General features: G+C 43.8%; 1 protein-coding gene across 2 annotated transcripts; it reads right to left on the bottom strand.

The window, feature by feature from the left end:
* Window positions 1-37,280: 37,280 nt before the first annotated feature.
* On the bottom strand, window positions 37,281-54,585 carry LOC121870598 (alpha-tocopherol transfer protein-like). Of its 2 annotated transcripts, none has more exons than XM_042372429.1 (7): window positions 54,163-54,585; window positions 44,633-44,787; window positions 42,398-42,557; window positions 41,437-41,695; window positions 39,564-39,674; window positions 39,275-39,380; window positions 37,281-38,931 (listed from the first exon to the last, which is right to left on the bottom strand). In XM_042372429.1, exons 1-7 carry the CDS (start codon window positions 54,207-54,209, stop codon window positions 38,777-38,779), a joined length of 993 nt encoding a protein of 330 aa, XP_042228363.1. In that variant the 5' UTR covers window positions 54,210-54,585; the 3' UTR covers window positions 37,281-38,776. The 2 variants fall into 2 exon arrangements, with proteins under 2 accessions (XP_042228363.1, XP_042228364.1); XM_042372430.1 differs by lacking the exon at window positions 54,163-54,585 and adding an exon at window positions 52,289-52,434.
* Between the last annotated feature and the right edge of the window lie 17,392 nt (window positions 54,586-71,977).

Here is a 71,977-nt window from a genome sequence, read left to right on the forward strand (position 1 = left end):
CTTATTTTCTTATGTTCTTATGTTTTATGTTCTACAGACTGATGATAACAACACACAGACCATCTACACTGATGGATCTTACCGCCTGTGGGAGGGCTGGAAGTGCTATCGCTGTGACTAAACCTAGCGGTAATGCAATTGAAAAAGAAGTTAGAATTAACAACTGAGAATCCACTCTACAAACTGAATTAGTTGCCATACACACAGCTATTAAATTTACTGAAACCACTGTCACTGACAGTTTCATCATCACTGATTCTCTATCCTCACTACTTGCCCTTGACACCCTCAACTCAAGTTGTCACACGCTTGTCTCTGAACCCAGACACAAATATACGTACGTACCACCTACCACACTACACACCTCACACACTACCACACTACACACCTCTCCCTCACACCACCACTACACCACACACACCTCACACCTACCACACTACACACCTACACACATGCCACACCTCACACCTACCACACTCACTCACACCTACCACTCTACCTCACACCTACAGCAGTGACACACCTCACACACCTACTCACACCACACCACACCTCACACACCTACCCACCTACACACCTCACACCACACACACACACCCACCACACACCTCCCACCTACCACATACACACCTCCCCACACCTACCACACTACACATCACACCTACCACACTACACACCTCACACCTACCACACTACACACCTCACACACCTACCACAATACACACCCAAACCCCACCACACCACACTAACCCCACACACCCCACCACACCACACACCCCACACACCCACCACACCACACACCCCACATACCCACCACACCCACACCCCACACACCCACACCACACACCCCACACACACCACACCACACCCCCACACACCCACACCACACACCCCACACACATACCACACTTAGTGACACACCACATACCAACAACACTTAGTGACACAACTCACACATCTACCACACTATACACCTCACACACGTACCACACTTAGTGACACACCTCACACACCTACCACACTTAGTGACACAACTCACACATCTACCACACCACACACCCCACACACCTACCACACTATACACCTCACACACGTACCACACTTAGTGACACACCCCACACACCCACCACACCACACCCCACACACCCACCACACTTAGTGACACACCTCCCACACCTACCACACCACACACCCCACACACCCACCACACTCACACCTCACACACCCACAACACTTAGTGACACACTCCCACACCTACCACACCACACACCCTCACACGCCCACAACACCACACACACCCCACACACCCACACCACACACCCCACACACCCACCACACCACACACCCACACACCCACCACACCACACACCCCACACACCCACCACACCACACACTCACAGACCCACACACCACACACCCACAACAACACCACATACCCCACACACCCACCACACCACACCCCACACACCCACCACACTACACACCTACACACCTATCACACCACACACCCCACACACCTACCACACCACACACCCCACACACCTACCACACTTAGTGACACACCCCACACACCTACCACACCACACACCCACCACCTACACACCCCACACACCTGCCACACCACACACCCCACACCACACCACACATCACACCACCACACCACACCACACACCACACACCACACACCCACCACACCACACACCCCACAGCCATCACACCACACACCCCACACACCCACCACACCACACCCCACACACCCACCACACCACACACCCCCACACACGCACCAACTTAGCACACACCACACACCACACCAAACAAACACCACACACCCACCACACTTAGTGACACCCACACCCACCACACCACAACCCTCACACACCACCACACCACACCCCACACACCAACCAAACCACACACCCCACACACCCAACACACTACCTGTCTCACACACCCACCACACCACACACCCCACACACTCACCAAACCACACATCTCACACACCCACCACACTTAGTGACACACCCCACACACCCACCACACCACACAACCCACACACCCACCACACACCACCCCAGACACCACCACCACACACCCACCACACCACACACACCCCACACCTACCACACCACACACCTCACACACTTACACACCACATCCCACACACTAAACACCCCACCCACTACACAACCCACCCACTACACACCCCACACCACAAACCCAACACACCACAAACCCAACACACTACACACCTCACACCTACACACCTCACACACACCACACACCTCAAACACTACAAACCCCACACAAACACACCCCACACACACAACACACCTCACACACAACACACCTCACACACACTCCACACCTCACACACCACACGTCTCACATTATACACCTCACACACTTACACCTCACACTATACACCACAAACTAAATACCTAACAGACTATCCACACAACACACTATAAAAAATATAAATGGGTGTCTCTGGTGTTCGAGGATGGCTGGCCAAAGGGCTACCTAGGCTTGAATTTGTTTAGTGTAAAGCTGTCGCCAACATAACAGCCACACCCTAAGTTAACAAGTTTCATGACCCAGTGCCAAGGAATACCTGAGATGACTGGACAACCTGCCAACTGCACTGGCTAACCATTACTCTCGAACACTCCCACAAACGGATTAACGTCCATGTCCCCAAATACTGCTGGGTGGACATAGGCAACAGCATAAAGAAACCTGCCCATAGTTTCACCCTGCCCAGGATCGAACACGGTCTACACACACTACACACACCTTTCACACTACACACCTCATACACTATACACCCCACACACTACTGTATACCCCTCACACACTACACACCTCACACACTACACATCCCACACACTACACACCCCACACACACACACCTCACAAACTATACACCCCACACACCACACAGCTCACCACTACACACCCCACACACTACACCCAAACACTACACACCTCACAACCATATACCCCACACACTACACACCCCACACACACACACACCCCACACACTACACACCCCACACACCACAACAACTCACACACCACACACCCCACACACCATATACATCCCACACACTACACACCTCACACACTACACACCTCACACACTATACACCGCACACACCACACACCTCACACACACCCACACACCACACACCACACACTACACACCTCACACACTATACACCCCACAAACTACACACCACACCACAACACACCTCACACACCACACACACCCACACACTACACACCACACACACACTCACACACACACACACCACACACTATACACCCCACGCACCACACACCCCACACACACGATACACCCCACACAGTACACACCTCACACACTATAACCCACGCACCACACACCCCACACACCATACACCCCAGGCACCACACACCACACACCACACACCACACCACACACCACACACCACACACCACACACTATACATCCCACACAGTACACACCTCCACACTATACGCCCCACGCACCACACACCACACACTACACACCCACACCACACATCCCACACAACAAACACCTCACACACTACACACCCCACACAACAAACACCCCACACACACCACACACCCCACACACCACACACCCAACACACAAACACCTCACACACCACACACCCCACACACCACACCCCACACACCACACACCCCACACACCACACACCCCACACACCACACACCCCACACACCACACACCCCACACACCACACACCCCACACACACACACCCCAACACACCACACCACACCACACACCCCACACACCACACACCCCACACACCACCACCCCACACAACACACCCCACACACCACACCCCACACACCACACACCTCACACACCACACACCCCACACACCTCCACACTTAGTGCACACCTCACACACCCACCACACTCACACACCCCACACACCACACACCCCACACTACACACCCTCCACACTACACACCCCACACACTATACACCCCACACACTACACACCTCACACACACACACCCCACACACTACACACCTCACACACGATACACCCCACACAGTACACAATCTCAAATACTATACTCCCCTGCACAACACACCTCACACACTATACACCCCATGCACCACACACCTCACACACTACACACCTCACACACCACACACCCCACACTATACATCCCACACAGCACACACCTCACACACACTATACACCCCACGCACCACACACCTCACACACTAGACACCCCACACACCACACATCCCACACAAACACCTACACACCACACACCCCACACACTACACACCCCACACAATAAACACCTCACACACTACACACCCACACACTACACACAGCTCACACAACAAACACCTCACACACCACACACCCCACACACCACACACCCCCACACACCACACACCCCACACACACACACCCCACACACCACACACCTCACACACCACACACCCCACACACCACACACCCCACACACCACACACCTCACACACCACACACCCCCACACACCACACATCCCACACCACACACCCACACACCACTCACCCCACACACAACACACCCCACACACTACACCCCCACACACACGACACACCCCACACCACACCACACACCACACACCCCACACACCACACACCCCACACACCACACCCCACACACCACACACCTCACACACCACACCCCACACACTGCACACCTCACAAACTATACACCCCACACACTGCACACCACTCACTACACACCCCACACACACCTCACAAACTATACACCCCACAAACTATACACCCCACACACCACACCCCACACACTACACACCACACACTACACACCCCACACACCACACACACACCTCACCCACTCACACACCCCACACACCATACACCCCACACGCTACACACCCCACACACTACACACCTCGCACACCACACACCCCACACACTATACACCCCACACACCACACACTCACACACACTATACATCCCACACACTACACACCACACACACCACACACCTCACACACTACACACCCACACACCACACACCTCAAACACCACACACCCCACACCACACACCCCACACACTTCACACCCCACACACTACACACCACACACCAAACACCCTCACACACTACACACCTCACACACCACACACACCCCACACACTTCACGCCCCACACACTACACACCTCACACACTAAACACCTCACACACTGCACACCTCACACACTACACACCTCACGCACTTCACACCCCACACACTACACACCTCACACACTAAACACCTCCCACACTACACACCTCACACATTACACACACCCCACAAACTATACACCCCACACACTACACACCCCACACACTACACACCCCACACCACACACCCCACACCCTACACACCCCACACACTCCACACACCCCACACCATACATCCCCACACCACACACCCCACACACCACACACCCCACACCACACGCCCACACCCCCACACACACCACAAGCTATACACCCCACACACCACACACCCTCACCACACACACACCTCACAAACTATACACCCCACACACCACACACCCCACACACCACACACCCCACACCACACACCCTCACACACTACACACCCCACACCACACCCCACACACTACACACCTCACACACACACACCCCACACACTATACACCCCACACACTACACACCCCACACACCACACACCCCACACACCACACGCCCACACCCCACACACCCTCACAAGCTATACACCACACACCACACCACCACACACCCCAAACTACACACCCCACACACCAGACACCACACACACCCCACACACCACACACCACACACCACACCTCACACACTATACACCCACACACACACCTCACACACCACACACCTCACACACCAACACATCACACACCATCACCCCACACACCACACACCTCACACACCACACATCACACACATACACCCCACACACTACACACCTCACACACCATACACCCCACACACAGAGAGAGACAGAACCTTTCATCTCAATGACCACATCCGCTGCAGGTCCCTTCGCAACCCAGTCATCCGCGAGAACGCACTGCAAAGAAGTCCCACTACCCAACCAAATTACAACACCTGACGCAGACCAAATCAGTCAATGGTATGGTAGCTTAAAGAACTCTGTAAACAAAAGACACATCCCCTCCTTCCTCAGCCATCTCACTAATGTTGACGCAGCTGAGCAAACAAATAACCATTTCTGCTACTATATGCCGGACGCTCCCCGGCTTGACACAACCACTCTCCCCTGCTTACCTACCAGCCCCTTCCCACTCACTTAAGTAGAAGAATTTGAAGTAGCAAAACACCTGGACAAACTAAAATTAAAACGCTCTACCACCCCATTGTCTTACCAATGAAACTCTTCAAGGAGTTCTCCCGGAGCTTGCTAAACCCCTATGCTCCATCATCAATGCTTCTCTCAGTCAAGCCAGATGCCCAGCTGACTGGAAGACCTCTTATGTATCACCAGTGCCCAAGTCAACCAGCCCACAACCTAAATCAGCTACGACCTATTGCACACACCCAGCCTAATCTGTGAAAGTTTTGTGTTCTACTGGGCTTATGCTGATATTGCAGGAGTCGTAGACCCCGCAATTTGGCAATATGAAAACTTCCTCCACCACTCACTGTCTTGTCAGCTTTCTCGATTACATATACCGCCATCTCGAGAAACGAAAAACGTCTGTAGCTGTCGCCTTCATTGATTTCACCAAAGCATTCGACCTAGTCGACCACAATATAATCATCAACAAAGCTATTGACCTCGGGCTTCGGAGAAGTCTTATCCCATGGCTTACAGACTTCCTCAGTGACCGACGCCAAGCTGTACGCGTCCCCCAAGGCACCAAGACGCGACCACTCTGGTTCCTTATGCTCATCAATGATGCCCTAAGAGAAACCCCTGCTCGCTGGAAATATGTCGACGACTCCACCATTGGGATTAGCGTCAACAATTCTGCTCCCGACTATACCGCCCTTCAGGATTTATTGAACAGTCTCCAAACTGGCCACCAACAACCATGTTACCATCAACCATACCAAGACCATGGTTATGCACATCAACCTCTCCTCCATTGTCCCACCTCCTTCCATTACTTAGTCCGAACACACCCAGGTTGTAGATTCCACGAAGCTCCTCGGCGTCACCATAGACAACAAACTAAATTGGAAACCACACGTCAGTGAAGCTGTCAAATCCTCCAGTTTCCGTCACCACCTCAGTGTTTACACAACATTCATTCTTCCCAAGCTCACCTATGCCTCCCCATTTGGTCTTCCCTCCCTAAATGCCACACAACGTAAACACCTAGAAAAGTGCAAAGAGGGCATGCAAGATTATTCTCCCCTTCCTACTCCACATATCAAGAAGCGCTCAACACACTGACCCTTTCGACTCTCACTGACCATCACCAAGACCTCATCTGCAATTTGTAGAAGCTTCTACACCATCCTCGACACCAGCTCCTACTACCACCTGAGATCCCTAGCCCGAGAATTGCTGTTCGACACCACAACCGCATCCAGCCCATACGTGCACGAACTGATCGCTATAAGAACAGCCCAGTCCCAACCATTGTAAAAATTATCAATAACTTGTAATAAACCAGTGTATTCACCCCAGTAAATACTACTTTGCACTGTCACTATGTTGAAATGCACTGTAGTTTGAGCTTTTCCCATCTAGTTATTATTATATATCTTATTTGTATCACTTATGTTACTTGTATATTATTTGTAATTCGTAACCCATTCCCCAAATATGTAACTGTATATTTTCAGCCTTCTGGCTGCCAAGCTCTTTCAATAAACCGTTAATTATGATTATTATATATTACACTACACACCCCACACACTACACACCTCACACACTACACACCCCACACACTGTTCACTCTACACACCACACACCCCACACACTACATACCCCAAACACTACACACCCTCACACACTACACACCTCACACACTACACACCACACACACACACTACACACCCCACGCACACTACACACCTCACACACACTCACACACCTCACACACTACACACCTCCACACACACACCTCACACACACACACTACACACCTCACACACTGCACACCCCACACACTACACACCCCACACACTACAAACCTCACAAACTATACATCCCACACACTATACACCCCACACACTATACACCCCACACACTACACACCTTACACAGGTCCCTTCCACACACCTCTTCCATCCGCTGCTTCCACCCACTTTTTTCGATCCACCTCTTCCTCTTACTCTTTCTACCCACTACCTCCTCCACATACTCCTCCCATCTGTCCCTTTCACCCACCTCTTCCATCCACTCCTTCTACCCACTTTTTCGATCCATCTCTTCCACATACTCTTTCTATTCGTCTCTTCCCCTCACCCTTCTCTTTCCACCCCTTCTACCCATGTCTTCTCACCAACCCCTTCCACCCTCCCCTTGTACCTAGTCCTTCCACAAATCCTTCTCTCCCTGCCCCTTCCAGCCACATCTTCCGCCTAACCACCCTTCTACCTACCCCTCTCTTCCCGCCTTTTCCACCCACCTCGTTCTTTCAGCCCATTTTACCCACCCCCATCCACCCACTCCTCTCCCCCTGCCCCTTCCACCCATATCTTTCACCTAACTTTTCCACCAATCCCTCTTTTCCCGTTCCTTTCCACCCACCTCTTCTACTCACCCATCTCTTTCACCCCTTCCACCCGCCCCTCCACCAACTCTATCTATCCTCACCCCCGTCCACTTACTCCATCACCTCAGAATTGATAACCAACTACCCTCCAGCATCCCCTTCCACAACCCCTTTCCCCACCCCATAACCCCCGTCCCCACCCTCCCCCACCTCCGTTTTCCCTAAAAGTCCTATTAGTTTCTATAATTGGGATCGATCCAACATACAGCCAATTATCCAGTCCCTTTAACATTGGTCCAGTTATCGGCGACCACAGCGATATAACGGACAACTATATTCTTTTCTGCATATACCGTTGGTGAAGTATATGTTTATAACGAATCGAAATAGCGAGACGACATGTGTGTGTGTGTGTGTGTGTGGACGTAATTTGCACTTTCATACACATACATCATCGCTAATTGCTTTTAATGACTCACACATCCAACAATAATAACAACAATAAACTGTTTATTTTAATGTCACGCAATATTTAAGTAAACACATGTCGCTAACTTGCTAATATAACAAAACACTATAAATTTACACCAATTATACCTATGTGAACATGAATCAGATACCATATCCATCTATCTATTCATGCATCCATCTATCCATCTATCCATCTATCCATCTGTCCATTTCCGTCCAGCACCAGGCAGGATTGTACAAAGATTTAACTGAAGGACAATATTTTCGCATTGATATGTTCAGGAAGGAAAACTTTTTCGCTATATCCAGCAGTAAGTGGAATAAAGATGATAGATGGATGATGACTCTCCATCCATCATCCATCTATCTATCTATCTATTTATCTATCTTTCTGTCTAATTCCACTTACTGCTGGATATAGCGAAAAAGTTTTCCTTCCTGAACATATCAATGCGAAAATATTGTCCTTCAGTTAAATCTTTGTACACAGTTCCTGCCTGGTGCTGGACATTGGGAGCCTGGAGGGCGAGGCAGCCGAAGTGTTCAGGAAAAGTTTAGTAATCGTCTTGAAATTACGTTCTGGGTAGTTTCTTTCACGTTGTGATGTGTCTCAAACTTACATAATGCGTCTACAAGTATACTGAACGTTTCATAAGACTTACAATATATATATATATATATCCACACTGGAAACGTGGATAAGATAAATCTTGATAAAATCAAACAGGAAAAGGGGAAACAATGGAGCACCTTACCTTTCGTCTTTATAAAAGACATCTTCAGAGGCAACTGAATTACAAGGACAGAGAGGCCTTACAAAACATGAGGTCAGGTCAAAACCATGACATCCACTAATCCACACACCACCACCCCCGCAAACATAACATTTAAGAATATTTTGATTCTACCTTTTCACAATGAATTTGTCCCGTTAGTCCAGTCCCTTAAATTATTAAATATTAATGTTGTTTTTAAGTATGACTCAACTATTATTAATATATTAATTAAGAATAGCCCAACCTTGAATGCAAATGGAAATTATGTAGGTCAGCCTGGGAAAGCATTGCAACTCAGAATTAAACAGCACAAGTACAATATTAGAACAGCATCTGAAAGCAGTGCACTTTTCGTTCATATAAGGAACAATAATCATCCCATAGATTGGGAAAACAGTTTAGAAGTGTACAAATCATCATGTGTCACAGAAAGACTTCTAGTTGAAGCAAGTTTGATTAGAGAAATGCATTCTATAAACCTTAGTGATGGTCAGTACAAAACTGATAATATGTTACACAAATTTATTTGTCAGTGGCCCAAGGTTAAAAATTGCTTTGAAAGCATTTGAGGTAGATGATTAATGGGTCTCATATATTTTTTACCTGACTTAACATGACTAGTTACGTCGCCCTTTCTTATAAGCACCTCTTATATTTGCGGTGGTGGTGCTGTGGGGATTAGTGGATGTCATGCTTTTGACCTGACCTCATGTTTTAACATAAGAACATAAGAACATAAGAATGGAGGAAACTGCAGCGGGCCTATTGACCCATACTGGGCAATCCCGTTTATACCCAACCCCTATTGCTCATATAAGCATCCAACCTATGTTTGAAGCTATCCAGCGTATTCGAGTTAATGATGATATTTGGTAACTTGTTCCATTCGTCCACTCCTCTGTTTCCAAACCAGTGTTTACCTATTTCGCGCCTAAATCTAAATTAGTCTTATTTAAAACCTTTGTAATGTCCCCTTTGTTTAACCCTGACATCCATTTATACACCTCTATCATGTCGCCCCTCACTCTACGTCTCTCGAGGGAGTGCAAATTAAGATGCTTTAACCTGTCTCTGTACTCAAGGTTCCTAATGCCCGGGATTAGTCTTGTCATTCTCCTCTGGATTCTTTCCAAGGATTCTATATCCATTCTGTAATAAGGTGACCAGAACTGAACTGCGTAATCCAGGTGAGGTCTCACAAGCGCTAGATATAATTTTAAGATGACCTCGCTAGTCTTGTAACTGACACTCCTTTGTATGAACCCAAGTACTTTATTAGCCTTGTTACGAGCAAAAACATATCAATTCACTAGAGTCGGTGCAGCGAAGAATGACGAAAATGATTCCGGGACTTAGAAACCTTCCATATCAGGATAGGTTAAAGAAACTAAACTTGCATTCCCTAGAAAGACGAAGAGTGCGGGGAGATATGATAGAAGGATTTAAGTGGGTGAAAGGAATCAATAAAGGTGATAGAGATAAAGTTCTTGTAATATCCGAGCAGGATAGGACTCGGAACAACGGATTCAAGTTGGATAAGTTTAGGTTTAGGAGGGAGATAGGAAGGAACTAGTTTATAAATAGGGTGGTGGACGAGTGGAGCAAGCTTAGCAACTTTGTAGTAAGTGCTGGAACGCTGGAAAGTTTCAAAGGGAGGCTGGATAGATTCATGGATGATAGAGAGTGGTAGTAACTCTCGACAGGAGCTGCCATGCACAAGCCAACCGGCCTATTGCAGACTCCTTATTTTCTTATGTTCTTATGTTTACTTGGCTTAAGATTCCTACTTATCATTACTCCTAAATCTCTCTCGCAGTCGGATTCCACAATGGCATCGTTGTTCATCTGGTAACTGGTTTCCCTGTTTACACCTCCCATACTGAGTACCTTACATTTGTCCACATTGAATTTCATCTGCCATTTTTCCTGTGTACATAAGCCTCTTTCAGTCCTTGTAATTCAGTTGCCTCTGAAGATCTCTTGAATAAAGACGAAAGCTAAGGTGCTCCACTGTTTCCCTTTTTTCTGTGTGATTTTATCAATATATATATATATATATATATATATATATATATATATATATATATATATATATATATATATATATATATATATATATATATATATATATATATATATATATATATATATAGGCTATTTATATACTAACAAGGTTTCAGCACAAATCATAGTCTTATTTTTCATCACTTCTATTAGCAGATTGCTTAAAATGTTTATATGCGAACTTGCTAATGTAGCCAAAAGCCTCGCGTCTAATTGAAGTTATACAGTTTCTCTCCCCGTAATAGCTTAGGACTCTTTCTGGCTAACACCTGACGATTTTATCGAACTGAGGGTTAATAAACGGCGGTGTATCACTGTCATGTGTGACTTGCTCTACGTGACTCTACGGGTGAGTGACAGCAAGAAGTGCTGTCAGACATGCGGACAGGTTACTGCAGCACCACCTGAGGTCCTTCTGTCAACACCTGTGGACGAGTTACTGCACCACGTGACCTACATGACCTCACACATTATGTCAAGAGACCAGCCCGGGCAATCAACTTTAAACTATAATTTGTATATTCAATTCCTGTTCCATCTCCTTTCAGTAATGAAAGCTTTTGTCATACAATCCACCCACCCCATGTCTTAGTATGTAATACATTATTTCTGCCCATTGTATATTTCCAGCCTTCAGGCTGCTGAACTTTTTTCAAGAACCCGTTAATTATTATTATTATTATAATCATTATTATTATTATTAAACATCCAAAAATACGAAAACACACACACACACACAAGCACACACACACACTAAGTTAATAAAGAGTGATGGGGAGTAATCCAGGAGCAAGATAACAACTAGTAATGATTACTAATGACACTGAAGGTTAATGGCTTTTGAGAGAATGAAGAAAATAATTAGTGTCATTTAGGTGAGGCAAAATGACTCACTAAATTAGCCAACTATTTTGTTACTGCCAAATAAAGCGGTAGCAGGAGGGAGATAATTGGTGGTCCCTTTAATAATAATAATAATAATTCATAATAATAATTAATAATAATAGATAATAATAATAATAATTAATAATTATTAATAATAATCATTACAATTAATAATAATATATAGTAATAATTAATAATAATAAATAGTAATAATTAATAATAATTTACAATAATAATAATAATAATAATAATAATAATAATAATAATAATAATAATAATAATAATAATAACAATAACAATAACAATAACAATAATAACTAATAACTAATAATAATAATAATAATAATAATAATAATAATAATAATTATTATTAATTGTTCATAATAATAATAGTAATAATAAAAATATCTAGTTGTTCGCCACACCCTACCCTTCGCCACACAGGTCAAGGAAAACAGCGATAATTATGACAAGGTAATTGCAGGTGTTTAAGTACACCTCTAATTACCCGGGCAACTAACAACAATTGCCTGTATTGATGAAATCTGCACCTTGATAAAGTATGATGATCTATATACGCCTACACAAACATACACGCACGCACACATGTATCCCGACACAGAAGCAAGTACTCACTCACGTGTACGTTTACAAATAGAATCACATACTCACACATATAACATACACCCATACACATATATTCACACACACACACACACACACACACACACACACTACCACTACTACTTTGCTGTCACTCGGAATCGAGTATGACGATCATCCAGCAATGATATGAGTTATGAGGGATGTCACCTAGGTTGGTGAGTCTTGAGGTGGCTTAAGAGACCGATACGGGACCCGCAGCGTCGTCCACATTCGTTGCACATGTAGAGGGCTCCATCTACTGTGGGAGTTGCGGTGGCAGCGTCTTTCCGACGTTGGCGCTTGTCTACCTCGGTTTGCAGTCGGGCTAACTCGAAAGCATTCACACCCTCTCGTGTGGTGCTCCCCCAACAGTTACGATGTGGAGTAATCGACTCCCAGGTGAAGGCGTCGATCTGGCACCATTTCAATTTTGTCTTAAGACTGTCTTATACCTTTTCAATTGCCCGCCGGCGTTACGTTTACTATTCGTTAGGTGACTGTAAAGTAGCTGCTTTGGCAATCTACTGTCGTCCATGTGGGTAACATGGCCAGTCCAGCGTAGTTGTTCATGGATAATGGTAGCCTCGATGCTCCTACAGTTAGTGTCAGCAAAAATACTGGCGTTCGTTCTCTTGTCTTCCCAGCGAATTCGGAGGATGGAACGTAGACTATGTTGGTGAAAGTTTTCAAGTGCAGTGACATGCCTCTTATATGTGACCAATGTCTCACTGACATATAGTAGGGTGGACAGGACCACTACTCGATAGACGTGCAGCATTGTGGATAGCTTCAGCTCCCAAAAGCTGTACACACGATTTCGGAGTCCGCCCAAGGCTTGACATGCACATCTGATCCGGTGCTGAATCTCTTCATCGATGTCTGCTGTAGTGAACAGGTGGGAGACTAGATACCGAAAGTGGGCAACATTAGAGAGGGTAGTACCGTTAAGCTGGATGGATGGTGGCGGTGTGTCTGAACTAGGGGCAGTATGAGAGAGAATCTGAGTCTTACTCACATTCACCTCAGGGCCGAAGTGTGCATAGGTGTTCAGGATCTCCTGTAGGTCATATTCAGTGTGAGGAACAATGGTGAGGTCGTCTGTATGCTGAAGTTCAGTAATGGAAGCTGCCCGCACCTTTGTTCTTGCCTAAAGTCGTCCTATGTTGAAAAGACCCCCTTCATCCGGTACTCGATGTTCACGCCGCTGGCTAAATTGGCACTGGCACGAGTAAGGAAAGCAGCCACGAAGATGGAAAAGAGAGTTGGTGCCAATACACATCCTTGTTTAACCCCTGTTTGGATGGGGAAAATTTTTGACTGGGTGCCGTTGTGTAAGACACAGCCGTTCATGCCATCGTGGAGTTGTCTCACAATGGTGATGAATTTTGGTGGGCAGCCAAAACGGTTGAGGGTCCACCACAAGGCTTCCCTGTTGACCGAGTCGAAGGCCTTGGTTAGGTCGAAGAAAACCATGTATAGGTCACGACGCTGTTCTCTGCACCTTTCCTATTTCTGGCGGGCAGCAAAGATCATGTCAGTGGTGCCACGTGATGGACTAAAACCACATTGAGATTCTTGGAGGAAGTTTTCCGCTCCAGGAAGAAGTCTGTTTAGGAGGACTCGGGCGATAATCTTGCCAGCTACGGAGAGCAGCGAGATCACGCAGTAGTTGCCACCGTCTGACCGGTCTCCCTTGTTCTTATAAATATTGACAATGGAGGTGTCTTTTAGAGCTTGGGTGTTTTCCTCCCTTTCCCATATATTCTCCAGGAGAGAGCGGAGACGGCTAGTAAGCAGAGGTCCTCCTGCTTTATACACCTCGGCTGGGATTCCATCAGGCCCTGAGGCTTTGTTATTTTTCATCTGTTTGATGGCAGTAGATACCTCATCCAGGGATGGAGGATAGCTGAGGTGGTGTCAGCTCTGGATGCCGAGGGACCTGCTGCGTAGTCAGGACATCCACATCGGTGTTGAGCAATGAATGGTAGTGCTCTTTCCAGCGCTGAAAGAGGCCTTCGTCGTCTTTAATTATGGAGTTACCGTCAGAGGAGCGAAGGGGGGCTGCGCCACGAGTGACTGCCCCATAAAATGTTTTAGTGGAAAGGAAAAATTCGCATATCTTGTGCTCATCTCCAAGTTTTTGTGCTGCACATGCTTTATTTTTAAGCAAGTCGTTCTTTAGATTGCGAAGTTCCCACTAGGCTGCCGCTTTCTTCTTGCGGAAGGTATCAGCTTTGGTCCAAGACTACGCCCGTATTATTAAACAACATCTTCCCTTGAAGAGGGCCGTCGTGTTTCTACCCGAGTTTTAAACTAAATGAGCCCTGAGGGACACCGCAGTACAGTAATTAACGGGGTGGTGTAGCTGTAAAATTAACTAATTTCAATAAAATCAATTTATAATATTGAAATTAGTTAATTTTACCGCCACACCACCCCGTTAAGTACGGTACTGCAGTGTCCCTCAGGACTAATTTAGTTTAAAACTGGGTTGAAACACGACAACCCTCTTCAAGGGAAGATGTTGTTTAATAATACGGGCGTGGGGTTTGCTCTGCCAGTTAGTAAAAGCAGCACGCTTATCGTCGATGAGTTATTTGATTGCCGGGTCATTTTCATCAAACCAATCCAGGTGTATTCTTTTATATTGGCCGAGGGTCTCTCTGCAGGTTTTTGTCATAACAGTATTAAGAGTATCCCATTCGGCACTAGGATTCACGTTGTTTGCTGTTGGGTTGTTTATAAGCTCATGTTCGAGCTGCTCTCTGAAAGTATGTGCTACCCCTGGATCCTCCAGACGCTTAGTATTAAAACCTCTTCTGGAGGCTAGCTGCCTTCGCCGTTTTGGGGCGGCATGAAGTGAGAGCTTGGACCTGACAAGTCGATGGTCGGTGTCACAGTGGTCTGAGCCACGCATGGCACGGGTGATGAGGACATCCCGGCCATCTCTTTCTCTGACAATGATGTAGTCAATGAGATGCCAGTGTTTAGATCGTGGGTGTTGCCACGATCCCTTGAATTTGTCTGCCTGCCTAAACAAGGTATTGGTGAGTGTGAGGTGGTGAGCAGCACACTTGCTGAGGAGGAGTAGGCCGTTGGGATTACACTTGCCTACTCCATTTCTACCAAAGGTGCCCTGCCAAATGTTAGCATATCTGCCAACTTTGCATTGAAGTCGCCAAGAAGCACAACCTTGTCTTCTCTGGGGATAGAGGTTAGCACTCTGTCGAGGTCGGCGTAAAAGACATCCTTGATGCCATCCTCTGCATCCAGTGATGAAGAAGGCATGACGCGAGTGATTCAGTGGGAATCGAAGCGTCATGAGGCGCTCGTTGATCCCAATAGGCATTTCAGTTAGCCTGTGTAGGATGCGTTGGCGGATGGCAAAACCAACTCCATAAATGCGGTTTCTCTCCGCAGCAGGCTTTTTCTTCCAGAAGAAGGCGTAGCCAGACCCCCTTTCTGCGAGTTGACACTGATCTGGGAGCCGGGACTCACTAATCGCTTCTATGTCGATGTTATACCCAGATAGATCTTTTGCCACAAGGGCAGTTGTTCTTTCAGGACGTGCATTTGTGCCAGTATCCAGAAGGGTCCTGACATTCCATGCAGCGACCATAAGAGGTTGTATGGTTTGTTTTTGTTTGGATCTGTGATTTTGATTGTGTATTCGACCGCATAAGGATGACCTTACACACACACACACACACACACACAAACATACATTTACTATTCATCCTAGGCGTAAATTTTTTTAAGGTGTAGAAGCTGTCGCCAACGCATCACTCACACCATGAGATAACGATCTGCATGACCCAGTGCTAAGGAATAGTTCGAGAAGACCAGACAACTCAACAAATGCACTGGCTAACCATTACCTCGCAATTTTTTTATCATCTAGGTACCCACATACTGCTGGGTAGAATGAGACAAATGGCGTAAAGAAACTTGCCCATAGTTTCACCCTACCCGGGATCGAACCCGGGTCCACTGGCTGATGAGGCGAACTTGTTGACCACAGAGGGCGACCTCACTTTACGTGGAGACCTGACAATGATAACCTCACAAAATATGACGGTTGAGGATGACCTGATCACGAGATCTGAGGTTGAAGAGTTCCACAACAATTTAAAGAATGAGTTACTTAATGCACAAAGGCAGAACATACCATACAGAAAACTCAGATCAAACAACAATGACCCCAAATGGAGGAATAATTATTTAAAGAATATTATTGGAAAAAGGAAGGCTATGGGTAGGAGAATAAGTCGTGATGAAGTCTATCTCCGAGATTATTATAAAATATTGGCCAGTAGGGTTAAGGCCGAGATAAGAAAAGCCAAGAGGAATAAAGAACTGAAGGTAGCAAGGGAGGCAAAGTCAAACTCCAAGGGATTCTTTCAAATGCATCAAACTAAAACACAAGAATAGATTGGACCAATACAGTCAGATACCGACGAGCTAACTGATAACGACGGAGAAATGAGCAATAATCTGAATAGATATTTTTCAACAGTTTTCACCACCGAAAATTTAAACATGATACCCGAGGCACGGACTAAGTGCAGAGATAGTGAAGAAAATAGATTAAGCGAGATAGTAGTGACTAGTAACGATGTTAGTAAGCAAATAGACAAGCTGAAGCCGAATAAATCACTAGGTCCCGATGAGATATTTGCCAGAGTGTTAAAGGAATGTAAGGAAGGGCTTAGTATGCCTTTAGCAAATTTGTATAACATGCCATTAAAGACGGGTGTAGTACCAGAATCCTGGAGGATAGCAAATGTAATACCGATTTTCAAAAAGGGAGGTAGATCATATCCTCTAACTACCGTCCAATCAGTTAAACATCAATTGTATGCAAATTGTTGGAAGCAATAATTTCAAACTCTATTCGAAATCACCTGGAGAAGCACAATTTGATCAATGATTCCCATCATGGCTTCACAAGCGGGCGTTAATGTCTGACTAATCTATTACATTCTGTTCAGCTGTTTTCGAATCAGTGGACGACAGGCACAATTATGATGTGATATATCCCGACTTTAGCAAAGCCTTCTAGAGAGTCCCCCACGAAAGACTAATACGAAAAGTGGAGGCTCATGGCATTGGGGGAGATATTCTAAAATGGATTAGGGCGTGGTTACATGACAGGAAACAGAGAGTAAGCATTAGCTGCACTAAATCTAATTGGAGTAACGTCACTAATGGAGTACCCCAAGACTCGGTACTTGGATTATTATTTTTTATTATATACATAAACGACATAGATATAGACGTAGACAGCACAATAAGTAAATTTGATGATGACACTAAAATAGGGCGTGTAATTAAATCTGTCATGGACTCTGCAGAACTACAGGGAGATTTAAACAAATTTTTCGAATGATCTGAAAAATGGCAGAGGAAATTTAATGTGGACAAATGTAAAGTACTTATTCTAGGATATGTAAACAGAGAAACCAGATACCAGATGAACAACGATGTTATAGAGAAATCCGACTGTGAGAAAGATTTAGGAGTATTGATAAGTAGGAAACTTAAACTAAGTAAACAATGTGTTTTTGCTCGAACCAAGGCGAGCAAAGTACTTGGGTTCATACAAAGGAGTGTTAGTTACAGACTTAACAGGTCATCCTAAAACTATTTCTTGCGTTTGTGAGACCTTACTTGGATTACGCAGTTCAGTTCTGGTCACCGATACTATACACAACGGATATAGAATCTCTAGAAAGAATTCAGAGGAGAATGACAAGACTAATCCCGGGCATTAAGAATCTTGAGTACAGAGGCAGGTCAAAGCATCTTAATATGCACTCCCTCGAGAGGGGCGATATGATCGAGGTGTATAAATGGAAGTCAGGACTAAACAAAGGTAATATAACAAAGGTACTCAAATTATGCAACCAGGAGCGAACTCGTAATAATGTTTTTAAATTAGACAAATTTAGGCGCGAGATAGGTAAACATTGGTTTGGAAATACAGTAGTGGATGAGTGGAACAAGTTACCAGACATCATCACTAAATCGAATACGCTGGATACCTTCAAACATAGGTTGGATGGATATATGAGCGATAGGGGTTGGGTGTAAATGGGACTGCCCAGTATGGGCCAATAGGCCCGCTGCAATTTCCTCCATTCTTTTGTTCTTATTACACCACAAGTTGCCAACACACGGAAATAAAACTGCACACACACACACACACACACACCATACTAGTGGTGTTAGCTTGTGTCTTGAATAATACTATGACCCAAGGGATCACTGCCTGTGTCTTTTATGTTAAAATATATGCCGCTGTCTGGGGGCGGCAAGTTGTGGTTCATAACGCCTCCAACACTTGAGGCAGCCTTTGTAGGTTTTCTTCCTCTGTCTTCTATCTTTTGTGGGAAATTTAGTTTGCTTTTGTAGTTTATTTTTGTTATCTGAGATTCTTCCACAATAGTAATAATAATAATAATTAATAATAATAATAATAATAATAATAATAATAATAATAATAATAATAATAATAGTAATAAAAATAATAATAATCATAATAATAATAATAATAATAATAATAATAATAATAATAATAATAATAATAATAATAATAATAATAATAATAATAATAATAATAAAGAAATGCAAAAATGAAAAAAAGATCAAGAGTGAGAAACAATATATATATATATGTATATATATACATATATATATATATATATATATATATATATATATATATATATATATATATATATATATATATATATATATATATATATATATATATATATATATATATATATATATATATATAATAAAAAAAAATTTCCTGACAATTTTGGAGGAATCTTGCTTTGCTTTCCCGGATTTCTTTTAGGAAAAGTTATATAAACATCTTAAAACTTTCAAACTCGTGTGCATCAACTCACAAATCACTCGTACAGTCTAATTGGTGTCAGTGGCGGTAGCCCTTGTCCTGTAAAGTCATAACTCCTGTTACCTCATGTCTACAACCTCTCAGCGTGGTGGTTCCTTTGAAATGTTGACAGTTGACACCAACTGACTACAGGCGAGATGACTGATATAGTGTTATAGGTCACTAATCCTGGTACACTGATGACAAGCGACTCGTTGACGGACCTGCTTGGTTAAACATGTACGGTTAGGTGTCACAGCACCTGACAAATTCCAGTCTAGGTTTTTCTCTCAAAATATTAGCTTGTCCGCCGGGAAAGTGCTGGCAACACGGTCATGAAAAACCACTTTCCCGGCCCCTGGCCCCGGTACGGCCGGGCTGCCGGGCACTGCTAACCCGCGCAACCTGGCCTCAGACTTTATCCCATACTACCATTCTCTTCACAGTCTTATCCTACTAAACCATGAACGCCAAGGACCATTTCATCATTTTAAAGATTAGTAATAATGAACTATTTAACATGTCCTCTCTCTCTTCCCCCTTCCTTCCTTTCCTTTTTTCCCTCCCTAACTCCATTCTTCCCTCCTTCCCTTCCTCCTTCTCTCCTTTCCTCTCCCTCCCTCCCTTCTTCCTTTCTCTTCCCCTCTTTCTATCTCTCCCTTCCTTGCCCCTTCCTACACTCACTCCCTCTCGCCCTACCTCGCTCCCACCTTCACCCCCTCCATCTCTCCCTCCGTCCTCCCCTTCCTCCCTCCCTTACTCGCTTGTCTTACTCCCTCCCCCCCTCTCACACTCTATCCTTCCCTCCATCATTCTCTTCTTCCTTCCTTTCCTCCCTCCCTCCCTCATTCCCTCCTTTCCTCCCTTCCCCCCTTCCCTCCCTTCCTCTTCTCCTCCTTTCTTCTGTCCTTCCTTCCCTCCCTCCTTTTCTCTCACCCTCCCTTCCATCCACTCGCGGTAAGTTACCATGGTAACACTAATGCCCACAACTAAGAGTTGTGTGTTTTGCCTCAGTGTATATATGTTCTTTTGTTTTTTGTTTTTGTTTTGTTTTTGTTTTTAAGAAATGAATATACTACTAGCGTGTGGTTAAAGAAAAGGAATCCAATAGCCATGCCTTCACCACCATTTTATGACCTTAATATTAAATATCCTAATACATAAGTAGCTATCCTAGCTGTGTTGAGTTAGTTGAGCCTCAGATCTATGCGGCATTCAGTGACTGTAGCCTCGTAGTCAATATCTGCAACTGTTGTCGGCTTTGGGGCCGATGCTCTCGTTCCCCTGAGGCAGAGCAAAGTCGACCGAAGGAGAGAGAAGGACAGTCGACATCTCATCCAGGCTATAACATAACTTCTGGGCTGCTGCTTCTGTTCGGATATCACCTCCGCGAGTCTGGCGTAGAAACATCTTGCACTTGGTCCCATCCCACCAGAGGTTGTGAACACTAGAGGAGTGAAGCTGCCTTGATCAACGTTCTGAATTCTCTCCCCATAATCCCTTTTCTTGTCGTTCTCGTTCCTCCTGTGTGCAGCATCGAGAGCTAAGTTACGGTGACATGTGGCCACTACTACTACAAATACTACTTTGCTGTCACGCGGAATAGAGAATGACGAAAGAGGCCGATACGGGATCAGCAGGGTCGTCCACAGGTATTGCACTTGTGAAGGGCTCCATCTAGTGTGGGAGGGGCTGCAGCAGCGTCTTTCCGGCTTGTCTGTCTCGGTATGCAATCGGGCTAACTCGAAAGTATTGACACCTTCCTGTGTGTTGCTCCACCAAGCGTTACGGTGATCGTCTCCATGGCACTTTTTCAGGTTTGTCTTAAGACTATCCTTATACCTTTCCGTTGCCCACCAGCATTACATTTACCAATCGTTAGGTAGCTGCTTTGGCAGTCTACTTTCGTCCATGCGGGTAACATGGCCAGTCCAACATAGTTGTTCATGGGTAATGGCAGCCTCGATGCTCCTACAGTTGGTGTCAGCAAGAATGCTGGCATTTGTTCTCTTGTTTTCCCAGCTAAGTTGGAGGATGAAATGCAGACTACATTGGTGAAAGTTTTCAAATGTCTTGAGGTGCCTCCTTTATATGACCCATGTTTCGCTGCCGTACAGCGGGGGGGAGGACCACTGCTCTATCCATGTGCGATTTTGTAGATATTTCAGCTCCCTACAGCTGAAGACACGGGTACGGAGTCTGCCTAAGGCTTGAGATGCACATCGGATTTGGTGTTGAATCTCTTCATCGATGTCCGCGGTGGTGGACAGGTGGGAGCCGAGATACCGAAAGTGGGTAACATTAGAGAGGGTAGTACCGTTACACTGGTTGGATGGTGGAGATGTGGTTGAACCAGGGGCATACTGAAAAAGAATCTGAGTCCGCGTAGGTGTTCAGGATCTCCTGTACGTCGTGTTCAGTGTGAGCAACAAGGGTGAGGTTGTCTGCATGCTGAAGTTCAGTAATGGAAGCTGCCGACACCTATGTTCCTGCCTGGAGTCGTCTTATGCTGAAAAGATCCCCCTTCACCCGGTACTCGATGTTCACCCCGCTGGCTAAATTGGCACTGGTACGAGTAAGGAAGGCAGCCAAGAAGATGGAAAAGAGAGTTGGTGCCAATACACACCCTTCTTTAACCCCATTTTGGATAGGGAAGAACTCAGGCTGGGTGCCATTGTGCAGGACACTGCCGTTCATGCCATTGTGGAGCTGCCTCACAATGGCAATGAATTTTGGTGGGCAGCCAAAACGACTGAGGGTCCGCCAGAGGGCATCCCTGTTGTTCGAGTCGAAGGCCTTAGTAAGGTCAATGATGACCAGGTACAAGTCACGACGCTCTTCTCTGCACTTTTCCTTTATCTGGCGGGCAGTAAAGATCATGTCAGTGGTGCCAAGTGGTCTAAAGCCACATTGAGATTCTGGGAGGAAGTTTTCCACCTCAGGAAAAAATCTGTTTAAGAGGACTCGAGCAATAACGTTGCCAGCTCAGGACAGTAGTGAGATCCCGCGGTAGTTGCCACAGGCTGACTGGTCTCCCTTGTTCTTATAAATACTGAAGATCTTTAAGATCCTGTGGTATTTCCTTCTTCTCCCATTTATTCTTTAAGAGTGAATGGAGACGGCTGCTAAGCAGAGGTCCTCCTGCTTTATACACCTCGGCTGGGATTCCATTAGGCCCTGTGGCTTTGTTATTTTTCATCTGCTTGATGGTAGTAGCTACCTCATCTAGGGATGAAGGATAGCTGAGGTGGGTCAGCTCTTGGTGCTGAGGAACCTGCTGGATATTCAGGACATCCACATCAGTGTTTTGGTTGAGCAATGTATGGTACAAGTGCTCTTTCCGGCGCTGACAGATGCCTCCTTCGTCTTTAAGTAAGGAGTTCCCGTCGGATGAGCGGAGGGGGGCCACAGTATGAGTAGTTGGGCCATATATTGTTTTAGCAGATTTGAAAAATTCACTCATCCTGTGTTGATCCGGAATTTTTTGCAATTCACATGCTATATTTTTCCACCATTCGTTCATTAGTTTGCGAAGGACGTGCTGGGCCGCCGCTTTCTTCTCGTGGAAGGTATCAGCTTTGGTCCGTGACTTAGGATTGCTTTGCCAGTCAATGAGAGCAACATGTTTACTATTGACAAGTACTTCGATTTTTGGGTGATTTTCATCAAACCAATCCTGGTGTTTTATTTTGATCTGGCCGAGGATTTTTTTGCAGGTTTTGTGATGACAGTTTTGATGGGACCCCATTCAGCATTCGGATTTTGGTTGTTTGTTGTTAGGTTGCTTATCAGCCCCTCGTTGAGCTGCTGCCTGAAAGCATGTGCTAAAGCTGGATCCTCCAGTCGCTTAGTGATAAAGCCTCTTCTAGAGGCCTGTTGCCTTCGCCGTTTAAGGCAAGTGAAGGGAGAGTTTGGCTCTGTAAAAGTGGTCTGAGCCACGCATAGCTCGGGTGTTGAGGACATCTCGGCGATCTCTTTCTCTGACAATGATGTAGTCAATGAGATACCAATGTTTGGATCGTGGGTGTTGCCTAAAATCCTTGAACTTGTCGGCCTGCCTAAACAAGGTGTTGGTAATAGTGAGGTTGTGTACAGCACACTTGCTGAGGAGGAGGAGGACGCCGTTGGGATTACACTTGCCTACTCCGTTTCTCCCTATGTCAGCATCTCTGCTAACTCTGGCATTGAAGTTACCTAGCAGCACAACCGTGTCTTCTCTGGTCGGCATAAAAGGCCTCCGATGTCATCCTCTGCATCCAGTATTTGGGCGTATGCACTGATGAAGAAGGCATGACGTGAGTGATTCAGTGGGACTCAGATCATTTCCTGCACACACACATACACACACACACGCACACACACACATGACCGTCGACCAAGTCAATTAAAAATAAATCAATTTATACCTAAAACATATTTGTAGTTTCGAGTGATTGAAGGTAACCATTGTTGTTTTTCTTATCAATTAAAATTACTCAGAGTTTCTTATCACCACCATCGGTATTTACTACAAAGATAAAAACTAGAAACAATGAGATAAACATGTACTCAAGTTTTAAGACATATAATTAATAATGTTTTTTATGCTTTTAGGTAAATAATTTCTCCCATAAGAGTTTTACCTAAATCATAAAATGTTGCGTAGTTGCTATGGTTATGATTATTCTTAAAGATAAAATTGAATTATTATTGTTCATGGAATATATTTCTATAATATTTGTATAATTTGGTAAGTAATGTCTCGTTATAAATTTGTATGTTATATAATTAAGTATGTGATCTCCCTTCATAAAATTGCATAATGTTGTATAATTAAGCAAGTAATCTCTCCTCATAAATTTGTATAATGTATAATTAAGTAATCTCACCTCATAATTTAGAATAATGTTGTATAATTAAGTCAGTAATCTCTCTTCATCATAAACTAATATAACATTATATACTGTATAATATATAGTTCGATCTATTTCTTATAATGTTGATTATAAACAAATAAATAATAAACCCTCGTCATAAATTCTTTTTCCGATGCACTTAAGGCGATTGTCTAGTGATGTATAATTATTTACATGTCTCTTAAATCCCAATGTAGGAGAGGATAAAACACACACACACACGCACACACACACACACACACAGCTCTCACTTTTTTTGCTGTATTCCATTTGGCTTTACAATACCAGCTTTTGACTGTCAATACACTTAACCCCCACTTTTCTAACGTCTTAACAGAGAGTTAGAGTGAGAAATATTACGGAAATACTAATATTACATCAAAGAGAACACGTAACAGAGAGATAAAGTGAGAAATATTAAGGAAATAGTAATATTACATCAAAGAGAATACGTAACAGAGATACAGTGAGAAATATTAAGGAAATACTATTATTACATCAAAGGGGACACGTAACAGAGATATACAGTAAGAAATATTAGGGAAATACTATTATTACATCAAAGAGGACACATAACAGAGATATAAAGTGAGAAATATTAGGAAAATACTATTATTACATCAAAGAGGACACGTAACAGAGAGATACAGTGAGAAATATTAGGGAAATACTATTATTACATCAAAGAGGACACGTAACAGAGATATAAAGTGAGAAATATTAGGGAAATACTATTATTACATCAAAGAGGACACGTAACAGAGAGATACAGTGAGAAATATTAGGGAAATACTATTATTACATCAAAGAGGACACGTAACAGAGAGATACAGTGAGAAATATTAGGGAAATACTATTATTACATCAAAGAGGACACGTAACAGAGATACAGTGAGAAATATTAGGGAAATGTTATTATTACATCAAAGAGGACATGAAATGAGAAATAGAAATCAATATATGAGACGACTTGAAAGGAGGAAAGAACTATGATATTATACTCGAGGGGTTAAGCCATCGTACTCAAGGGGTACAGTCATCATACTCAAAGTGTTCAGTCATCGTACTCATAAGGTTAAATCATCATACTCAATTGGTTAAGCCCTCATACATAAGGGCCTCAATCATCGTACTCAAGGGCCTCAACCATTGTACTCAAGGTTGTTAATCATCGAACTCAAGATGCTTAATCACCGCACTCAATGGCTATAACACCAGGTATTGAGTTTCGTAGTGGAGGTGAAGAGTGGTGAATATTCTGGAGTATGCAGTATATATTCTCAATAAAGAAGATTTCGAAATAAGAGTGTCTCTGTCTGTGTGTGTGTGTGTGTTTGTGTGTGTGTGTGTGTGTGTGTGTGTGTGTGTGTGTGTGTGTGTGTATGTGTGTGTGTGAAACCCTCCTCCTCTGCAGCTGAAATAAATGATTATGGTGGTACAGTTTGCAAGTTTCGCGATACGCAATATTTATCAGCAGAGATGATGTGGGCCAAGGGGAGGAGGAGGAGGAGGAGGCCGTGTTTAAAGCTGCTGGACCATCAGTGTCAGGATTAAAAGGCGCTTGAGTATAGAAGGGAAGGCTTGATCAGGAAAAAGAGACAGACAGACAGACAGACAGATAGACAGATTTATAGAGACAAACAGACGGCGACAGACAGAGAAAGAGACAGAAAGACTGAGTGAGGTAGAGAACAGGCTGAGAGAGAGAGAGAGTTATTTAAGAGGGATATTTATAAGACTTTTTGTTTAGATATGTAAGTTAAATAATCTTTTTCGTTGTATAAGTGGGTAAGTAACAAGGTCCTTTTAATCATATAAGTAAGACATATAAGTATGTATGTAAGTAAAAAATAAAAAATATATATTTATAGTTTTACAAGTAAGTAGGTAAGGTCTTTTTAAATATATAAGGAGGATGAGTCTATGACGGTCAGGGTGACGCTGGTGATAGGGTGAAGGATGAGTCTGTGACGGTCAGGGTGACACTGGTGATAAGGTGAAGGATGAGTCTGTGACGGTCAGGGTGACATGAGGTTACGGGGTGGAGGATGAGTCTGTGACGGTCAGGGTGACATGACATTTCAGGAGAGAGTGACTCATGTCAACTCGTGTGACTCTGAAATAACACGATACATTGACCTCACTTCAGGTACGACGAGGTTGAGGGTGACCTTGACTTGGTCTGGTGAGTACCAAGACCATCCCTCCTCAGATCTTTCATCCATTCACCCCTCCTTCCCCCATCCCGTATCACTCCCTCCATCCATCCCAAGTACCTCCTTCCATCCACAGTCCTTCCATCCCTCCACCTCCCCATCCCCCAACCCTTCCCTCTCTCCACCCCTTCATCCCTTCCTAGTTCCTCCATCCTTCTTCAGTCCCTTCATCAACCCTCCCCCCTTCCTCCTCCCCTCCATCTTTCCCCACTCCCTCCATCCCTCCAAAGAACCTCCATTCATTCACCCTCTCTCCATCCCTCAACCATCCACCCTCCCTGATCCCTCAACCCTTCACTCCCTCCTTCCCTCTTCAGTCCCTCCATCCATCAACTCCTCCATCCCTCCCTACTCCCTGCCCAAGAATAGTGTTGTAGGCAGAGGCTCCCGCTCATCAGTCCGTCGCCTCACCTGTTAACACACTCGTCAAAACATCGTGTCGTGTCGTCGTGCTCAGCTTTGCCTTTCATTACACACGCCGACATTCACGACCCCACCGAAGTTTAATGACTGTACTGAGCGGCCCACGGGAGTTCTGTTGCCATCAAAGTGGGAGTAATGAAAGGAGGGGTGGAGTGTGTGGGGGATGTGACGTGAGGGGGGAGGGGGGAAGGTATGTGTGATGTGGTGTCTGGTGGAGGAGATAGAGGAAGGAGAGGGAGGGGTGTGGGGGAGGATGTGTGTGTGTGTGTGTGTGGGGGGGGGGAGGGTGGGGGTGTGGCTTTAGACCATCACGTGGCGCCACTGACATGATCTTTGCTGCCCGCCAGATACAGGAAAAGTGCAGAGAACAACGTCGTGACCTATACATGGCTTTCATCGACCTAACCAAGGCCTTCGACCCGGTCAACAGGGAAGCCCTCTGGTGGACCCTCAGCCTTTTTGTCTGCCCACCAAAATTCATCGCCATTGTAAGGCAACTCCAACCAATCTGAGTTCTTCCTCATCCAAACGGGGATTAAAAAAGGCTGTGTAATGGCACCAACACTCTTTTCCATTTTCTTGGCTGCCTTCCTTTCTCGTGCTAGTGCCAATTTCGCCGGCGTGGTGGATATCGAGTACCAGATGAAAGGTCTTTTCAACATAAGACGATTCCAGGCAGGAACAAAGGTGTCAGCACCTTCCATTACTGAACTTAAGTGTGCAGACGACCTCACCCTTGTTGCTCACACTGAACGCGACCTACAGGAGATCCTTAACACCTACGCAGAAGCGTATGCACACTTCGGCCTTGAGGTGATTGTACGTAAGACTCAGATTCTCTTTCACCCTCGTTCAGACACACCTCTACCATCCATCCAGCTTAACGGTACTACCCTCTCTAATGTTACCCACTTTTTGGTATCTCGGCTGCCACCTGTCCACCATCGCGGATATCGATGAAGAGATTCAGCATCGGTTCATATGTGCATCTCAAGCCTTTGGCAGACTTCGAAACCGTGTCTGCAGCTGTAGGGAGCTGAAATTATCTACAAAGTTGCGCGTATATCGAGCAGTGGTCCTCCCCACCCTTGTATATGGCAGCAAGACATGGGTTACATACAGGACGCACCTCAAGGCACTTGAAAACTTTCACCAACGTAGTCAACGTTCCATCATCCGAGTTCGATGGGAAGAGAAGAGAACAATTGCCAGTATTCTTGTTTGACACCAATTGCAGAAGCATCGAGGTTACCATTATCCATGAACAACTATGTTGGAGTGGTAATGTTTCCCGCATGGACGACAATAGACTGCCAAAGCAGCTACTTTATAGTCACCTAACAAATAGTAAACATAACGCTGGCGGGCAAATGAAAAGATATAAGAATAGTCTTAAGACAAACCTGAAAACGTGCCAAATCGACCCCCTCACCTGTGAGACGATTAATATTCATTGTAATGCTTTGAGGAGCACAACACGAGAAGGTGTCAATACTTTCGAATTGGCCCAACTGCAAACCGAGGCAGACAAGCGCCAACGCCGGAAAGACACTGCCGCCGCCCTCCACATGTGCAACATCTGTGAACGACTCTGCCGGTCCTGTGTCGGCCTCTTTAGTCATCTTAAAACTCACTAATGAAGGTTACATCCCTAATAACTCACATCACTGTATCATAGCTGGATGCTCGTCATACTCGATTCCGAATGACAGCAAAGTAAGTAAGTAGAAAGTGTATGTGTGTGTGTGTGTGTGTGTGTGTGTGTGTGTGTATGTGTGTAAAATGGTTGGGTGTGTGAGAAGGGAGAGTGTGACGACAGGTAGGGAGGTAGGCAGAGGTTAAGTGAAAGGGGCACCAAGTATATATGTGATAAGTGGGAATGTGTGGAGGAGGAGGAGGAGCCGAGGGTGTGTCGCCAAGAGAGGGGTTGGGTGGGGGGAGGAGGGGGAGTGTGACAGCGAGGGAGGTTGGGTGGGGGAGAAGGGCAGTAACATAATGGACCACTGGCGCGGAAAATGAAGGGCTTAAAGCCGTATTCCTGGAGTGAGGTCTAATGCCTGGCCAGGGTGTGAGTTCCTCAACACCCAGGGCCGCCTCCATCTGGTCACCAGTGGTATCAAGTAAAGGTAGCAGCGGAACTAGTAGTTTCAATCTTACTTAACAACTAGTAATAACTTAACCCTAACCTAATCTAACCAGTTTTATCCATAACCTACCCTAACCAAATTTAACCATAACCTAACATAAACAAATTTACCCCAGACCTAACCATAACCTAACCTAACCTAACCATAACCATAGCATAACCTCACTAGTTTTAACCATAACCTAGACATAACCATAGCATAACCTCACCAGTTTTAACCATAACCTAGACATAACCATAACATAACCTCACCAGTTTTAACCATAACCTAGACATAACCATAACCTAACTTGACCTGACCACACAAAGTAAACAATCAACACGTTACAAAATTCATTAGATAAGAAAATAATAATCATTATTCATATAAGGTTCTCCAAACGTCCCTATGCATTTCTGACCTTTAAGAATATAGTAATTTATCTTATTCTACTTAAACTAAATATAATGAAAATAGTCACTTACATTATTGAAGTTAATTATGACAGGTGTACAGGGAGTCCTCGACCTCACACACACACACACACACACACACACACACACACACACACACACACACACACACACACTCGCTCTCTCTCCTCCTACTTTGCTGTCACTCGGAATCGAGTGTGACGAGCATCCAGCTAAGATAAAATGATATGAGTTATTAAGGATGTCACCTTAGTTGGTGAGCTCTGAGGTGACTAGAGAGGCCCTTACGTGACCGGCAGAGTCGTTCACATATGTTGCACGTGTGGAGGGGTACGTCTAGTGCGGGAGGGGCTGCGGCAACATCTTTCCGGCATTTGCGCTTGTCTGCATCGGTTTGCAGTCGGACTAATTCGAAAGTATTGACACCTTGTGTGGTGCTCCTCCAAGCGTTAAGGTGTGGAATAATCGTCTCCCAGGTGAGGGGGTCGATTTGGCCCTTTCCAAGTTTGTCTTAAGACTATCCTTATACCTTTTCAGTTGCCCGACAGCATTACGTTTACTATTCGTTAGGTGACTGTAAAGTAGCTACTTTGGCAGTCTACTGTCGCCCATGCGGGTAACATCGCCACTCCAATGTAGTTGTTCATGGATAATGGCAGCATCGATATTCCTACAGTTGGTGCCAGGAAAAATACAGGCATTTGTTCTCAAGTCTTCCCTGCGAACTCGAAAGATGGAACGTAGACTACGTTGGTGAAAGATTTCAAGTGCCTTGAGGTGCCTTGTGTATGTGACCCATGCCTCGCCCCAATATAGTAGAGTGGAGAGGACCACTGCTCGATATACGTGAAACTTTATAGATGGTTTCAGCTCTCAACAGTTGAACACACGGGTATGGAGTCTGCCAAAGTGTTTGAAATGCACATCTGATCCGATGTTGAATGTCTTCAGAGATGTCCGCGATGGTGGACAGGTGGGAACAGAGATACTGAAAGTGGGTAGCACTAGAGAGGGTAGTAACGTTAAGATGGATGGATGGTGGAAATGTGACTGAACGAGGGGCAGGCTGAAATAGAATCCGAGTCTCACGTGCATTCACCTCAAGACCGAAGTGTGCATGCACATCTGCGTAGGAGTTCAGGATCTTCTGTAGATCACGTTCAGTGTGAGCGACAAGAGTGAGGTAGTCTGTATACTGAAGTTCAGTAATGGAAGGTGCTGACACCTCTGTTCGTGTCTAGAGTCATATTATGTTGAAAAAATCATTCATCCGGTACTGGATGTCCGCCCCGCTGGCTGTATTGGCACTGGCACGAGTAAGGTAGGCAGCCAAGAAAATGGAAAAGAGAGTTGGTGCCAGTACACAACCTTGTTTTACCCCCGTTTGGATGGGGAAGCACTCAGACTCGCTAACACAGTGCAGGACACTGCCGTTTATGCCATCGTGGAGTTGCCTCACAATGGCGATGCATTTTGGTGGACAACCAAAACGGTTGAGGGTCCACCAGAGGGCATTCCCTGTTGAAAGATTCTAAGGCCTTGGTTAGGTCGATGGAAGTCATGAAAAGGAGGAAGTCTGTTTAGGAGGACTCGAGCGATTATCGTGCAAGCGACGAACAGCAGCGAGATCCCACGATAGTTGCCACAGTCTAAACGGTCTCCCTTGTTCTTATAAATATTGATGATAGAGGCTTAGAGCTTTCTCTTTTTCCCATACATTCTCCAAGAGAGAGTGGAGACGGCTGGTGAACAGAGGTCCTCCTTCATTACACGTCTCGGCTGGGATTCCATCAGGCCCTGAGGCTCTTTTTTTTTCATTTGTTTCATAGCAGTAGTTACCTCAACCAGAAATGGAGGATAGCTGAGGTGGGTCAGCTCCGGATGCTGAGGGACCTGCTGGGTAGTCAGGACATTCATATCGGTGTTTCGGTTGAGCAGAGAATGGTAGTGCTCTTTCCAGCGCTGAAGGAGGCCTTCTTCGTCTTTAATTAGGGAATTACCGTTGGATGAGTGGAGGGGGGCGGCGCCATAAGTGATTTGCCCATAAAATGGGCTGCCGCTTTCTTTCTGCAGAAGATATCAGCTTTGGTTAGGAACTTAGTGTTGTTCTGCCAGTCAGTTGAAGCAGCCCGTTTTTCATCGACGAGTACATTAATTGCCGGGACATTTTCATTAAACCAATCCTGATGTATTCTTTCAATCTGGCCGAGGACCTCTCTGTAGGTTTTTGTTATGAAAGTGTTGAGAATACCTTACTTGGCACTGGGATTTGGGTTGTTTGTTGTTGGTTTGTTTATCAGTCCATGTTCGAGCTGCTATCTGAAAGCATGTGCTACCGCTGGATCCTCCAGATGCTGAGTGTTAAGACCTCTTCTGGAGGCTTGCTGCCTTAGCTTTTTCGGGGCGACGTGAAGTGAGAGCTTGGCTCTGACGAGCCGATGATCAGTATCTCAATGGTCTGAGCCATGCATAGCTTGGGTGATGAGGAAATCTCAGCGATCTCTTTCTCTGACAATGATGTAGTCAATGAGATGCCAGTGTTTATATCGTGGGTGTTGCCACCAACCATTGAACTTGTCGGCCTGCCTAAACAATGTATTGGTGATAGTAAGGTTCTGTGCAGCACACTTGCTGAGGAGGAGTAGGCCGTTGGGATTACACGTGCCTAGTCCATTTCTCTCTATGATTCCCTGCCAAATGTCAGCATCTCTGCCAACTCTGGCATTGAAGTCTCCAAGGAGGAAAATCTTATCTTCTCTGGAGATAGAGATTAGCACATCTGTCGAGGTCGGCGTATGCACTGATGAAAAAGGCATGACGCGAGTGATTCAAAGGGACTGTGAGCGTCATGAGGCGCCCGTTGATCCCAACCGGCATTTCAGTTAGCCTGTGTTGGATGCGTTGGCTGGCAAAGCCAACTCCATAAATTCGTTTTCTCTCCACAGCAGGCTTGCCCTTCCAGAAGGTATAGCCAGACCCTCGTTCTGTGAGCCGAACTCGTCAGGGAGCCGGGACTCACTAATGGCTGCTATGTCGATGTTATACCAAGCCAGCTCTTTTGCCACAAGGGCGGTTCTTCTTTCAGGAAGCTCATTTATGGCAATATCCAGAAGGGTACTGACATTCCATGTAGCGACCATAAGAGGTTGTATAGTTTTGTTTTGCTTTGATCTGTGATTATTGTTGCGTTTTTGATTGCATAAGATTGACCTTACTGGGTGCGGTTGCCTAGTTAGGTTGGTTCTTTAAGCAGGCTTTGTTTAGGGCACCTTTCTAGCCCCCTCCCCATGTGAGGTGAGCAGAGTGACTGCTCAGTTACACATACAGGACCGGATTGCGCTACTGCCTAGATCCCAGTGCATAAACGACCATCTTATCTGTCCCGCCCATGTGCAGAGTTGTGAGTAGAAACTCCCGATTATCATCTCTGCCGGTCCCCGTCGCCACTCGTTCGTCGCCATAGGAATTTTGGGTGTATAGTGGTTTTGATGATGATGAGTATGATGAACTGGATGATGGCTGTGTCTGAGTTGATTTATGTCGTAAGTCAGGGACGCAGGCTGCAACCATACATCTTGGCTCTCCCTTTTCCTGATCCAGTGATGCAAGTGTTGCAACGATTTTGGAGAGGGAGATGTTGGAATGGACTGCCGATAGCCCAGTTTGTTGGGCTTCACCTTAGTAGCCTGTCCATCATGCATTGCCTTCGTCCGCCGGTGTAGTCGTTGGGTTCCCATGGTGGTCACCTCTTCCGCCTGTACCGCCGTTTTGGCTCTTGTTAGAGCTCTATAAGCATGTCTGCCTGATGCAGGGCTCCACTGCAGATTTTTCGTTCAGGGATTACTCCCGTAGCCTTATACATACCAAGGTTAATCCGCAAGGCAGCAGGGCAGTGGTTGGTAGGAGCCAGGATGTGTCCACATGTCAGTGGGCCGATGCGCCGTCCCTTTGGGGGCCACTGCTACTCCGAGATCCAATACCGGTCTAGCCTGGGCCCACGAGGTACCATGGTACCATGTGTTGCCACGAGAAGACACAGCAGGAGTCTTGATGGTGAGGAGGCTGTGTACTGGCAGGGGAAGTGTTTTGCAAGTTGCTTCCCTGTTCGTCATGAGGGATTTCTAGCGGCGTAGCTGAAAGCTAGAGGAAGCAAGCAGCGCTTGCACCTTAACACTGACATAATGCTGCCACACTAGACGTATTACTCCACCCTGTGTGTGCGCGCGCATACACACCACCTCTCTCTCTCTCTACCACAATCAACACAAACACACACCACCTCTCCCCTTCTACTACAATCAATAGATACACCATCTCGTTCTCTCTACCACAAACAACACACACCACCCCCCGCTCCCTACCACAATCAACACACACACCACCCCCCCTCCCCGACCACAATCAACACACACACTTACCATCCTCCTGACCACAATCAACACACACACAACTTTACCCCCTCCCTACCACAATCAATAGATACAATTCATCTGTCTCTCTACCACAAACAACACACACCACCCTCCCCTACCACAATCAACACACACATTTACCACCCTTCCGACCACAATCAACACACACATTTACCACCCCCCTTCCCTACCGTAATCAGCACACACACACACCACCTCCTTCTCTCACCACAATCAACACACACACTTACCTCCCTGACCACAATCAACACACACACTTACCACCCTCTTCCCTACCACAATCAACACACACATTTACCAATTCCCTACCGTAATCAGCACACACACACCACCTCCTTCTCTCTACCACAATCAACACACACACTTACCACCCCCTCCCGACCACAATCAACACACACACTTACCACCCTCTTCCCTACCACAATCAACACACACATTTACCACCCCCCCCTTCCCTACCGTAATCAGCACACACACACCACCTCCTTCTCTCTACCACAATCAACACACACACTTACCACCCTCTTCCCTACCACAATCAACAACATACACACTACATTACGCTTTATGTGGTCAAAGTGCAGATTGCGACCACCTTAATTGAATCACGTGAACTGTAATTCTGATAAGTCTTTTTGTCTTAGTAATTTCAATTGTTAGGTACAATTTGCACATTCACGTAGGGTTTGGTGAGGACATTAAAGATTTGTGTGTAAGGAGGTCTCTCTCTCTCTCTCTCTCTCTCTCTCTCTCTACTTATCCAGAAAGTATTAGGAAAGGCAGCTCACTAGGCCTTCTGACCTGACTTCTAGGCCGCCTCAGTTGTCACCTAAACCACACTGGTATATTTTAGGCAAGAGTCTTAATGCCTGTATGAACACACACACACACACACTCTTAGTTACACAAATTAAACCAAGAACACAATAACGTAACATTATGACACTTGGAGGTACGTAGTTTAACCCTGGGCGATTATAATGTAGCTTTATCACACGTGAGACTGCGTAGTTTAAACCAGGATAATAATTATACGAGTTTATAGCAAGCGGAGCTACGGAGTTTAGTCAAGGATAATAATAGCGCAATATTATCAAACGTGGAATTATTCTGCTTAAAACAAGGATGATTATAATACATATTTATAACACTTGAATAATTATGACGTAGCTTTATAACTCATGAAAAATACTCAATTTAAATAATATTAGTCAAATCCTAAATGATTGTGATTGCGCGGATTAGTAACACTCAGAATGAAACGGGATGATGATGATGACCAAATCCAGAATGATAATTTAGTAAAATCTGGAAACGTTGGGAACGATTTGCCAAAAGGTGGTACAGTGTCACTATCACCATCACCACAACTACCACCATTACTACCACCACCACTACCACCATCACCACAACTACCACTACCACCATCACCACAACTACCACTACCACCATCACCACAATTACCACTACCACCATCACCACAACTACCACTACCACAATCACCACAACTACCACTATTACGATCACCATCACCAATACCACCATCACTATTACTACCACCGACAAAACTACCACTATTACTACCACCACCACTACCACCATCACCACAACTATCTCTATTACTACTACCACCATCAATACCACCACCATTATTACTACCACCACCACCACCACAACTACCACTATTACTACTACCACCACTATCAGTACCACCACTACCACCATCACCACAACTACCACTATTACGATCACCATCATCAATATCTCCACCACTATTACTTCCACCGACACTATAATTACCATCCCCACCATCACTCTCACCACCACCACTACTATTACTATAACCATCATCACAACTACCACCATCACTATCACCACCATCACTGCCACAAAGCCACCACCACTACCATCATCACCACTACGTCCACTGCCACTACTACCCACCACACTACTACTACTGTCACCATTATCAACTCCACCATCTCCATCACCATTATCACCAGCACCATCCCCATACCAACACCTCTCCACCACTACCACCATCACCACTACCATCAGCACAACCACCACCATCTCAACCAATTATTATTTCCGGGTTGCAAAAGTATCAAGGCAACACTGAACTTTTAATTTCATATTTGCCTTTTTCTTTTCTATTCGTCGTTTAAATGTTTATTATGAAGTGTGTGTGTGTGTGTGTGTGTGTGTGTGTGTGTGTGTGTGTGTGTGCGGCAGGTATCCTTTAATAAAACACAAAGTAAGACTCAGCCGTATAATGTTTACTTTACATCAATATTAAACTTTCAGGGAACACACTGCTCTCCGTCACCAGGCCTGAGTGAGGTTGACGCTTCTGCACACCTCGCTAAATAATGGCTTCAGCCAAATAGTTTTATTGTCCAAACTCATAATTTTCCTCTTAAAACTATTGAATGAGAAAATGGTTATAGTTTTTGTCATAAATAAAAATTACTTGAGAAAAAATATATATTTTGATAACGAGTTATGTTTTTCAGTTTCATTCGAGCCAATGTGAATTACACGAAAGCGCTTGGGAATTTCGTGTTTTCTTTTTCCTTGTGGTTATCAGCATATACCTGGATCACGCGCACCTACAGTGATTTATTTGCATATATATATATATATATATATATATATATATATATATATATATATATATATATATATATATATATATATATATATATATATATATATATACATATATATTAAATAGCGAGATGTGTTGTCGATCTTCCTGTTCTAACACAATATGTACTAGCATTGTGTAGTTTGATTGCACAACTGCTTCGTGTGTACAGACCCTGAAGGCTGCACTCTTCACCAAGCTGTAAAGAAGTGCTCTCTCTCTCTCTCTCTCTCTCTCTCTCTCTCTCTCTCTCTCCTCCAATTTAAAGCTTCATGACAGTAAGTAGATCCCACGGTGAAGTATGTTGCTGATATACTCTCCTCTTACCCATGATCACCCTTGTGTCCTCTCAGTACACGGTCGTCTTCCTCAGACTCGTCCACACACAAAAATTACGATATTTTCATGTCTCGTTTGACGCTCGAGATGGTCACCACTGAGTCTCGTGTCTCGTCTCGTTACACAAGGTTGCGGTAAGTTGGGAAACATCTTTACAACTTTTGGGAGATGTTTTTAACTGAGATCTTTCTCTAGAACTTAAGAGATGATAACAGAGCTAATCTGTGTAGTTTGGTGGGGTTGCTATAAATGCAAGTTGGAGACCTTGTACTATGTGTGTAAACGCTCACTGTCTCGACCACGAAACTGGTGTGTTGGTTTTCTCGTCAGACAAACACAGACGTCTAGATCATGAGACTCCTACACAAAAGCAGATATTATCCCGAACACTGAGGAGACGCTTCTTAAGAGACCATAATCATATAGGTTGGGTCGTGCTCTAAAACGGCACACTGGACTTGACCCAGGAAGGCCTGTTTATAGTCTTCATTAAGGCCGTCATTAAGAGAGAGCCAAGTGGTTAGGTTATTAGATAATTACAGGTAGTCTGGACGACGAACGATGATATCCATAATTTGAGGGAAGAGAAAACAAGGTAGAACCCAGCTTTCCTTAAATCTGTCTACAGGATTATAATAAAAATGTCAGCTCTCACGAACCCAGGATCTAAAAACTCTTTAAGTCTCCCTGAAGCAGCGTCCACAGAGAATGGTGTCGGACTGATGCCCGGCTGACACATTTTGAGATTTCTAATATAATTGGACACTAGTCGATGTCCAGTTTCCTGAAGGAGCCATCTGGTCCCCCGAAGATGTTGGATGTGGTCTTTGGTTTACCGGGACGTCTGCTTTCGTCCGCCCGGTAGTTCTCGTCCTCCAGGAACCAGTCCCGGTAGCTGTCAATCTTCTGTAGCCAGTAATCTGATGAGGGAAATGATAATATAAGCATCTAAGGTGAAGATGGAAACGGGACTTAAATGAAGAGTTAAAAGATAAGTGTTATTCTAGTGGGGGATGTGACAACATTAGTACTCAACTAGGACTTCATGACGAGTGGTACTTTGGTGAGGAGACAGGCATCAGTACTCTAGAGAAAAACCATAAGATTTATTATACTCTGATGGAGAGCTGGAGAACACAGGTGAGGTGCAGCAATTAAGTGTAGTTTAAGATCAGTACTGAGATACGGGAGTACAAGATTATCACTGTAAATTGTTACTGTAGAGGAAGTGACAAGAGGTGAGAACATCTGCCTCTCACGTACCTGCGTTCTCGGCGACAGAGCCTCCCGAGCCGCCGTACTCCGTGGGCAACATAGTCTGGGGTACGTGACTGTGCATTCCGGACAAGTTGCTCCCGTGCACGTGAATCTGAAATCGCATCGAGTGAAGACAGCGTATGATTCGATAGTTATCTCTTAATGTTATGACAAATAGAAAACGAAAGCTCTTAGCAAACAACACCTTTCACACCTCTCTCTCTCTCTCTCTCTCTCCCTCTCTCTCTCTCTCTCTCTCAAAGTACCTCTTGTCACACCTGATAAGAGTACTCACCCTCTTCTTCATCTTCTCTTTCATGAATGGCTTAAAGATGATGAAGAGCGTGTCGAAGGCCTGAGGTGTGTTAATGTAGTGGACGCTCTTAGGCCGCAGTGGGTAACCTTCCTGCAGGGGAGAGAGGGAACAAGTTCTACCACGTAACAGAAGTAAATAAATTATAACCTTTCTGCCGAGATGGGAGGGGGGCAGGGGGAAGGGAGACAGGAGGTAGGGAAGGAGGGACGAGTTTCAACAAGTTTTACCAGTAATAGAAGCAAAGACAAAACCTCCTGCAGGGATGAGAGAAGAGGAGGAAACTGAATAAATTCTATCATGTATCAGAGGCAGTAGAAGTATAACACTCCTCCAACAGTGAAGGAGAGAGGAAGAGGAGGAGGTAGTGAAGAATGAGGAGAGGAGGGAGGCATTGAAGGAGAGAAGGAGGGACCGAAATTCAACAAGTTCTACCAGGAATTGGTGGTAAAACTATCCTTACTAGAGGGGCGAGAGCGAGTGTGTACTGTACAACCTTTACCGTGTATTGTAAAGGTCGCGAGGGTGATGGAGGAGTTTGTATTGATCACTATATACCAGGTATGGGTCAATAACATGCCAATACTATTGTAATTAGTTGAGTTCTCTTCTCTGATGGGAGGGATAATGGGTTTACCTGAAGATTAACACCCCTGAGCTTATGCCATCGAAAGACTATCCCCCTTCACACTACCAAGGGGGCTAGGCTAGGCTAGGCTAGGCTAGGCTAGGCTAGGCTCGGCTAGGCTAGGCTAGAGTAGGGTAAATTAAGTCACGTCTGGTTAGGTTAGGTTACCATCGAAGTGGTTTATCACCGGGATGTATAAGTGGGGAAGGGGAGAATCTTCAGTTGATCCAGTCAGTCAGTCAGTCAACATCACTCATATTAACACAGCGGGTGATATCTCGTCTTAAAGGATGTCAACAAAGCCAACGAGAAGGATCAGGAGGGCTAGGAATGTCAGTCTAACTATCTACAGTATATAAAAGTCACTTGGCACATCAAACTCACCCCGCCCCCTCCCCCTCTTTTCACCCACACCGAGTTACCGAATATAAATGTTTTTTTCGTTTATCTTCGCTATCTGAACACCACCTTCGCCATTGTATAACGTGGGCTCACTCACACACACACACACACACACACACAATATGTACAATCTGCGTCCCTCATGCTCATATCCAGCAATAAGGACAAGGGTGATGTACACGTGTTGGCTCTGCGTCTTCATTTACTTCGCCTACCTACCTGCCATAACCACGTCCTCATGTTTACCCACCTACCACCACCACACTCCCGCCCATCTACCAACACCACACGCTCACCCACCTACCACCACCACACTCCCGCCCATCTACCAGCACCACACGCTCACCCACCTACCAGCATCACACACTTATCCACCTACCAGTACCACACACTTACCCAACTTCCAGCACCACACACACTCACCTACCTACCAGCACCACATACTCACCCACCTATCAGCACCACACTCCCGCCCATCTACCAGCACCACACGCTCACCCACCTACCAGCATCACACACTTATCCACCTACCAGTACCACACACTCACCCAACTTCCAGCACCACACACACTCACCTACCTACCAGCACCATATACTCACCCACCTATCAGCACCACACTCCCGCCCATCTACCAGCACCACACGCTCACCCATCTACCAGCATCACACACTTATCCACCTACCAGTACCACACACTCACCCAACTTCCAGCAACACACACACTCACCTACCTACCAGCACCACATACTCACCCACCTATCAGCACCACACACTCACCCACCTACCAGCACCACACCCTCACCCACCTACCAGCACCACACCCACCTGCCAAGTCAACATGACCTTCCTGATCAGCGGGAGAGGAAGGGCGGAGATGTGCTTGAAGGTTAGACCGGCCATGTCGTTAGCCTGGACGATGCCCGTGACGGTGGTCTGCTCGTCCTCCAGGAACAACACGTCAAACAGCATCCCCGCGACCTTAAACATGTCCTCTGGCTTCACCTTGTTGGGATCCCAAGCTCCCATCCTGCCGAAGATTACCTTACGCCCTTGTGGGTCGTAGCCAGGCAGCGGGAACATGAGTCTATCCGGGAGAGGAAGAGGGATATATAATGGTTAAGGGAGGGGTGAGGGTGTGAGAGAGAGGTAAGGGGTGTGGGTTGAGATTGTGGCGTGAGGGTGAAGGTGAAGGCTGGGGGTTAAGGGTGAGGGGTAAAGGTGAGGGTAAAGGGTAAGGGGTGTGGGTGAGTATAGTGGGTGAGGGTGATGGTGAAGGTGAGGGGTAAAGGTGGGGAGTGAAGGTGTGTGGTGAGCGTGGAGTGTGGGGTAAGGGATGTGGGGTGAGGATGTGGGGTGTAGGAAGGGTAAGGTGAGGGGTAAGAGGTGAAGGTAAGGGGTGAGGGGGTGAGGTGTGAGAGGTAAAGGGATGAGAGGTGGGTTAGTCCCCTGATTCATCTTCACTGATAAGGGTTTTCTTATTTAATCATTTCATATACAAATTATGTGTAAATATCAAATATCAACACATGAATGTCATTATGTATGCATATTTAGTCATATAAATCCACTACTTAAGCATTTAGTATTACCATCAACATGATAATTGTTTTTTTGTATACATTTCATAACGAGAAAAGTCACAAAAACCCAAAACATAAGACTAAGTCTTATAAAAGTTTAACAACAATTCATGTAAATTCAACCTTTAACTTGACCTGTTGAGCGATTTATTGAACCATCAGAGAACATGATATTTCGTTCACGTTCTCCAAACCTGTTCGCTCACCCCATCTTTAGGATAGCCCGGACTGTAGGATTTTGAGGGTCGCGCCCCTGGAACATATCGGGCAGGGCTCCCTTACACGTGTAGTACATTTCGATTTTGGCTTTGGTCTTCTCCAGAGAGAATTTACATCCTCGGAGGTAGCGAAGGATTGTCGTCCTGTCTGTGGGGAGGACACGAAGAATTAGGACCATGGTAACTGTGTGGTTAGGTTAACTTAGTATGGGCTCAGTTAAATTAGGTTCAGTTAGATAAGCAGTAAGGTAGGTTAAGATCATGTCAGTAGTGAGAGGTTAAGTTAGATAAGTTAGGTTAACATTCCACACCTCCCTTAAAATAGTCTAATTTAGATTAGTCAATTAAACCACATTATGACGGATGAGAATTTAAATAACAATATCCTCAGGAAAACATTACATTATCCCAAAAAACAAAAATAAAACACAAAAATTAACATTATCCTCAAAAGAAAAATATTATCCCCAGAAAAAAAATATCATATCCCAAGCAAAGGCACAAATATATAACCTATTGATAACATTTGCCTCAGACCCATAAATTAGAATTCCTTTGACACGAAGGTAAGTGATATATACTGTAGGTTTATTTCTCAGTGCTGATACAGAAAGTGTGCTCGTCAGGATGTGAAAAGGTAAACAAACACCTTATCAGCCTCATTCACACCCGGGTGAACTCTGTGTGTGTGTGAGTGTGTGTGTGTGTTCTCTATACATAAATCCTCATTCTAAAAGCATTAATTTACCTCCATATTTCCTAAGAAGTTTGATTTATGCCCATAAATTAAATTCTAAGGGATGAACAAACGTACCCAAGACTCGACACGATAATAGATGTTGCATAATAACATTGAAACTTTACATTTTCTTTGAACAACAAAATATAAAACTAAAAAAAAAAAAATCTAGAATTTCGTTCACTCATTCTTGCCCCAGGTCGTTACAATTTTCAGACAAGTCGCGTATTTTTTTTTTCTTTTCTATTCAAGATTCTCTGGGAACTGCTTTGTGAATTTCAATAAAATCTGACCCAATGCATTTGAAGGGTGACTTTAATTCATTGTACTCGGAGGCTTGTCATCGTACTCAAGAAATTAATGTATTCTACTAGTGGGGCTAATTCACTATACTCAGGAGGTTGGAATCGTACTCAAAGGGTTAAAATAATAATTACTCTATCTGATAATGCAGTGTACTAAGGGGATGATAAAATGTACTCAGATGGTTAAGATATTGTACTCAGTGGACTAATTCACTGCACTCAGGAATTTGTCATTGTACTCTTGAAATTGACATCGTACTCATGAAATTAGCATCATACCCACGAAATTAACACCATACTCAGGCAATTAACACCAAACTCAGGAAATTGGCATCATACTCAACAAAATTGGCATTGTACTCAGGAATTTAGCATCGTACTCATGAAATTGGCATCATACGCATAAAATTAGCATTATACCCAGGAAATTAACATGATACCCAGGAAATAGGCATCGTACTCAAGAAATTGGCATCGTACTCGGGAAATTAGCATCGTACTCAGGAAATTAACACCATACTCAGGAAATTAACATTATACTCAAGAAATTGGCATCGTACTCAAGAAGGTAGAAAAATCATCTCAATCTGTAAAAATCGATTCGGGAAATAGTTGAGGATTTCCGGGCCATCTTGGTGTAAGTGTGACGCCATTAAGAATATTATAACTCTCAAGATAACGACCTGGAGATGGTTCTATTATGGCGCATTAAACCTAAAGATAATGTTGGCTTAACTCTTTGTGTCTTCTTCTTCTTCTTCTTCTTCTTCTTCTTCTTCTTCTTCTTCTTCTCGTCCTTCGTATTGTTCTTTTATTTTATTATTATTATTATTATTATTATTATTATTATTATTATTATTATTATTATTATTATTATTATTATTATTATTATTATTATTATTATTATTATTATTATTATTATTATTATTATTATTATTATTATTTGAAGGCCAAAACAGAACCTAAAACGGAAATTGGTAATTCCATTGTTTATCCGAGTCGTTGTGAGTCGGCTGAACCAGTCACATCAATTGTTTATGAGTCGTTTTGAGTCGACTGATCAATCACACAGTCTTTCCAACTCTCCCTTATTTCGCTATACCTCACAGGTACTGAAAGAACCTGCTGTTACTCACTTATCATGTAAGTCCTAGCGAAAGGCAGGTGGCTGGCACTCACCTGTCCTAGCGTTCAGATAAGGTTGCCTCGTTAGCCAGTTCCTCACAGCTTCCACATCTTCCTCACGTCTCGTAGGATGTTCTCCCAATTCCTCCCTCGCCAGCTTCTGCACCTCCACACTCAAGGTATTCACGTAAGCCTCAGCGCCTGGCATCCTGTCAGATGTAAACAACCTGAGTACACATAATCATACAACGACATACGTTATACATGAGTATCCATGAATCATATTACAACATACACTATACATGAGTATCCATGAATCATATTACAACATACATTATACATGAGTATCCATGAATCATATTACAACATACATTATACATGAGTATCCATGAATCATATTACAACATAAATTATACATGAGTATCCATGAATCATATTACAACATACATTATACATGAGCATCCGGATTCAAATAAAATGGAATGAGAAACACGCTCCTTTGCGGACACTGGGGGGCTTAAAACTGACCCCAAACGTCCCGTACACAACAATATATCATCTACCTTCGCTGTTGCTTATTTGGAAAACCAATGTACAATATGAACAAAGACAGGCACCTATCTACATTTAAGAAACACGTACAACATGAAAAAAAAATTTCATCACTCCTACCTAATATGGTAAACTCTATAAGTACTGAAGTTACCATCCTAGCTCCTCAAAAAACACAAACCATCATGGCCACACACAGCAGGTAGGAGAGAGAGAGAGAGAGAGAGAGAGAGAGAGAGAGAGAGAGAGAGAGAGAGTAACTAAAAACATTTTACATATATGTTATTCAAACGTTAAGTAAAAGTTGGGGGAGAGAATACAAATATGTTTGACTTGACCTGTATATGATTACTTGTCGCCAACCAGAGGTGGCCAGACACACACACACACAAAGTCGGAACTGGATTAATTCATATCATATATCTACAACTGCCGATCTACTTTATCATGGCATCTTTTTTTAGAACCATTTAACTTATTAATTTATTTAACTCTTTCTTCATGTCAAATTGTATACAACTATTTAACTATGGCAACCTGAACTGACTACTTCATTATATCACTGTGAACTGACTACCTCCACTATGACACCCTGAACTGACTACCTCATTATGGCACCCTGAAATGACTAACCCATTATGTCAGCCTGAACTGACTACCTCATTATGACACCCTGAACTGACTACCTCATTATGGCACCCTGAAATGACTAACCCATTATGTCAGCCTGAACTGACTACCTCATTAAAAACACCCTGAAATGACTAACCCATTATGTCAGCCTGAACTGACTACCTCATTATGGCACCGTGAACTGACTACCTCGTGGTAACATCTACTAGTGGGGCAGCTAAATGCAATTTTTCAAGAGAATTATGCAAATGGTGATACAAGCACCAAATTTGGCATGGTAATTCTCTATTGGTTACTAGTCAAGTCTGCCTGATTGGCCTTTTAAAAATCCAAGATGGCGGCCATTTTTCAAGATGGCCGCCATATTGACCTTCAAAAGTTGATTTTTCTTATAGCAATTGATGTAGTTGGTTAATCTGAGTGATCTTGGTGTCGATATGTATATTTTCAAGCATGCTCTGATGATTTTTTTTTTTAGTTTTAAGTCCACTATAACATTTTTATCCACATAAAATAACTCTTTTAGTAAAAAAATATGACAAAAAAGAACTTACTAAAAAAAAGTACTCACTATTAGCACTGGTTCCTGTGACTTCTCGTGACAGTACATCTTTGTGCATTTACTGCTGTTCACATATGCAGCTGCAAAGTGCTGTGCAGGAAAGTCCAGAACGAAAACATTTGCATCTCTGGTTGCAGTCTTTCTTACAGGAACATTTGGTCATCCCCTGACAGCATGTCACAATCGGGGGAGGAGTCGTCCAACGCATCTGCCATGCCCCTCCTGTCTGCGTCCATCCCCAATTGACAGGACTGCTGGTTTCTGGATTGGAGATTGTTGCCTGGCCCCAGATGATACCAGCCTGGTAGGCAGCCCGCTTTGCATGTTCCTTGAGGGCTGCCTGGGTCGGTGGAATGGAGTCATATGGTCTCTGCTTGCGGGAAAAGAGATTTAGTCTTGCCTCATCTACACCAGTGGCTGCACTAGATCTGTCGTACATGAGGACAACAAATCTTTCCAGCTTCTGCAGGTCAACATCAGCAACTGTTGATGGACATTGGCTGAGTTTGGTGAATGTTTCTGAAACTTCAACACAGACATTCCATGTCTGCCATGCAGATTTTTGTCCTTTCCCACGGAAGCCAGACACAACGTCACAGCCAGTGAAAGCATGAAAGTGTAGGATCCCACTAGCTGTCTTAGGCCCTATCGCAGAAACTACATCATGAACTGGAATCCATCGATGACTGGCTCCTTGGCAAAAGGCAATCCACATGTTATCAAGACCAAGTTCCTGTAATGATGGCAGTACAGATACTGCTATGACGACCACGTCATTGTCATTGGCTTGCTACCTTCCATTGCTGCATCCCTGGAATGCACAAATATTCGTGTGTTTGCTTCCTCACGACAGCCTGGAGCCACAGCTTCTAGGGACTTCTCTGTGTTGCTAATGGCTTCTTCTCCCTTTGTCACAACCACCGTGCTTGTCGTCTGTGCTTCACACATTTTCTCCGCGAGAAAATGGAATAGTTCTGTCTTGTTTTTGTCATCTCGCAGAAAGCTTCTCCAGGTTTTGGGAGTCTTACTGGTTCCTGTAACTCTTCTCCTGATCCCCTGTCCTCGTTTCGGCCTGGCTTCAGACTTCAGACTTGACTTTTTGTACACATCAAACACAACATCCACCCTATTTTATTTGGCACCATAGAATTCCACTTTGGGCAGGATGTCTTCTCTGGCATAGGCATCAAAAGTCTTTGAGGTGCGTGGAGGCAGGGCATTGATCAGTGCTGAGCCATCTATCATGATAGCATCTATGTGGTTCTCTCTTTGTAGAATTCACTTGTGCTTGAAGAATTTCAGCCAGCTGTGACTTCTGACATGTATGAAGCTTGCCATTGTCACTGAGGGAGGCAGGAGCTGACTGGTTCTCATGCTTGAAGAATTCTTGCAAGTCATGCTGTCTGTTCTGACTGGAGATGAAGAGTCGCGAGAACAGCTGACAGTTATCTTTCAGTACCTTCTCTTTGGAACTGCTAACAACGTGGCCATGTTTGAAGAAGGAGGATCTGTTTTTCTTGATTGGATGGTTGAACAGACATTTACCCTCATTCTTTAGTTCCTCTAAGAATGACTGGAATTGCTCTTTTCCTCTGCTATGGTGTGTACCAACCATTTTAGCAATATCTGGATCTACAATGTTCTTTGTGTCTAACACCAGAAGGTCAGGTGACTTGGAAAGAGTTGTCCATCTCTTGCAGCACCTTGGAATGTGCTTCCACCTTCTCAAAGAAAGATTTCTGTGCACTCAGGGTCTGCTCATGATGTCGGCTGCTGGTGGTGGTTCCATCTTTTGCACCTGACGCAGCTTCATATCCAGCAACAAGACGACTCACTTCAGGTCCAGCCACCATCCACCTACGAAGTGCTGCTGGGTCCTCAGTCAACCCAATTGCTCCTCCATCCCCTTTAATTACTGCATTGTTTTGTTCATGGGCTTGATCAATAGCAATGGCAGAGAACTCTCTTCCTGACTTGTGAACCAACTACATCAATTTCTATTAAAAAAAATCATCTTTCGAAGGTCAATTTGGCAGCCATCTTGGATTTCCAAATGGCCAATCAGGCAGATTTGACAAGTAGCCCCTCGGGTATGATCATGCCAAATTTCATGCTTGTATCACCATTTGCACGATTTTTTTTTTGGGGGGGGGGTCACTCCCCTACATCCTTGTGTAAGGTGAAGCGCAGAAGCGTTTACAGTGCCCAACAGGGAAGCATGCTAAGTTCATGCTTGCCTTTATGTCTAATGAGTTAAGGGCGTAGAAGCCTGAAGAGTCAATGGTTCATGTCATCAAGTTATTGGAAGCTCCAACAACTTGTCCCTGAATACGAATTCGCAACTTTCGATTTACACCAGGTACCTACTTTACTGCTAGGTGAACAGGGACTAATGGGGGCTAGGAAGTATGTCCAAACAACTTCCACCGGCCCGGGAATCAAACCCGTGACATCTCGCTTGCGAAGGCAAGAGCGGTACCACTCTACCACCAGCACCACCGTTTTTTTTTTTTCATTATCCGCTCTACTATACAGGAGCACAGTGGTGGGAGTTGACCCCTGGTGCACCTGAGGCAGAGAACGTGGCCACAACACCTCACCGGGGGCGCTGGTGGTAGAGCGGTACCGCTCTTGCCTTGCTAGCAAGATGTCACGGGTTCGATTCCCGGGCCGGCAGAAGTTGTTTGGACACTCTTCCTAGTCCCCTTAGTCCCTGTTCACCTAGCAGTAAAGTAAGTACCTGCTGTAAATCGAAAGTTGCGAAAGTTGCGAATTCGTATTCAGGGACAAGTTGTTGGAGCTTCCAATAACTTGCTAAGACATAAAAACCATTGACTCTTCAGGCTTCTACGCCCTTGACTCTTCAGGCTTCTACGCCCTTAACTCATGAGACATAAGGCAAGCATGCTTCCCCGTTGGGCGCTGTAAACGCTTCTGCGTAGGGGGGGAGGCAATAAAAAAAAACTCACCCACCTGCTCCTCTTCACCAGGTTTATCTTTGAACCTGAGACACTACCCAGGTGTTATAATGATGCCATGATACTGGGAAGGGGAAGGGAGGTGCGTGAAGGAGGAGGAGGAGGAGTAGCAAGAGGGGGAGGTGAGGGAGGAGGAGTAAGAGTAGGAGGAGTTAAGGGAGGAGAAGGAGGAACAGGAAGAGGTGGTGAGAGAGGATGAAGAGGAGGAGCAGGAGCAGGTGACTCGGGGGGTGAGGGAGGAGGAGGAACAGGAGGAGAAGACGCAGGAACAAGAGGGGGTGAGGGTGGAGGAAGAATAGGTGAAGGAGGAGGAACTAGAGGGGGTGAGGGAGGAGGAGGAACAGGAGCAAGAAGAGGTGAGGGAGGAGCAGAAGGAGGAGGAGGGGATGATTCAGCTGTTTAATGAATATCTCTCTCTTGGTGATTGATCAGTCGACTGGAAGGTTGACTGAGTGACTTAATGACTGACTGACAGACTGACTGACTGACTGAGATATTCCTGAGCGTCAACACCCGCCTCCCTGCTCCCGCTGTGTCCCACACTCATCCAAGGGAAAGTCATTCATGAGTCAGATCAGTGGAGGCGGACGTTGTAAATAAGCCTAAATAAACGGATCTAGATATATGAGTTAAAAATAAGGAATAAGATGAATATTAACACCCTCAGCTTATACTTCATCCGATGATTAACTATCCTAACACTAACCTAACCTAGTCTAATCTAACTTCTCCTCATCTCTCTAACTCTAAATTATCCTAATGTAACCTCCCTAACGCTAACCCATCCTGACCTACCCTAATATAACCTAACCAAACCTAACCTAAACTAACCTAACCTAACTAAACCTAACCTAATCTAACCTGACTTAGCACCTAAGGTAGCATCACAGTGTTTAGTTATCAGGTAAAATAAGGCTGTAAAGTGCTAAAATTCGGGTGTTCCGAAGGTACTTGTCAGCCAGCAGTCATCAAGGCCTCCATATGACTTACGTTGTTTTACACATGACAGGAGGATAATATTGTCTGACAAGAGGATAACGTGTAACACTATGCCTGCATGACCTTTAATAGGTGGTTATGTCACTACCAACAACCACGCACACACACACACACACACACACACACACACACACACACACGCACACACACACACACACACAAGCCCAGTTTTGCCAGATAAGCGAGCGACCCGTACCTGTAAGTACCTGGTAAACTACCATACCAGATAAGTGGATGGTGGCGGCTAGGGATGAGCTGTTGTGGCCACCACCACCAACTTCCGTCCAGCGATAGAACTAAACAAAGTCCATCAAGAACCAGTTATCAGAGGATTGTTCTTAGCAGTGAGCGGGTAGTTAAATTTTCCCTAAACTGGTGATGTGAGGACAGTTTACTACACGGTCTACTTAACATGTACATGAAGATTGGACACCTTAGCTTATTTCACTTCATGATTAGACATCTCAACGCTAACCTGACTACACTTAATCTAACCTTACATAATTTAACCTAACCTAACATAACATACTCTAACGTAACATAACATAACACACACTAACGTAACATAACATAACACAACACAATCCAACCTAACATAACCCTCAAGGTACCATTAAGGTGTTTAATTATTAATCAGGTGAAAAAACAAAGCAGCTAATTTTCAGATCATAAAAAATTGATTCATTAGCTGACGTACTTTATTTTCTTTTCTGAGAGCAACTGGTCGTACTGACAGTCTTCCTAGTTGCGACATTAAATCCAGAGTGACGAGAAAAACAAGACGATAAAGTCACGTGTGTTGGAGTAATGGAGTGATGGAGTGACTTGAAGGACGAAATCTGGGTTCTACTTGACTGTTTGGCTGAAGAGGGTTCTAGTATTTGGACCGAAATAGACCAGCTCCAAGATTTCCCCTTTAATTTCTCCATGTGGGGTTTTACTTCTTTTACCAACGTGACCAATACCTTATCTCTGCATTCACACACACATACACACACGACAACAACAACAACTTACACACACACACATTAACATACCAAAAACAAAATAGATAAATATACATAAACATGAACCAAGGGAAAACTTCGCTGACACAAACACTGAACAATGTGACAGGTAACCCCGACAGGACTTATTATGGTCGAAGTGATTATGAACGTTATCTCGCCTCGCCTTGATAACGCACCAAACATTCTATATGCATTATTGTTCAACGTTGATGAGTCATTGCCCGGCTTCACTAACTAAGGCTGTCCAACTGAGGAGCTTTGACTGACCATTGGTGTCGTGTATGTGAGGTCGTACCACTAACACTATACCATTGGAGTCGCACCATTAACACCGTACAACTAAAATCGTACCACTAATGCCGTACCAGTGAGATCGTAGTCCCATCGGTGTTGGAACAAAGAAGTTGTACCACAGAACAACTTCATAATACAAAAACCTCTACAATTCACCATACTTGGAAACAAAATGGACCACATAAAGATTAAGCTCCTTTTTATTTCATCTAGGAGGTTAGGTAAGGTTAGGTTAGATTAGTTAAAGTTAGATTAAGTTAGGTTAAGTTATGTTACGTTACCTTACGTTAGCCTTAGGTTGGGTAATCTCCACGTGAAATAAACCTTGGCTCATCTTCTTGTAATCCCAAAGTACTATTGTTGCATTAAGAGGCGAAATATTTATAATTTGCAACACTAAATAATTCACTACACCATGAGTACAAAATCCTTGATAATTCGCAACAAACCCGAATACAAAAATTCAATAGCAGCCAGAGTAAAAAAAAATCAATTATTCACAACACCAAAAGCACAAAAACCTCAATAATTCGTAACACCCATAGTACAAAAACTCAATAATTCGCAACACCCAGAGTACAAAAACTCAATAATTCGCAACGCCAAATCTTAACACCAATACTAATAATTACACTCCTTACCACACCAATTTACAATGACTATATACTGTATATCAACATACTTGTCCACTTGGATGTGTGAGATGTGATGGGGGAGTACTAAGTCAGCACGAGGTAGTGTATTGGTTGGGTGCCGCTGTGCTGTGAGTACTGATGTAAAAGAGGCACACACTCTTGGACTCACTATCTCTCTCTGATATGAGAAACTTATCTAGAATATTGACGATAAGTTGGGTAATCCTGAGTGATAGCCTCCCTGACACACACACCTGAGGCAATGAAGATAGTGTTAACCCACCAGGTCTGAAAAGTCGGTGATTCCAGCGCTGCAGCTCATGTTATACGGGTCTTTATTGGTCGATAACAAGTCCAACACTGTCCGGCATGTGATTCATTGGGGGTGTGATGGATCACATGATGGACAGATATAGGTGCATAGTTTATCTCTCTCTCTCTCTCTCTCTCTCTCTCTCTCTCTCTATATATATATATATATATATATATAGCTAACAAGTCCTCATAATTTTAACCTTAATTAATAAATATTTGCTGCCTAAACACTCTTCATCAGTCAGTCACACAACACATTTAACACCGCCGTCTACAAGAAAACAAAGGAGACAGTTGTTTACAGAGGAACCAGCTGTACCTACACTGACGCACACTCCAAAGACAGTGTGGTGTTGTTGGTGGCGTTGTTGCTGGTGTTGTTGGCGGCGTTGTATTGGTGTCGTTGGTGTTGTGTTGGTGACGTGGGTGGTGTTGTTGGTGGCGTGGTTGGTGGTATTTTTGTTGGTGTTGTTGATGGCGTTAATGGTGTTGTTAGTGGTGTTGTTGATGGCGTTGTTGGTGGTGTTGTTGGCATTAATGGTGTTGTTAGTGGTATTGTTGGTGGTGTTGTTGGTGGTATCGTTGGTGGTGTTGTTGGTGGTGTTGGTGTTATTGTTGGTAGTGTTGTTAGTGGTGTTGTTGATGGCGTTGTTGGTGGTGTTGTTGGTGGTGTTGTTGGTGATATTGTTGGTGGTGTGTTGTGGTGGTACGTTGGTGGTGTTGTTGGTGGTGTTGGTGTTATTGCTGGTAGTGTTGTTAGTGGTGTTGTTGATGGCGTTGTTGGTGGTGTTGTTGGTGGTGTTGTTGGTGATATTGTTGGTGGTGTTGTTGTTGGTGTTGTTGGTGGTGTTGGTGATGTTGTTGATGGTGTTGGGTGGTATTGTTGGTGATGTTGTTGATGGTGGTGGTGGTGGTGTTGGTGGTGTTGTTGATGGTGCTGGTGGTGTTGCTGGTGTTGTTGGTTGCATTGGTGGTGTTGGTGGTGTTGTTGATGGCAATGTTGGTGTTGGTGGTGGTGTTTTTGGTGGTGTTGTTGGTTGCATTGGTGGTGTTGGTGGTGTGTTGTTGATGGTGAAGTTGGTGGTATTGTTGGTGATGTTGTTGGTGGTGTTGTGGTGTTGTGATGGTTGCATTGGTGGTGCTGGTGGTGGTGTTGTTGGTTTGTGTTAGCGTTGTTGGTGGTGTTGCTGGTGGTGCTGGTGTTGTTGGTGGTGCTGGTGGTGTTGCTGGTGGTGTTGTTGGTGGTATTGTTGACGCAGTTGGTGGTGTTAATGGTGTTATTGGTGGTATTGTTGGTGCAGTTGGTATGTTGTTGGTGGTGCTGGTGGTGGTGTTGTTGGTGGTGTTGTTGGTGGTGTTGTTGGTGGTTTTGTTGGTGGTGTTGGTGGTGTTGTTGGTGGCATTGGTTGCTGTTGGTGGTGTTGTTGGTGGTGTTGTTGGTGGCGTTGGTGGTGTTGTTGGTGCAGTTAGTGGTGTTGGTGGTGGTGGTGTTGCAGTTGTTGGTGGAGTTGGTGGCGTTGGTGGTGGTGCCGTTGGTTTTGTTGGTGTCGTTGGTGCTGTTGGTGGTGATGAATATACAGTCACTCAATCACCTTCAGGGTCTTACCTTCCGGGTGTTGGTGTTGCTCCAGATGGACCTGTCACTGTCACCATCTAGTCCCCGACGGCTCCTCCAACCCTAAATGCTTCTGCTTGAGTTACAGTTAGTTGTTGTTACCGGTATTTGAGACTCGCCTTCGTTTCCCTAACTGGGCACATTTGAACTTGAGAACACGAATTTTTCTAAGATCTCATGAAATGTGGTAGAGAAGAAAAATTGTGTTGACGGTGTTTCTGTGATGATGGTGGTGATGTTGTGGGAAGACTGGAGGTGGTGATGTTGTGGGAAGACTGGAGGTGGTGATGTTGTGGGAAGACTGGAGGTGGTGATGTTGTGGGTGAAGTGAGGATGATGGTGGTAGTAGTATTGATAATGGAGGTTGTAGTGGGAGTGGTGAGTTGCGCCGGAGTGAGCTGGTGACGAAGGACTTGCTTATCTTCCACTGATAAAGAGCACCACTGACAAACTCACCAACCCCATCTGAGTCACATCCTCCATGAACTTTACATCATGACGCACACACATACACACACTACTACTACTACTACTTTGTTGTCACTCGGAATCGAGTATGGCGATCATCCAGTTATGATACAACAATATGAGTTATTAAAGGTGTCATCTTCGTTTGCCATATTCCTAGTCACTTACATGAGCTTGTAAACACGGCAGCTTGTGTTGGATGGCCAAAAAAATTGTTGGGCCATGCGCGTGTGGCAAATGCATTATTTCACATAATTAGAAAGACGATTTAGAGAGATATTTAGTTGTTATTTTATACCGGCACAATAATATATTGTAAAATAATTTTTTTATAAAATTGAACTTTTTTATCTGTTCGAAACAAAATACAGATTTTTTCATCTGAGAACTTGGCACCAATGTTTGCGCGGTTGTTATCAAACATGGAGAGGAGAGAGTGTTCTGCAGCCCTGTCAGTAACCCAGCACATAGCACTTTTGCGCCTTAGCGCCTTATCGAGCAAAGGCCAGTCGTCAAGGACAGGTCTACTAGTACTGTAACTCAATAAATGATAGCAAAAGAAAGGCCTGGGATGAAATTACTGCCTCATTCAACGCCAGCAACCTACAATAGACCAACTCCCTCGCACAGCCAAGCACCTCAAGAGGAGCTCCAACATAAAAAGGAGTAAGTACAGGTATATGCTTATTTTTCTAAGTTTAGTATTTAAAAATACGTTATTTTGCCATTAGGTTACTAAATTGAGTAGGGTTACAGTATTTAAGTGACGTTTCATGTGAGGAGTCCCACCTCCTACCGAAATAGACAGAAGGAAAGCTCCCATCTCGCCTCCTTTTACTTAGTTGTGTTCTGACCTCACTAGGGGAAAGGTCACGGCAGGGTTAGCTCCCGAGGGGTAATTATCAGATATGGCCAGTGTTATGTGCGGTCTTGGGTAAGTGAGTTTGTTGACCAAACTGGAGTGGTCCATGGAACAATTGGCGAGGGCCAAGGAAGAAATTGAGAGGACCACGTTGGAGAACCTGAAATTAAAGGAAGAGCTGGCGAAATTAAAAGGGGAGCCAGTGTCTGACGAAAACTCAAGCGAGTGGAAGGTGGTGAGTAGTGGGAAGACGAAGCTGGTGGTGAAGAAGTACACCAAGGATACTGTTATGTTCTGGATAATAAGTTCAATATACAGGAGAGAACATAAACACCTGTATAGATTTTGTAGGTTCGATTTACTGGATCAGAGATATGTACACAGAGGGAAGTAGCGCTCCTCAGCTTGGCTGCCTGTCAACTACTATAGACGACGTATGGCAAGTGATACATTAGCAGCTTCCTTACGTCGCCAGGCACATTAATTAAGCATGTGGGATATGGTAATTACATTGCCACACGCTGCTAGCTAGGCTGAATAAATAATACATAAATGGAGCACATACATAATATACATACATAATATATAATCCAGCATACATAATATACATACAGATACGACAACAACGACAACAACAGCTAAGTGTACCAACCAGTTCAGTCCCTTGATAGACGAATTGGACGTTAGTACAGTCAGGGACAGGGATGACAAGGAAGGTATAAAATCTTTAATTTTTGGTGACTCACAGGTAAGGTACATGGACAGGGCCTTTTGTGGTAAAAACAAAAATAGGATGAGGGTGTGTTTGCCAGGAGCTGGGGTGGGGGATATAATTGACAGGATGGACAATATCTTGTCTGGTAATGGGAACAAACCCATTATCTGCCTCAGTGCAGGAGGCAATGATATTGGCCGGTGTAGGAGCGAGGAGCTTCTTGATAAGTTCAAGGCAGCTATAGATCGTATTAGGACAAAGGGAGGGATCTCTATCATATGCTGTGTCCTGCCTAGAAGGAGAGTTGGCAGTGAATGGTTGTCAAGGGCAGTTGGTGTCAACGACCGTCTTAGCAGATATTGCAAGTCAATATCAGTCCCATTCATTGACAACTGGGACAACTTCTATGGCAGAAGGGACCTTTATGCTAGGGATAGGGTGCACCTGTCTAGGGATGGAGTAGCAACCCTGGCTGGAGCTCTAGAGGGGGCAGTTCAAAAGATATCGAAGTCTTTAAACTGCTAGGAGAACATATGAGCACTGGGGTGGAGGAGACTGCAGTGGGAGCGGGTAAACAAAGTGAAAGATTACATAGAAATAGTGTTAGGAATGATGACTAAGCTAAATTAGAAAGGGAGTTTAATACTAAACGCGGTAAAGGGAGGACTCAGAACACGACTAACTTAAATGTATACTACGTGAACAGTAGAAGTATGAGAAACAAAATGGATGATATTAGGGCCTTGGTATGTACCGAAAAAATCGATATAATAGCATTCACTGAAACATGGCTCAACCTAGACACACGTGAGTTACCAGTCGAATACCAAATTGCGGGTTACAAACTGTTCCATACCGATAGGCAGACCAGGAAAGGAGGCGGAGTAGCAATCTATGTTTGGGATAATCTGAAGTGTGAAATAAATAAGAAAATAAAAACTGAGCGGAATACAGAAACAATTTGGATAGAATTAATCGACGGTAGGGAAAAATTAATCACAGGAGTAATATATAGACCTCCCAATCTTGATAGAGTCAATGAGCGACTTATCTGGGATGAAATGCGCAGGGCTTCCATACACAACAAAGTCTGTATAGTAGGCGACTTTAACCTTGGCCAAATAGATTGGACTGACCATACAGGTAACTCAGAATCAGAGGATTTTCTCGAGATGATCCAGGACTGTTTTCTAAGTCAACATATAACCGAACCCACACGTGGTAATAATATACTCGATTTAGTTTTGTCAGAGAAAACTTCATTAGCAGTGTCGAGGTAGGGAACAAACTTGCAAACAGCGATCACAAAGAAATTAGATTCCAGTTAGATTTTCAGGGCAGACGTAAGGAAAATTCCACTAAAGTACCAGATTTCAGAAAGGCAAACATTGACAGTTTAAAGAGGCAGCTGAGAGAGGGGGTGTCGCGCTTGGCCGTGAACCTGACAGATGACACCGACCTCATAACGAGATCTGAGATTGCCGAGTTCCACGACAATTTAAATAGTGAGTTACTTAATGCACAAAGGCAGAACATACCATACAAAAAACTCAGATCAGACAACAATGACCCTAAATGGATAAATAATTATTTAAAGAACATCATTGGCCAAAGGAAGGCTATAGGTAGAAGGATAAAGCGTGGCAAAATTTACCTCCAGGATTATTATAAGATATTGGCGAGTAGGGTTAAAACTGAGATAAGGAAAGCAAAGAGGAATAATGATGTAAGGATAGCAAGGGAGGCGAAGACAAACCCCATAGGATTCTACCAAATGTATCAAACTAAAACACGAGAAAAGATTGGACCAATACAGTCAGATACCGGCGAGCTCACTGATAACGACAGAGAAATGAGCAATAATTTGAATAAATATTTTTCAACAGTTTTCACCACCGAAAATTTAAACATGATACCTGGGGCACCGACTCTATTCAGAGATAGTGAAGAAAACAAATTAAGCGAGATAGTAGTGACTAGTAACGATGTTAGTAAGCAAATAGACAAACTAAAGCCTAATAAGTCACCTGGTCCCGATGAGATATTTGCCAGAGTATTAAAGGAATTTAAGGAAGAGCTTTGTGTGCCCTTAGCAAAGTTGTTTAACATGTCCTTAAAAACAGGTGTAGTACCAGAATCCTGGAGGATAGCGAATGTAATACCGATTTTCAAGAAGGGGGATAGATCGCTATCCTCTAACTACCGCCCAATCAGTCTAACATCAATAGTAGGCAAATTTCTGGAAGCAATCATTTCAAACTCTATTCGAAATCACCTGGAGAAGCACAGATTAATCAATGATTCCCAGCATGGCTTCACAATCGGACGTTCTTGTCTAACTAATCTATTAACATTCTTTTCATCAGTTTTCGAATCGGTGGACGAGGGGCACAATTATGATGTGGTATATCTCGACTTTAGCAAAGCCATCGACAGAGTCCCCTACGAAAGACTAATTAGAAAGGTAGAAGCTCATGGCATCAAAGGTAACATCCTTAAATGGATTAGGGCGTGGTTACAGGACAGGAAACAGCGAGTGAGCATTAACGGCACTAAGTCCCATTGGAGCAACGTCACAAGTCGAGTTCCCCAAGGCTCAGTACTTGGACCATTATTATCTATTATATACATAAACGGCATAGATATCGGCATAGACAGCAACATAAGTAAATTTGCTGATGACACTAAAATAGGACGTGTTGTTAAATCTGACGAGGACTCAGCAAAACTACAGGAAGATCTAAACAAATTTTTCGAATGGTCTGAAAAATGGCAGATGAAATTCAACATGGACAAATGTAAAATACTCAGTATAGGAGATGTAAACAGGGAAACCAGATACCAGATGAACAACGATGCCATAGAGAAATCCGACTGCGAGACAGATTTAGGAGTAATGATAAGTAGGAACCTTAAACCAAGTAAACAATGTGTTTTTGCTCGTAACAAGGCTAATAAAGTATTTGGGTTCAGACAAAGGAGTGTTAGTTACAAGACTAGCGAGGTCATCCTAAAACTGTATCTTGCTCTTGTGAGACCACACCTGGATTACGCAGTTCAGTTCTGGTCACCGTATTACAGAATGGATATAGAATCCTTGGAAAGAATTCAGAGGAGAATGACAAGACTAATCCCGGGCATTAGGAACCTTGAGTATAGAGACAGGTTAAAGCATCTTAATTTGCACTCCCTCGAGAGACGTAGAGCGAGGGGCGACCTGATAGGGGTGTACAAGTGGAAGGCAGGGCTAAACAAAGGGGACATTACAAAGGTACTCAAACTATCCAACCAGGAGCGAACTCGTAACAATGGTTTTAAATTAGACAAATTTAGATTTAGGCGTGAAATAGGTAAACACTGGTTTGGAAACAGAGTAGTGGATGAATGGAACAAGTTACCAAATATCATCATAAACTCGAATATGCTGAATAGCTTCAAACATAGGTTGGATGCTTATATGAGCAATAGGGGTTGGGTGTAAACGGGACTGCCCAGTATGGGCCAATAGGCCCGCTGCAGTTTCCTCCATTCTTATGTTCTTATGTTCTTATGTTCTTATGTTTTACTTTTATCCTCTTCGCCACTGATCGGCTTGTTAGCCGCTTGGGCGATTGGTCACGTCTCTTTTCATTTATCTTCTTCACCAAAAGATCGGCTCGCTAGCCGCCCGGGCGATCAGTCACGTCTCTGTCACGCACTGTTGGCAAATACTGGGCATGCACCGGCTCCTGAATGTACCTGAACCCGCTCCAGTGTTGGTCAAGTCTTGTCTTGAAAGAGCTCACACTCGGTGCCGTCACAACACTCTCTGGTAGATTGTTCCAAGAGTTTACAACCCTCACTCCGAAAAAGTTTGCCCTCACGGTTTTCTGGACTTGCAGCTTCTTCAATCTTGAGCTGTGACCCCTTGTGGGGCGAGCGTCCGCCAGCTCCAAGTAAGGACACTCAACTGAGTAGTGCCCCCTGAGATGCTTATACATCTCAACTAGGTCCCCCCTTGCCCGTCTGTAGTATAAGCTAGGCAAGTTCAGGCGCTCCAATCTCTCAGGGTAGCTGAAGTGCCGAAGTGCAGGCACCAGTCTGGTGGCCGTCCTTTGAACATTTTCAACCAACTGACAGTCCCTAGCATATCTCGGGGACCAGATGGGGTGACAGTACTCCAGATGGGGAAGCACTTCACTCCTGAAGATCGTTACGAGGGACAGACCGTCTAGATATCTGAACGACCTTCTTATAAGACCCAATAATTTATTTGCCTGATTTACCTTCTTCTCACAATGGCCTGAGAACTTCAGCTCATTGTCAACATACACACCTAGGTCCTTCTCACACACAGTCTCAACTAGCGCAGTTTCTTCATCCCGTTGGGACATATGATACGCCTCCTTACCGTTGGTACGCCCCAGGTGCATCCTCTTACACTTCGTGACATTGAATCTCAGCAGCCATTTCTTCGACCATTCCTGGAGCCCACAGAGGTCCTTCTGCAGCTCTTCACAGTCCGCTTGGTTCTTAATTTCCCGAAATAACTTGGCGTCATCGGCAAACATTTGTATGGAGGAGTGTACAACGTCAGGCATGTCATTTATGAAACAAACAAACAACAGCGGGCCCAATACACTGCCCTGTGGTACCCCACTTGTTACAGGTACAGATGACGATTTCGTGCCATTAATCACCACACACTGCTTGCGGTCATGTAGAAAGTCTTCTATCCACGCTAGGACATTTCCCCGAATTCCGTACCCTTCCAGTTTGATTTTCAGCCTTTCGTGGGGTACACTGTCGAAAGCCTTGGCAAAATCCAGGTAAATATTGTCGATATTACCACCCCGTTCCAGAATATGGGTCCAAATATCCAATACCTTGAGCAATTGTGTTAAGCAGGAGCGCCCCGGCAATCTTTTACAAGGTTGTTTCGTATTAGATGCTCCATTGCGGCATCTCTGATAATACCTTTAAGTACTTTACATATTATGCTGGTCAGGCTCACCGGTCTATAGTTGGTCGTGGAGTGACGATCGCCCTTCTTGAAGATAGGACTCACATAAGCCACTTTCCATTCACTGGGGACCATTTGTTCATCCAGGCATTTACAAAACAGGATCTTCAGGGGCTCTGCAAGCTCGTTGCACAACTCTCTTAGCACTCTAGGATGCACCATGTCAGGGCCGGGACTCTTATGGACCTTTAGCCTGGACAGTATATTTCTAATACCCTCTTCTGTGAACACAATGTGGGTCAGTGCTGTGTCGAACCGTCTGTCCTCAAACGCAGGAAGGTTAGTTGCATCCTCTCTTGTGAACACTGAGGAAAAGAAGCTGTTCAATGCCTCAGCTTTATCCTGGTCAGAATATGCGTAACTACCATCCACCAGCCTCAGGTCTGATACTCCTACTCGCGTTTTCAATTTCGACTTTGCATAGCGGTAAAACGCCTTTGGGTTTGACTTGACCTCGCTTGCAACCAGCCTCTGTAACTCCTTTTTAGCCCTCCTACACTCTGTCTTTGCCAGGTTTCTGGCTCTTGCATACCTCCCCATTTTCCCTTCCTTCATATACTTTTATGATCTCGTTGAGTTATATATCAGAATAAATGTTTTTACGTTTACTTTCATAAATTATATATGCCTATATGCTATTAGATGCAGGTGTCTGAGTAAGATTAACCATATAGTTTAATACGTGAAAGTGTAGTTATTGATTTATTTTTACTCCTAAGAGTGCTAGGTTAAAATTGTGTATGATATCTAAAAAAAATATGAATTCATAATGAAGGAACTGGTATGCAGGGTAGAACAGTAAGGTGCCTCAGCCATACTGTGTTAGATTCTCTTGTTTTAAATCCTTAATTGCCAGTGAATAACTTGAACCAAACATGGAACGCTAAGAATTAATGCTTTATTTTCATGTTTTATTTATAGTAATAATTATATACAATAAATGATAACTACAACATTTTTTTTAACACTACAAATCGATAAATAAAAAAAAACATTGATAAATTATGGTTAAGTGAAAAAGAAATTGTGTATCAGTCATATTTACTATTTGGTTAGGTAGGTAGGTTAAGTTAAGGTAAGGTTATGTTAAGTTAAGTTAGGTTAGGTGAGGTTAAGTGAGATTAAGTTACAATTAGGTTAGATTAACTTAAATTTAGTTAAAGTTTGGTTAGGTTAAAATAAAGTTAGGTTAAATTGAAAATAGGATAGGTTAAGTTACAGTTAAGCTAGGTTAAGTTAGGTAAGGTTAGGTTTTTTTAAGTTAAAGTTAGGTTATTTCCATGTTTTTTGCCAGTTATTCACTGCCAGTGGGTGGCCATTGTCATAGAACGAAGCTATACAGCATATAACTCTATATGAAACAGGTATTATTCTGCAGATTTGGTGTGCTTTACATTAGGTGCCTGGAAATATTTTACGACCATGACATGCACCAAGAAAAATTGGCAAGTATGGGGCTGGTGCCCCCACATAATTAGCAAGCCAAATTATTCCGTCAAGATAAGCTTCAAACAGGTATAGGCTCAGTTTCTGAAGTGTCACCTCAAATGACTTGTCAGAAGCATGAGTCATCATTACTAGCATATCATAATATCATGACTGTAGCTGATTAGATACATGTTAGCCTGTTTTAGGCCTACTTTAAAAACTTTTTTATTTATTTGTTTTAGATATACTGATGTAAGTGAACATCTGCATCGTAAAGTATAAACATGTTTTCTTACTCAATTTTTAATGGTCAATTTAAATTTTTTAAACATATATACAGCTCCTACCAGACTAACGACCTACTCTTCTACTACAACCCGCACTTACGACCTGCCTCAGTCGTGCCAATATTTGGTCAAATTACATATTTTCGAGTCACAACGTCAGTACACAGACAAAATTTTCTTTATTTAATTCACTTGAAAATGGCATTTTCGACTTACAACCTTGATTTGGGTACCTAACCCCATCGTGAGTCAGAGATTAAATGTACAAGCTCTGTAAACAATGCTGTATTGTAAAATTCGTTCAAAACCCTAACATATTTCTTTTGTGATGTATATATATGTACAGTAAATGATATTAGTCTGTTCTGCATCCACTTTGCCCATAGACATTGGTGATGAAAGCATAATAAAAGCCAATGCTGTTGCTATTATTATTTATGTTTGTACTGTACAGTATACAGTATTTATTTTGTTATGTTTCTTTCAGAACTAAAAGCAGAGATATACAGGAAAGAAAAATGCTAACAAGGACAGGTGGTGGGCCACCAGACAAATTATCGGAAGTTTCAGAAGAAATCGCCTTAGCAACATCAATGATGAGGGTTGAATTGTCAATGGCTGATGACATTTATGAGACCTTCTGCATTCAACCAGTAGATGAAGCAAATAATACCGTATTAAATGTGCAGCTAGGTGAGCATATCACAGAAAAGTGATTGATTTATACAGTTGCGTGCATTCATAACTCCCATTGCTCAATCTCCTTTTGCTATCTAAAAATCAAAAGGGAACAGTGGCTGACAGCTATATATTTTATCCGTTATTTTTCTAATGTCACTTTTACCTTTACCTCATACACTTGTACTGACACAGTTTACTGTTTCAGCATATGCCGAGGTGCATGAGCATCCCAGTGCTCGTGGCATGTGGAAGACTTCTGCAAGTGTACCTTCTGCTTCACTACTCAGTCTTAAGATCCACTTGTTTTACCTGTTCCAACCCCAGGGCCATCAACTGTGTATTCTGCATAATTTACTGCTGTTTCATCTAGTTCTGTTTATCGACCTCTAATTTTATCCTCTGTTCCTGTTTCACAAGTCAATGTTCCTGCCTCACCAGTCATTGCTCCTGCCTCACCAATCATTGCTCCTGCCTTGCCAGTCAATGCCCCTTACTCACTATTGAGTGATCCTGCCTCACCCCCTCCTGCTCATGCTTCCAACCAACACCTTTCTTCAGTGTTCAGGGCATCTGGTTCTGGGCCAAGGATCACACCAAGGTGAACTAGGAGGGTGACAAGTGTCTATGAAGTGTGTGACAAAAAACAAGAAGAGTTACATAAATCTAAATTGTACATATTGAAAAGGGAGCATAAGGAACTGAAACTGAAAAAGGAAATAATGTCAACACATAAACTACAACAAAATATAATTGAAAATACACATGAAAAATTGAATAATTCTTTTGAAGTGTTAGATAGCTTTTAAGGAAAGCAGGAGCTGCATATGATGCCATGGCTATAACTTATGAATGATGTTGTAATATTTCAGAAAGTGTCATTTAAATAATAATTAATTTTACCATTTTTTACATATTCATCTAATTTAATTTGAAGAAAATAAACCTACATGTGTTTATTTTTACAAAGATTTTCTTTGGTTACAAAAGCTGTCATAAGTATGGCAGGTAATTATTTTTTGCTGGTGAATATTTATAATATACATGTAAGGGCGGAAACGATCCTCCGGCTAGTTACCGCTCTTAACTCGCTCGTTTGCTGGTGCAGACACTTGGGGTGGTTGGACAGAGGTGAGAACGGCAGCGACTATCTGCGTCACCGGCAGATTTAACCCAGCCGTCATACAGTCAGTATCTAGCTACCCTGCTGTCCGTCAAATTCTGGCTGTGATCTCATCATAGGTCCTGGACACGTGGGCTGTGTTCCTAGACCTTCACCTATTAACTGCCAACTCTCTGATCATCTACCATTACCACATCCCACGACCGTCAGTTCATCACATTCCGTCTGTGCCCCAGGGTTCTCCTGCCATTACAAGACGTCGCTCGAGTGTGGAGTTGAATGGGCGCTTCCCTACCCTGAGTGTGCATCACCGTGTTCAAGAACCTTCCTCCAGAGCCACTGCCGTAGGAAATATTTTTTCGTGGTTTGATTCTTTAATTGTTTGAATCCATTAATTGCTGACTCCCATTATTTGTTTGATTCCTTTAATTGTTTGCTTCCATTAATTGTTTGACCACATTATCTGTTGACTGCCTTAATTGTTTGACTCCCGTAATTATTTGATGTTTGTTGAGTGGTGTCAGAGTTTTGTGGGGTTTTTTTATAGTAAAGAGGTGCCAATCTCAAACGGATGTTTGTTATTCCTCGGAAAACCATGGTCCTTGACTTTCCTTTATTAAGATCCTGATTAGCCTGGTAAGGGATTTCTATCCCTAAGTCCCAGGCCTTTACAATACATGAAGGCTGTGATTTTCAAAAATTGAATTTCTTTCCTGTGATAAAGAATAAAGTTTTATTTTGTGTATATTTATAAAATATGTTATACTGTGCAAAGTACTGTATAGAGGATATGTTTCTTTCATTAAATTTTATGCATTGATATAAATATCTGCAGAGAAAAAAGGAACCATTTCTGTTTTGTGCCCAAGATAGAAATTGAATTTTATGTCGGTTACAAATATTGTCCAAAGTATGGCAGTTAAGATTTCTTTTTATATATCTATAATATAAGCTGTGAATTTCAGGAAATGCAGAGTCATGCATAGAAAAATTATTTTTTACTTTCTTAATTATTTTTTCCTTTTGTTGTCTTCAGGAAACCTCACAGGTGAATTACCTTACATATTGAGTTATGCTCTATTATTAAAGACCTCAATGAAGTAAAAATTAAACACCGAGGCAACATAATTTAAGAATGAATGAAAATGCTTTAAATAAAAAAATAGTATAAAAACCACTGTTTTACTAATATTTAATGACCTGAATCGTTCACCAATTAAAGCAATGAATGGAACATAGTAGCTAACTAATTAAAGCAGTATTACTTCTTAAAGATTATCAAAGTAATGAAACAAACCTTACTGTACTTTATTAACTAAAAAAAATGCTCCACTATATACTCCTTGCTTGACCTTCATGAATTCCATATCTGACCATTTCTTCAGCGTCTTCGAAATGCATGTCTTCTATGTCCACTGGAAGTCCAGAAATCAAAGCAATATTATGGAGCACTGCACATGCAATTATAATATTTTTGGTAGTACACAGCTTTGCTCTTACACGTTGCAAGACAGCAAATCTCCTGTTCCACACTCCAAATGTCCTTTCAATTGTAGTTCTTGTTTTAATATGAGATCCGTTATATTTCCTTTGCTTTTCATTATCTGCATTATGGATTGGAGTGAGTAAGCATGGACGCAACGCATATCCACTATCGCCAAGGAGAAGGCGTCGATATTCACCGGCCTGCAGACTTTCACAAAGTCTTGACGTTGTGAATATGCGGGAGTCATGAGTACTGCCCGGCTAGTTTACGACAAGGTTTGTAAATTTCATATGTGCATCACATACGGCCATGACATTAATGGAGAAGAAATTATTTCTACACCTGTAGAGTTCAAGATTTGGCTCTCCAGGGCTCTTGATTGGAATATGAGTCCCATCAAGCTGTTCCTCAAGCATCTGATGAGCATTAATATACTGTATTGAAATAATAAATAATTGATTACCTCTATGGCTCAGTGACATGGGAGAAGATGTCTGATTTTTGTAAGCATCTCCCTGGTGCTGTCCTTAGATAATTAATCTGTAGCGCTGAATAAATTCCTCTTCATTATAATACTGAAAAGGATCTCGTCTTACATGAAATCGTCGCTTCCTTATATCATCTAGCTGACTTAACATCCTTATTTCTTCGATGTCATTAAAGTCTTGTCTGTAGGTTTGCATGCTGTAAAATCATAATCATTTTATTTATTTGTTTTTAATTGAAATTTTGTAATAAAATCTGTTTCTAGGACAACTGGACCCCTTGAAAATTTCCCCACATTATCGGTGAATAAATGGCACAAAATATGGATCTAACCTAACTTTAACTTAAAAAAAACCTAACTTAACTTAACTTAACCTATCCTAATTTAACCTAACCTCACTTTAACTTAATCTAATCGAATTTATACTTAAACCTAACTTAACCTTACCCAATTTTAACTTAACCTAACTTAACCTAAATTTTTTAACCTAACAAAACATTAAATATGACTGATCCACAATTTTTTCAATTAACCAATGTTTTTATAGAAATCTGTAAGTGTTGCTGATTGAATACCATCATACAGATGGCAAAGTTAAACTAATCTCTCATGCCAGTGCAGCGGGGGCCCCTACCTTGTACTATATACACTTCAAATTGCATAGAAACTTCTTAAGAGCCAAACTGCATCAAGTTGACAAATGTGCATCCCTGGGTTTTTTTTGTGACAAGTTCGGTTAATTGTAATTCCCTTACTGTCTACTGTGCTGTGTGCTTTTCTAATATTGTTTAGAATATAGATAAAAAAATGTAGTTATTTTTAGATGAATGAAAATATCATTTGTAAAAATTTAAAGTAAATAAATTTTTTTTAAGCAAAGAGTGCAATGTTGTGTTCATCATTAAAACTGTGATGTAGCCTAGTATTGCATAATTTTAGAGCAAATTATTTGTATTGACAGTAAGCTGTACTTACTATTTATTTTATTATTGACAGGAAAGATTTCAGTTAAAGAATAAAGAAAATGAAATCTTCTTTCTTACTTATGTCGGCATATTTCTGCCTTACCCACACACAAGACATTGTAGATCGTAAATCATAGCTTATATCTTGTTGAAAATAAATATTAATGTTTATACAGTCAACCCCCGCTTTACGTGGTCCCACATTACGCGTTTCCACGTTTACGCGGTACCCTGCCGAAACCGGAATGCTCACATTCCGCGGTGCGTGTACCCCTTTACGCGGAGAGCGGCTGGCGAGCCACGCCATTTTTGGATCCAAACATCCCGCCATCTCTCCCGCCCTCTCCCGCCATCCGCCATGTTGTGTAAGCGGCGCGAGTAGGTTGCGCAGTGTGTGTCTTTGTTGCGTTATCAGTGACGAAATATGACGTATCTGACTGTAATTGGGCCATGCATCCTTACCTCCCTCCGCTGCTAGCTGTGATTGGTTTAAAGTAATATGACGTGTCCACCCGCAGGAGGGAGGGAGGAAAGACGACGCTTGACTTAGCCGCGGCAGTTTCATCCCTCCAGGCCACACCATGTAAACGTGCATCCAGTGTTCTGTAAAATGGCTTCCACCGGACCACCGCCCCCAGAGAGAAACCTTTCCTTACCTGGACCCAGCCGCCCTAAGCCAAAGAAGACACGACGTTCCTTAAGCTACGAGGTGAAGTACAAGATCATCCAAGAGTTGGAGAAAGGAACAAGACAGGTTGATTTGACGCGCCAGCATGGTGTGAACGAATCTACGATCCGGACGATAAAGAAGGATGCAGTCAAGATAAAGGAGCACATGAACATCACAAAGTCTACAGGTGCTTCTAAGATCAAATATTTCCACAACCAGGTGCTTCTCAAGACGGAAAAATTACTTGTGAGCTACTTGGTGCGTCAGGCGCGACGGAACATGGCGGTGGACACACGCTCAGTTAAGGAGTATGCACGTGAACTGTATGCTGCAGTGTCACGAAAGATGGGAATTACAGAGCCCAAACCCTTTAATGCTTCCTCTGGGTGGTTACAGAGGTTTAAGAAGAGAAACAAGATCACCAATATCAACATTGGTGGTGAAGAAGCTAGTGCTGACCGTGTTGCGGCTAGGGAATTTCCTCCGTTTTTACGTGAGATTATGGAGGAAGGACAGTACACCGACGACCAGGTGTTTAACATGGACGAATCTGGTCTTTTTTGGAAAAAACTACCTTCCAAGACCTTCGTTGTGAAGAATGCCAGCAAGTGTCGGGGCCGGAAGTTGCAGAAGGAGCGCATCACCGTCCTGTTTACCACCAATGCCTCCGGTACCTGTAAGCTCAAGTTATCGGTGATCCACACAGCACGCAAGCCGCACGCCTACAAGAGCATGGACATGACCAAGCTAAATGTCCACTGGCTGACCGCACGTAAGGCGTGGATGTTCTCTACACTGTCCCTCTCCTGGTTTGATGACTGTTTCGTTCCCAATGTAAAGAAATTCTGTGAGCAACAGAATGTGCCATTCAAGATTTTGTTGCTGCTGGACAACGCACCAGGACACTCGCCCCTACTGTTAGATCGTCACCCCAACGTAAAAGTGGTCTTCCTTCCTCTCAACACTACGTCTATATTACAGCCCATGGACCAAGAGTTAATGTGTAATGTAAAAGCTGCATTCTCTACTAAAAAATTCAAGCTCCTGAACGACTACACCAACACCAGGGAAGAGTTGCGTAACCTGAGTGACACCAACACCGATAGCAAGAGCGAAGACGACGAGGATCAACAGTTGGCAGAGCAAGAAGTACTTTTAAAACAATTCTGGAGAATATTCGACGTCAAGAAAGCTGTGGACTTCTTGGTGGAGGCATGGGATCAGCTGTCTGTAGCAACTGTTCGTCACGCATGGAGACATGTGTTGCAAGGCATTCCGGGCGTTAGGCAGAGTCAATCTGTGACTGGTGAGGTTCAGACTGTTGCAGTAACAGTGGACCTTGCCCGAGAAGCTGCGCAGAGTGTTACAGCTGCAGGCTTCTCCGAGACCACCAACGACGACACCCTGGAGGTGATAAGGGATCCTGATGTGACTACCGACGACATGGTAGATGATGATGACGTCAGTGAAGAGGCAGGTGGTGCGTCATCCCAAGAAGAACGCCGCTTATCCCATAGTAATGTTAGGGGTGCCATCGAGTGTATCGAGAAAGCTAAGCTCCTCCTTTCCGACGACCCTGACGCAAACAGGTATGAAATCTTCACTACCCAGCTGTTGCAGACTATGGAGCCCGACATCAAGGTTTATCACGACAACATAAACACCAGCCGTCAGCAAAGCATAACAGAGTTCTTTGCCCGCAACCCACCACAGCCAGCCCAAGCCAGTGATAGTGACAGAGGTAGAGACAGTGATGATAACTTTGAGGGATTTGTCAGGGAGGCCCTGACAAGTGTGGATGACAGTGATGGTGACTCACCTGAGGGCCAGTAGCCTGCCCTCTGCCTCGGAACCAGCCTCCATTCCCGTACGCCGACCCATCTCTTCTACTAACGTAAGTGTTAACCCCAACCTTGTTTTTTTCTAACCTAACCTTCAGTTTATTGACTGTTCCCTTCTATATTATGTGTGGGTGAATACTATCATAAAGTTAAAATGCAATTTTTAGTAAAACGTACGTATTGTGTTGGGAAAAAGTGGAGTTTGGGGATCAGCCCGGTCTCTATTTCAATCAATCCCATATGTTATGTTGTTCACTTTACGCGTTTCTCACTTTACGCGGGCCACCGTGGGTTGAATTAACCGCGTACAGTGAGGGTTCACTGTACTAAACTATATTTCTGGGCCAAAAATTGTGATATTTTCCTTGCTAACTCAAGATAGAGTGAGCTCACTTGGCTTGCCTCATTTTAGTGATTCAGATGGTTGAAATTTTGTTACTACGACGACAAAAATATTATATGAATGAATAAAGATAAGAAACATACCTTAAATTATAACTCCCATTTTCTCTGTCACCTTGAACGCCTTTCTCTTTTGTCGGATCACCAGCATGACTTTCGCCAGGCGAGATCTACTGGTGATCTGCTCTCCTATTGCACCCATCTTTGGTCATCCTCTCTTAGGGATTATGGGGAAACTTTTGTCGTGGTCCTTGACATCTCCAAAGCATTTGACAGGGTATGGCACAAGTCTTTGCTATCTAAACTTCCCTCTTTTGGTTTCTCTCCCCCACTTTGTTCTCTCATCTCTAGCTTCCTTGAGAATCGATCCATGGCAGTTGTTGTCGAGGGATCGATTTCTCACTCTTTCTCTACCAATAGTGGCGTCCCACAGGGTTCTGTTCTTTCACCAACTCTCTTCCTTCTTTTTATCAATGATTTACTTCACACTACAACTAATTCTATCCATTCTTACGCCGATGATTCTACTCTTCACTCTTCCTCACATTTTCCCCTTCCTCCTAACTCTCAAACTAGATCTGTTTCTAGAACTGATATCATTACTTCTATCAACGCGGATCTGTACAGCATCTCTAAATGGGGAGATACAAACTTGGTTAAGTTCAATAGTAACAAAACTCAATATTTACCAATTACACTTTGTAAATTAGACGATCTCCCACCAATTACATTTCAGGACGCTTTCACCCTCCCAAATTCTGAAATAAATATGTTAGGCCTCACCATTTCCTCCAATATGTCCTGGAAATCACACATCCTTAGTATAACTAAAGCTGCCTCCCGAAAGTTGGGAATGCTGTACAGATGCCGCAGCTACTTCACTCGTGAGCAGTTGCTCCAAGTATATAAGGGATTCATTCAATCGTCCTTACTTGGAGTACTGCTCTCATATCTGGGGTGGCTCTTCTTCTGTCCAACTATTAGATAGGGTGGAATCAAAGGCATTTCGTCTTATTAACTCCTCCTTTAGTCGACAATCTCTCTCCCTTTCTCTTCGCCGCAATGTTGCTTCACTCTCTCTCTTTTACAGGTACTTTAACGGGCAATGTTCAGTGGATTTGGCATCCTGTGTACCGCCGGTAAGGCCGTGGGTTCGTAACACACGTCTTGCCCGCGGTGCCCACCATTTCTTTGTGGATGTCGGTCACACGAGAATAACCCGTTATAGTACCTCCTTCTTTCCTCACACAGCCAAACTGTGGAATGCTCTGCCTGCTTCTGTGTTTCCTTGCTCTTACAATCTGTCTCACTATAAAAAGCTGGTTTTCCGGTATCTTCGTGGTGTAGATTTATACAGTATAACCTTTTTTTCTATATTTTCAATTTCTTTCC

The sequence above is a fragment of the Homarus americanus genome, unplaced genomic scaffold (genome assembly GCF_018991925.1).
Source record: "Homarus americanus isolate GMGI-L3 unplaced genomic scaffold, GMGI_Hamer_2.0 scaffold56333, whole genome shotgun sequence".
Lineage (NCBI taxonomy): Eukaryota > Metazoa > Arthropoda > Malacostraca > Decapoda > Nephropidae > Homarus > Homarus americanus.

Coding starts and splice junctions, on each gene's coding strand:
- LOC121870598 (XM_042372429.1), bottom strand. CDS start 54,209: ATGGTGACAGTGACAGGTCCATCTGGAGCAACACCAACACCCGGAAG. Junction 42,558..44,632: donor TTATCTGAACGCTAGGACAG/GTGAGTGCCAGC, acceptor TCCTCCCCACAG/ACAGGACGACAATCCTTCGC. Junction 39,675..41,436: donor AGGTCATGTTGACTTGGCAG/GTGGGTGTGGTG, acceptor TCTCCCCTGCAG/GAAGGTTACCCACTGCGGCC.